This window comes from Sorex fumeus, unplaced genomic scaffold, assembly GCF_029834395.1.
Source record: "Sorex fumeus unplaced genomic scaffold, SorFum_2.1 ptg000015l, whole genome shotgun sequence".
NCBI classification, from domain to species: domain Eukaryota; kingdom Metazoa; phylum Chordata; class Mammalia; order Eulipotyphla; family Soricidae; genus Sorex; species Sorex fumeus.
The window spans coordinates 8,017,166-8,076,302 of record NW_026606072.1 but is presented as its reverse complement, the minus strand read 5'-3'; the positions used below and the strand labels follow the sequence as shown (position 1 = coordinate 8,076,302).

The 59,137-nt window shown below is 41.4% G+C and overlaps 1 non-coding gene and 1 pseudogene across 1 annotated transcript; both read right to left on the bottom strand.

Annotated features, from left to right (window-relative positions):
* Positions 1 to 29,313: 29,313 nt before the first annotated feature.
* LOC130021283 (synaptosomal-associated protein 23-like) lies at positions 29,314 to 55,467 on the bottom strand (annotated as a pseudogene).
* Positions 37,395 to 37,501, bottom strand: LOC130021466 (U6 spliceosomal RNA). Its single transcript, XR_008792166.1, has one exon. It is a non-coding gene; the product is annotated as a U6 spliceosomal RNA (small nuclear RNA).
* Positions 55,468 to 59,137: the final 3,670 nt, after the last annotated feature.

Here is a 59,137-nt window from a genome sequence, read left to right as displayed (position 1 = left end):
CTACCCGCTGTGCTATCACTCCAGCCGCTGTTGATTTATTTTTGCCTATGATACAAATGAGTACTCTAAGATGGGGGGAAGTTAAGTAATTTTCTCAAGATCACAGAGTTTTTAAATGCTGTGGCAGAATGCATGCTACTCCTCTACTACTGATATGTCCCTGATCCCTGAATTGTACAACTTGCCCTTTCTTTTTTCAGTAACTCGTCACGTGACCTCTTCTAAACACCTCCCCTGACCCTTTAGAAATGGAATATCAGGAGGAAGATACATTGGTGATGGCTGTGTTGCTGGAATTTTGTGCATGAGAAACCATCATTAACTGTATTGTAGATCACAGAACCTCAATAAAAAAATTAAGCACTGCACTGTAGCACTGTCCTCCTGTATGCTCGAGTGGGCACCAGTAAAGTCTTCATTGTGAGACATTGAGGGACACCATTGTGTCCCTCTCAGAGAGTCCGGCAAGCTACCAAGAGAATCCTGCCTGCACGGCCGAGCCTGGCAAGCTCCCCGTGGCGTATTTGATATGCCAAAAACAGTAATGACAAGTCTCACAAGTCTTACCAAAAAAATTAAAATGAAAAAAATTAAAGAAAAAACAAGACACAACATTTCTTTTTTTTCCTTTTTATTAGTGAAACACCATGAGGTACAGTTGTAGACTTACAAATTTTTGTGCTTGGGTTTCAATTATCAAATTGAATTGGGTTACAATGATCAAATACCCATCCCTCCACCAGTGCCCATTTTTCACCACCACGGATCCCTGTATCCCTCCCACCCCCATTCCCTCCGTGGCAGGGCATTCCCTTTTGTTCTCTCTCTCCTTTTGGGTGTTGTGGTTTGAGAAGAGGCATTGAGTGGCAATCATGTTTTGTCTATAGTCTACTTCCAGCATGCTTCTCCAATCCTGGGAGGATCCTCCCAACAGCCTTTATTTGGTGCTCCCTTCTCTATCTGAGCTGCCTTTTCCCCTAGCATGTGTGGCTGGCCTCCAAGCCATGGAGTAAATCTCCTGGTACTAATCTCGGCTATTTTTGGGTGTTAGTCTCCTATTTTGTTACTTTGTTACTTTTCCCCAGATGAATGCACTCTTTCTATGTCTATCCCTCTCTTTCTGACTCATTTCGCTTAGCATGATACTTTCCATGTAGTACCACTTAAGACAGAACATTTCAATAAAGAGTGGAGTTTTGTTCAAGCATCCCATGCTTTTACCCCCCCCCCCCCCCCCCCCATTGAAACATACTCCCACCTGAACTGGTTTTCCTGTGTCCTCAGCAGGTGGGCAAAGCAGGAAGCAGAACTTTCTTTGCAATATTTCTAATTTGCATTTATATAACTACTTAGTTAAATTAAATTAATTTACGGAGGGTTGTGCTGGGATTTAGTCCAGCGCCCCTATATGCCCCCATGTACATACCCATAAGTCATGGTTCAGCGTCTTGTTTTTCCTATGGCGTGGGTTGACAATGGTTTCCATGCTCTGGAAAGGCCAGAAAACTCCCTTAGGAAGCTCTGGCTGTTGCTGTTCACAAACACACTGGTCAGATATACTTCTCTGCTTAGGCTGAGCAAAATGATAGAAGAGTAGTTTCAATAACAAAAACAGATTGATTAAAAACTATGTAACAGGAATTATACTTAAGCCCCTTGTATTTACCTTAGATTGTGGTAAATGGCAAGGGAGGAGGCATATCTCCACTGCAGCTCTAGTAGGATGTAAAGTCAGCAAAATAATCTTCAGGAGCAGCTCATTTATGGGAGTGAGTAAGAGTGGGTTAGAAAAAGATAAGCATAAACAGGTAGAGGAAGTAGGAAATACAGCATCGGTTTCTTTCTGTTTTTCTACACTTCTTACAGAATCTGTTAACACCATTTCTTTTTAAAGGGTCTGCCAATAATCTACTAGCAATGGCACAAGAAATGCAATTTATTGGCTTGATCTAGTATATGATGTGTACAGAAATGGATCAAGAGATTTTTCTTTGTAAGACTGTGAGTTTAAGTCAGTGAGGTCCTCTTTTGTTCAGCAATTAGGAGTTTTATCAGAAATTTTATCAGGACTGTTGCTCGGAAGGTAAACTTCCTGCCAAGAGAATGTGACCAGTTTTGGAAGAAAGATGATTGACACCTAGGAACCTACGAAGCCTATTTACCTGTAACCAGATATTTTAAGAACACTTGGAATGTACATGACTGCACAGCAATGTAAAACACCCACATTTGCATCTGGGGAGTAGCAGGACACAAATGGCCTATAGAAGGAAGGATCATGTTTGCATTAAAATGTGTCATTTACATCAGAACTAGCTAAATCTCCCAACACCAAAAAATAAAAATAAAATAAAAATACAATTGGTGGCAAATTGTTAAGATAATGGAGATCTTTGCGACTAATTCTGTAAAAGAGCCAGTCTTTAAAATGATAACTGTTTTGGGGCTGGAGTGATAGCACAGCAGGTAGGGTGTTTGCCTTGCACGCCGCTGACCCAGGCTGATACCCAGCATCTCATATGGTCTGCCAAGCACCGCCAGGGGTAATTCCTGAGTGAAGAGCCAGGAGTAACCCCTGTGCATCGCTTGATATGACCCAAAAAGCAAAAAAAAAAAAAAACAAAAAAAAAAACAAAAAACAAAAAAACCCGTTTTATATTATTTCTGATGTGTTCATATATATAATATATTTTTTGCTTTTTGGGTCACACCTGGAGGTGCACAGGGGTTACTCCTGGCTCTGCACTCAGGAGTTACTCCTGGAGGTGCTCAGGGGACCATATGGGATGCTGGGAATCGAACCCGGGTCGGCTGCATGCAAGGCAAATGCCCTACCTGCTGTGCTATCTCTCCAGCCCCTATATATTTTTTTTAATAAAATTTTTTTTAATAGTGAGAAATCATGAGGTACAGTTGCAGACTTACACGTTTTTGTGCTTGGGTTTCAATTATACAATGATCAAATACCCATCCCTCCGCCGGTGCCCATTTCCCACCACCACGGATCCCAGTATCCCTCCCACTCCTCATCCCCCCCATCCCACCCTGCCTCTGTGGCAGGGCATTCCCTTTTGTTCTCTCTCTCTTATTGGGTGTTGTGGTTTGCAAAAGAGGCAATGGGTGACAATCACGTTTAGTCTATAGTCTACCTTCCACATGCTTCTTCCATCCTGGGAGGATCCTCCCAACACCTTTATTTGGTGCTCCCTTCTTTATCTGAGCTCCCTTTCCCCCTAGTATGTGTGGTTGGCCTCCAAGCCATGGAGTAAAATTCCTGGTACTAATCTCTGCCATTCTTGGGTGTTAGTCTCCTATTTTGTTACTTTATGTTCCCCAGATGAATGCAATCTTTCTATGTCTATCCCTTTCTTTCTGAAGAAAGACTCATTCCTCTAAGGGAATGAGTCTTTCTTCCATTAGATTCATCCATTAGATTCATTCCTTTATGCTTTCGCTTAACATGATACTTTCCATGTGGTCCCACTTGTATGTAAATTTCGTGACTTCGTCTTTCCTAACAGCTACATAGTACTCCATTGTGTAAATGTACCAAAGTTTCTTTAACCGGTCATCTGTTCTCGGGCACTCAGGTTTTTTCCAGATTCTGGCTATTGTAAAGAGTGCTGCAATAAGCAGACAATTGCAGATGTCACTTCGACTATACTTTTTTGCCTCTCTGGGATATATTCCCAGGAGTGGTATTACTGGATCAAATGGGAGCTCAATTTCTAATTTTTTGAGAATCATCCATACTGTTTTCCAAAAGGGCTGAACCAGTTGGCATTCCCACCAACAGTGAAGGAGTGTCCATTTCTCACCACATCCGCGCCAGCACTGATTGCTTTTGTTCTTGTGGATATAGGTCAGTCTCTGTGGTGTGAAGTGATATCTCATTGTGGTTTTGATCTGCATCTCCCTGATGATTAATGATGAGAGCATTTTCTCACGTGCCTTTTAGCCATTCGGATTTCTTCTTTGTCAAAGTTTCTATTCATTTCATCTCCCCATTTTTTGATGTGTTCATATTTTGATAATTCTTGATGTGCAAAATTAGATATTTTAAGGTATATTTGTGCAAACTGAACTCATATGTATGTCCCTCACCACAAAATGAAAATGCTATTTATTTGCTCATTATGCACAAGTGAGCCAAAGAGAGGAGAAGATTCTATAGATTCATTCCTCTATGCTTTATGAAGATGATCAAGTTAAGGAGTACAATTTTGTTTTCCAGAGTATTTAGTGACCTGAGAGGAGAAGGCTATGCTAGACCCCAGTTTGCCCTTGAGCAGCTAGAGAAAGATAATGGGAGAAATTAAGTGGTCTGATCTCCTCACCTGTTTCAGGCAAAGCCCCTCTGTTTCTACTTAGTGGGAGATTTACACTCCTTAGGAGAAAAAATGGACCAAATGTTGCGCTGAATACAATTAGTCAGTGTTAACCATACAACCACATCATTGCTTTGGTTCCTGGTGGCAGTGAGGTAGAGCAAGCACCTCATTCTGTGACCAGCCATTATTTGGGGTCCTCTAAACCCTCTTCTTAAAGTGGTCAAGCAGATTCCTGGAATAGAGTGATTTAGAGAGACTGTAGGAGAATATGGTTCTAGCCCAAGGGATTCCCTGATTATCTAGAGGATCAGAATATCCCCTGGAAGGCAAGAATCACTAGATTTTTATAAATCCACCCACCAAAATTTTTCATATTTTTGGAGAATTTATATCTATATTATAAACTCCTGCATCCTACATTTTTTGTCTTAAATTAAAAAAAACTTTTTGTTTTAATTTTTTAAACTTTTTTGGCAGGGGATTGAGAGTTGGGCCATACCTGGTGGTACTAAGGGGTATTCCTGGGTCTGTGTTCCTGGGGAACAGACATAGGTCATCCACATGCAAGGCAAGCACGGTGACCCCTGTAGTATCCCTGCAGCTCCTGATTTTTGTATTTTTAACATTTTTTTGTTTGTTTGTTAATTTTGTCTTCTTTCACTTTTTGGGCCACAGTGATCATTCCAGCAGAATCAGGGGGACCATTTCAGGTGACAGGAATTGAACCTGGGTTGGCTATGTGCAAGGCAACAACCCTGCCCGTTGTGTTGTTTCTCCATCCCCCATGAATGGGAGCCTTTGATCTGTTACATTTTCTGTTGGTTAGTAGAAGGACATAAAGTGATGGCACAAAGTTTGTCAGGCTCTGTCACTTATTGGCTGTGCGTCTTTATACAAGTTTCTTAATCTATCTCCTCCATTGGGTTTTTGAATCTTAAAAAATGTAGATGTGGAAAATAGAGCTTTTCTCATATTGATTGTTTCTTTGGTATAGATTCTGAGAAGTGGAATTACTAGGTCAAAGTATAGGACTGTTTTAAAAACTTCGGAAAAAATATTGATTGCTTTCTAAAAGGCTTTCATTAGTTTTTATTTTCAAAAGGCAGTGTATGAGGATGAGTGTTTCAGCTCAATAATTTAATAGCCATCAACATTAAAGATTATTAACTTGGTAGGCAAGACATATTATGTGAAAATACTTTAATTTCAAATTATGTTGATTTTTTAAAAAGATTTTTAAAATCAAATTATGTTGATTTTTTAAAAAGATCAATTTTTTCTTTAAAAAGAAAAAATTTGAAGTATCCTCTTTTTAATAAATGTTTATGTAGCACAGTGTTTCAGCTTGATGAATTTCTGCAAGGAGACCACAGCTTTGGCAATTACAGCTGGACCTAGAAACAACCTTTCTGAACCCCAGACTCTGACCTGGTGCTCACTTCCAGTTTATTTTTATTTTTTTGGTTTTTTGGATCACACCCGGCAATGCTCAGGGGTTACTCCTAGCTCTTCACTCAGGAATTACTCCTGGAAGTGCTCTAGGGACTGTATGGGATGCTGGGGATCAAATCCGGGTTGGCTGCGTGCAAGGCAAATGCCCTACCCACTGTATTATTGCTCCGACCCCTCATTTCCAGTTTAAAGACAATCATACATGCTAAAACTGCTGACGAAAGTACAGTTGATTTTGCTCTGAAAATTTAATTTTGATATCAATAGAGTATGAGGGATGAAAACATTTCAAAGATCTATATCCCTTTAATACTTATATACTTCTCATAAAGTACCAGAATGCCTTTTGATTTCTTTTCTTTTCTTTCTTTCTTTTTGTCTGTTTGGTTTTGGGTCTGGTGGTGCTTAGTGCTTAACTCCTGATTCTGCACTCAGGTATCATTGATGGTGGGCTCAGGGGACCAGACGGAAGGTGGGGATGAAACCCAGGTTGGCCATATGCAAGCAAGCACTCAACCCACTGTACTATCGCTCTGGCCCTGAATTTAGACTTCTGACTGTAATCTTACTTTCTTTGGAAAAGGTATTGTGTTCCTTGCCTTTTAAACTAGATAACTGCATTTACACAGGGTTTTCATGCGAGTTTTGATAATGCTTCCCTAGAGTGCAGAGATACAGACCGCAGGACCTTATGTTCTAGCATATATAAGTAAGGATTAACTCAGTGCTTACTTAAGATTTCAGGCTCCTCAAATTGACATTTTTCTTTTCTTTTGAGGGTAAGGTGATACTTGCTATGCACCAGGAACTGCTCTAGGCTCTATTCTTGGTGGTCCTCCAGATGCCATGTGCTGGGGTTTGAGTCTAGGTTCCTGCATACATAGCATGAGCTCCATCGGTTGCACTATTTCTCTGGCTCTGTGAACTGGTGGTTGCATTTTCTTTTTGTTTTTGGCTTTAAGGGGACTGTTAGAAAGCTCAAGGAGCTCCTCTGGATTCTGGGTTTCTCTGAGAACTTCCTGACAGTGCTTAGGGACATGCTCTGCCAGGGGTGGGTGCCCACATGAAAATCATGCTTTCTGTCAACCAGCATTTGTATTTTCATGACTACCTCAGGGGGTGGGGATGGTACTTGAAAACGGCCCACAGATGACTGTGGAATGTCACTGAGGAATGTCACTTTAGAGCAGTGCTTCCCAAAGTGGGAGGGAGGCAGGGGTTGATCCAGGACACTGATAGTATCCTCGGGAGGCAGATTTCCAAGGAGGTGCTGACTAGTTTTCTTTCTGAAAAGGGGGATATAGACCAAACCCATTTGGAAACTTGTGCTTTGTGAATAAGTTTTCTTCTTGAAAGAAGATATTCTGAAAGTACTGGTAATTCAAACAGCTACTAAAGGAAACCATTCTACATTGTATGACTTAAATTTTTTAAAATTTTCATGGAATCTGGGGGACCTCCAAGCGGTAGAACCTGTGCTTTATGGGTTTGAGGCACGAGTTCAGTCTACAATACTGCAAGTCTACTCCTCTTGGTCCCGCAACCCACAGGGTACCACAAGGTGTGATTCTGGTGGCTCCTGAACATTGAACTACCAGAGCCAAGTGTCACAGGGTAAGGACCCCGTGTGCCCCCTGTCCTACACTGGGAAGACCCCTTTAAAAATACTCAAATACATCTCATCCTTTATTTCTCTCTATCCTTCCTTCCTTCCTTCCTTCCTTCCTTCCTTCCTTCCTTCCTTCCTTCCTTCCTTCCATCCCTCCTTCCCTTTCTCCCTCCCTTCCTTTCTTCCTTCTTCCCTTCCTTCCTTCCTTCCTTCCTTCCTTCCTTCCTTCCTTCCTTCCTTCCTTCCTTCCTTCCTTCTTCCTTGCTGTTTTGTTTTTGGACCACAAGCAGCAGTGCTCAGGCAGGAGTTGCTCCTGGTTCTGCACTCAGGAATCACTTCTGGTGGCCTTGGAGATCCACGTGGGATGCCAGCTATTGAATCCAGGCCGGCCGCCTGCAAGGCAAGTGCCATAGCCTCTGTGCTGTCGCTCCAGCCCTCCTCTGTAGTCTTTCTCACCATACACCTACACCCAATATCTAACATAGGCATGAGGTGTGGTGCAGTTTGTCCAACTGATTACAGCAAGTATTCAGTTGAAAACACAACCTTGCAGTATAATAACCTTGGAATGGACTGGGTACTGTGGGTCTTGTTTTTAAAGGAACACCTTTAACTTATTTATCTTGGCAATCTTATGTTTTTTTTTAATCTGTATTTTATCTTATCTGGGCCACGAAAAACACTATTTTTTAAGCATGACTATATAAATAGCAGTAAAGTGGAAAGAAACAAATAACAAATTACCTCTCAAATATCAAATAATATTTGACAGTTTTGTTGTCCAGCACATTTGTTTGTTAAATTCTGCCTTCTTATTATTCTGTTTGGGGAGAAGATTATGGTTTTGCTGTTCTTTACTGTGTCCTTAGTGTGAAACACAGTTCCTGGTCTTGCAAACCAGAGCACACAAAAGGAGAGAGAGAACTAAAGGGAATGCCTTGCCACAGAGGCAGGGTGGGAAGGGGGGGGGGTGGAAGGGGGAGGGATACTGGGATCCGTGGTGGTGGAAAATGGGCACTGATGGAGGGATGAGTACTCGATCATTGTATAATTGAAACCCAAGCACAAAAATTTGTAAGTCTACAACTGTACTTCATGGTGTTTCACTAATAAAAATTAAAGAAAAAAAAAGAAACACAGTTCCTGGTCTTAAATGATCAGAAGTACAGGTTTTAATTACCTGGTGTATTACTTACCTGCTAACCAGTAGACTAATTAACACACCAAGTTAATACACCCACTTAGGTATTTGCTTAAAATAGTTAAGCAACAGGCAGTGTTATTGTTTTTTGTGACCTGAGTAAAATATTTTCACGGGCTTTTGTGATGACTCAGCGTTAGGGTCTCATGATATTATAGTCAATGTGACTGGTGCTGAAAGTGTCTGAGAGCTGGAGTGGGGGCTGAGGGGTCTTCCAAGGACTTTCAGTGACAAGGCTGTGGGAAGAGGGCAGAAGATTGTCTAACAGTACATACTTCTGTTGCATCTGTGCAGCTCTGTGTTACATTACAGTTACCTAGAGGGTAACTTGGGAAAAACGGGCCAACTTATTGGCAGGCAAGCCTCCGTTTCATGCTTTCTAGGTTTGTTTGAGTGTCTCTTAATATGAAAGCTGTCTTCTCCTTGACAGATGATACCAGGGAGTAAAAGTATAAGGAGGAAGGATTAGAAGAGCATTTTTGGTTTAGTTTTAGCAATTGAACATTATCACATTTACTATACCCTATATGCATGTTTTCAGGTACAAATCACATGTAAATGGCTACATTTTTGGTTGTGTATTTTGGGGCCATACCCTGAGGTACTCCAGGGCAATTCTTGGCTTTGTGCTTAGGAGTTGCTCCTGTTGGTACCAGGTAGACTCCGTCGTATCAGGGATTGAACCCAGGGCCTCTCGCATGCAGAGCACACACCTAGCCTCTTGAGTTATCTCTCTGGCAGTTTTCATCTTTTGAAGAAGGAAATATCAGGTAATTTGTATATGTATTTGTAAATTAAATGTCATCAGCAAAACAAAGGTGGTGTAGTTACCGACCATCTATCTTCACTCCCATTCCTTCTCATTCCAGTCGTCACATGATGTTCTCGAGGGTGGCACTGAAGAGTTTCGGTGAAATGGTATCACCCTGCTGCACCCCTCTCTTGACATCAACGATCACTTCTTTGTAGAATGGTGAGATCCTGGTAGTGAATCCGCAATACAGCTCACGGAGGATCCTGATGTATTGGGCTTGAACGCCCTGATTGGCTAGGGCTTCCATGACCGCTTCCATCTCAACAGAATCAAAGGCCTTCTTTCAATCAATGAACGTTAAACAGAGCGGCATCTTGAACTCCCGAGAAACCTCAATGAGCTTGGTTATCGTGTGGATATGGTCGATGGTGCTGAATCCTTTGCGGAACCCAGCTTGCTCGCATGGTTGTCCTTCATCTAGTGTTCTGCCAATGCTATTTAGGATGACTCGAGTGAACAACTTGTTGATGACAGACAATAGGCAGATCGGGCGATAGTTGCCAATGTCATGGATGTCTCCCTTCTTGAACAGTAGTACGGTCCTGCTGGTTTTCCACTGGGACGGAACCTTGCATTCAGACAGGTAGCGTGTGAAGAGCCGAGCCAGTGTATTGATGAGTACTGACGGCAGGTTCTTCAGGTGTTCAGGTCTGACCTTGTCTGGGCCGGGTGCTGTTCGTTTCTTTACTGACGAAATGGCGTGTCGGATTTTGGACCAAACATCAGCCAAGCGGCACAAATGCTGGCCGACTTTGACTGTGAGTGTGGAAAGGTAGGACTACAGCTGAATCTTACGAAGACAATGTTTATGAGAAACAGCCTCGTTCCTGATGCCCCATTCGCTCTCAATGGAACGACCATCTCCGAATGCAACAGCTATGTGTACCTAGGTCGAGAAGTCAACATGACAAATGATCTGGCACTCAAGCTGTGCAGGAGGAAGAGAGCGGCTTGGAACGCCTTCAAGAACATTGAAGAAACAGCTAAGAGGACAAAGAACCTCCGGCTCCAGGCACATCTCTTTGATTCCACTGTTCTTCCTGCATTAACATACGCCTCAGAGACCTGGGCCCTATGCAAACAGGATGAGAACTCTAGTTGGGTCTCCCAAACAGGAATTGAAAGAGCTTTGTTTGGAATATCGCATTTCACTCAAACAAGAGAAAGAATCTGGAGTTCCGACCTTTGTCGACGATCAAGAATCAGGGATGCTGTCTCGTTTGCCAAGGTGTCAAAAATCAGATGGGCTGGTCACGTAATGAGATTTAAAGACAACCGCTGGACTAGAGCTGTTGCCGACTGGATTCCAACGGATGTCAAAAGACCGTGTGGCCGCCCACCTACCAGATGGTCAGACTTCTTCATCAAGATCATGAACGATCGGTTTGAGGCACTTCATGTTCCCAGAGCGAACAGATGTCATTGGGCTACACTAGCACGCAACAGGGACAAATGGAGACGTTACTGGCGCCCACTCGAGGAACTCGATGACTAACAGGAAGTTAAGTGATTAAGTGATTTGTAAATTACTGGTTTTTCATATGGAAGCACCTTATTTATATTGCTTCTACATGCCAAATATGATAATCCTCTCTCCCTACCCTAAAGTCTCATTTATTTAAATCACCAATAGGCTCTCCTAAAGATTGGCTTCAAGATTAGTTCTAACTGTAGGCAAGACTCCTTGGACCTAGTGCCTTAAATCTGAAAGTTTGGTACCATCCCTTTGATGTAAAAGCTGTGAGTTGAAGGGACAATTTATCTGCTCCTCCCACAGACTGCACAGGTTGGCAGTATATTATTAGAACTCAAGACCTGGAACTAGGGGCTTGAGAGATAGTACAGCAGGTATGGCACTTTCCTTGCATGCAGCAGACCCCCGTTTAATTCCCTGATATCCCATATAGTTCCCAGAGCATTGCCAGGAGTAACCCCTGAGCATTTCAAGATGTGGCCCCTAAAACACACACACACACACAACTACACAGATAAACCCATTCTGATTTAATATTTGAAATAGACTCCTGTTGGCTTTGAACCATGGTGTTTGCATGCAATACAAAAGAATTTGGACATTTTCTCTTAGGCAAAGAGGAGCTAATAGATATTTCAAATGAAGTATGATAAGATGTGCTTTGATTTTAGAGGAAAACACCTTATGTATATATAGTCAAGAGAAGCTAAGGGTTCATGTGAGAATCTTCCACAAATATTTGGAAGGTGTCTAGTGAGCAGAGGAGTTAGCTCTGCTAAGGCTGGGCACAGACCAAACCAAGAATGCTGAAGTGAAGTTTACAGGGAAACAAATGCTGAATGATGCTCGGCTAGAAGGAAATTTTCTTATAGTCAGAGCTGCTCCTGTAGAGGTCTTTCTTTTTTTAGGAAACTTCCTCTCCCTGAAGAGATATACGGAGGGTGGTTAGAGGACTTCTAGTTTAAGCTTTTGGTGGAAGAATGAAAAAGAGTACTTTTAAGAAGATTTCAATTTTGGGATTCCATGACTCATAGTGATTACTTTAGTCTGAATGAACAGATCTGGGCATAATCTATTTGCAAGCATATCTATCTATCTGTCTGTCGGTCTGTCTGTCTGTCGTCTGTCTGTCGTCTGTCTGTCTATCTATATATCTATCCATACATTCATCTATGCATATATGTATTTCTTTGCAAAATATGAATAACAAGAGGCATAGAGAGAAGATGAACTTGGGACTTGGAACCCAAAACACCAATACCTGTTAATGTTGCAATTTGGGGAAAGTCACTTAACTTTTTTTTAAATTTATTTTTTATTGAGTCATCATGAGATACACAGTTACAAAATTGTTTATGATTGGGTTTCAGCCATGCTGTGTTCCAACACCTATCCCTCCACCAGTGCTTATTTCTCACCACCAATGAACCCAGTTTCCCTCCCACCATTCCCCTCAGCCCCAGCCTGCCTCTGTGGCAGGCACGTTTCCTCTCTCTCTCTCTCTCTCTCTCTCTCTCTCTCTCTCTCTCTCTCTCTCTCCCCCCTACCCTAGCCCTGCTCTCTCTCTGTCTCTGTCTCTGTCTCTTGCTTTACTTTTTGGCCATTATGGTTTGCAATACAGATACTGGATATGGAGAATGGAGAGTATCATGCTGAAGGAAATGAGTTAGAAGAAGAGGGACAGACAGAATGATTGCACTCATTTGTGGGATGCAAATAAACATAATATGAGACTAATACCCAAGGACAGTAGAAACAAGGGTCAGGAGGGTTGGTCCACTATTGGAAGCCTACTTCAAGTGCTTGGGCAAGATGCAGTGAGATAGAGAAGGGACCACTATGACAAAGATAGTTGGAAATGATCACCTTGGATAAGAACTGCATGCCGAAAGTAGGTAAAGAAACAAACATGATAACACCTTAGTATCTGTATTGCAAACTTTTAGCCATTCTTAACCTAGTCTTCCCTATCAGTAGAATGAATAGAGCAAAACTTATGCCACAGGGTCATGGTTGGGTGATTAACAAGAAAAGAAAAGGTGATTAACATGGTATCTGTTATCTGTTTCTTCCCACGTATTTTCTGTATAAAAGCCCTCAGTAATTCTAGGTATGTAGTGAATGCTAACAAATAGTATCTTATTGCTACAGTTATTATATTATTATTATAGTTATCATTATAAATTGTAACTGTTATCCAGAGAGATGGCTTTTCCTTATTTCACATGAAACATGTAATTCAGTTTTCTATATTATTACATACTTTTCAAATTAATTAACCACTAACATTGAATTCTCTTGTTTCATTTTGTGTGTATAGCCATTCTCACCCTTTCCACATATATTAGTTTGAACCTGCCAACTAAATTTAGCTGCTGTAAAATTTGCATTAACTCCTCATTTGCTTAATAGTACCACTTTCCATTTCCTGTGTCATTTCCAGCAAGTCATTAAAGGACCCAGATACCATGCGATTATGATAACAAACAGGATACTTTAAACACGCACAAGCACACATTTCATAAAAAAGTCTAAAAGTGAATTATTATATAAAAGGCATAACTTAATTTTCTTAATGGTTTTGCATCTTTTTTTCCCCTTGAGACTTGTACTAACTTCAGTTAGTTCCTGATGGTATGGCTAAGTCAGTTTGCTTGACTGTGTAGAATAGGATCAGGTATCTCTTTAAAGAAACTAATTATAATACAGTATTATAATATAGATTAAAATACAGTAGTTTTTTGATTCCCAGGAAATAGCCCTTGACTGTTATTTAAAAGAAAAGTTAAATTATAAGTTAAAAATTATAATACAGATTATAATACAGTAGCCTTTTGATTCCCAGGAAATAGCTCTTGACTGTTATTTAAAAGAAAAGGTGACTAACGTGGTATCTGTTATCTGTTTCTTCCCACATATTTTCTGTTATCTGCCTGACTTTGGCTTTAAGAGGAAGACTGAACTTGACCTTACATTGTTGAGAACCAGGAGTAAAGTTATTAGCTTTGCCTTAATTAAGCCAGTGCCATACAGTAGAAACAAGGATATCACTGTCCCTTTGTTACTCTTGGCAATCTTCCCATTTTTCTTCTGCAATAAATTACCTACCCTTTGGCCTTTGGTTATGCACCAAAGGGAAACACGTTATTGCTTTTGGGGCAGAGAGGGAAGTGTATTATAGTTTAATTTTCAACTGCAAGGGTTGGCATTTTGTGTCAGGAACAAATAAATCGGAATAGTTACTCATGTAATATTTAAGCAATTCTGGACTCCTTTTATTAGGGCTTTATGGCAAGCTGTTTGTAGAGATGGAAATTTGTCTGTGGTTGGCAGATACCCAGGTTCGGAAGGCACAGCTGTGTGTCTACCTTCAGCAAAAAATGGAGGTATTTGCTCTCCTGGGAATTAGACAATTGCTTTTTGCCTACAGAATAAGGTGGTGCCGAGGGAGGATTACAAATGAGCTCTCAAAGACATGCCTCCATTTAGAGCAGGAGTGTGGTCATGAAAGTTTAACACAAATCTGATTTTTGGAGAAGGATGACAAGTGGGAATAATTTTTTATTTATTTATTTTTTTAAAAGGACCACTCGTGGCAGAGCTGTTAGTTTAACTTCTATCCAATTCGGACCCCCCCGTTGACTTAGTTTTCTTGTCTGATTGCTGAGGTGAGGACTTCTGGAAGTATATTGTAGTTTAGGAGAAAATAGACATCCTTTCTTTCCTGTACTGAGAGGAAAGACTTTCATTTTTTCAACATTGAATATGGTAATAGCTGTGGGTTTGTTGTATGTGACCATTACTCTTGGGGTATGTTTCATTTCTGGTGGGGAGAGAAAGGACAGAGGATTGGGCCCTACCTGTTAGTGTTTAGGGGACCACATGGTGCCTGGTCTCCTGCTTGTAAATTATGTACTTAGAATGCATCTCTCTGGTCTGGGTATATTCCTTAGATCTATATTTTATTGAGTTTTCTCCTTTTATCACAAATGGACAATAACTCTTTTCAAAAACTTCCTCTGCATCTGTTGCTATGATCATTTGAATTTTATCTTTCCTTCTTTTGATAGTGTACTGCATCAGTTGATTTGTATATATTGACTCATCCTTGCATCCCTAGAATGAATTCTGGTTGATCCTTTTGATAACTTCTTATTTCAAGTTTGCTAAAATATTTTTGACGGTCTTTGCATTGATGTTCACCAGGGATACATAGCTTATAATTTTGATTTAAAATATTATTTTTGGGCTGGAGAGATTGTACAGCAGGTAAGGCACTTGCCTTGCATGTGCCTGACTTGGGTTCTATTCCTGGCATCCCTTATGATCTGCCAAGTGTTGCCAGGAACAATTCTTGAGAGCAGAGCCAAGAGTAACCCCTGAGCATTGCTGGGTGTGACTCAGAAAACTGAAAAGATTTGATCCCTGGTATTCCATATGGTCCCTGTCAGGAGTGATTCCTGAGTACAGAGCCAGAAATAATCCCTGAGCATTGCTGTGTGTGGCCTAATCCCCCCTCCCGCTCGCCTCCACAAAAAGAACCTTACCCCCCAAAAAAGAAAAAAAATGAGACAATGGACAAATCAGACTTCTTGAGGCACAAATGTAATGAGATGATTTTGTAGAAGGGGAAATCAAGTCTTTCCTTGGGCATATGTGTTTGCTTTTACTTATACCATATATTGTTTAACTAAAGTAAATTTTCTTTTTCAAACTAAAACTTGTGTGTTATATACTTTCTTTCTATGTTTGCTTTTTAAAAAAATAATAAAATAATTTTAGACCCTTGAATACACACACACACACACACACAAACATATAGTAGCCAGATTTTGAAATAAACTACATGTGGCCGGTTAGATAGAATTGCAGTTAGGGTGCTTGCTGTGCACGCCACCTACCCAGGTTTGATCCCCGGCACCCGATATGGTCCTCTGAGCCTGCCAGTTGTGACCCTAAGTACAGGGCTAGGAGTAAGTTCTGAGCACAGCTGGGTGTGTTCCCCAAACAAACAAAATAAAATGAAAAATACAAGCATCAGAAATACCAACTTTCTTTAAAAAGTGTATTTTTCATTTGCTATAATTGTCCAAGTTTTGATTGATCTTCACTCAGCATAACTTGACTTAAATTTTATTTTTTTATTTTTTATTTATTTTTTGCTTTTTTTGGGTCACACCCGGCGCTGCACAGGGGTTACTCCTGGCTCTGCACTCAGAAATCACTCCTGGCGGTGCTCAGGGGACCATATGGGATGCTGGGAATCCAACCTGGGTCAGCTGTGTGAAAGGCAAATGCCGTACTGGCTGTGCTATCTCTCCAGCCCCAATTGACTTAAATTTTAAACTAATCTTCAGTTCTAATTTTTTTATTTGGCACATTAAATCAGTGTTTTTTTAAAAAAATATTTTTTTTGTATTTGAGTCACCATGAGACACACAATTACAAAGCTGTTCATGATCAGCCTTTAGCCTTCAATGATCCAACACCCATCCCTCCACCAGTGTCCATTTCCCACCACCAATGACCCCAGTTTCCCTCCTGCCACTGCCCATCCCACCACCCACGTCCCAGCCTGCCTCTCTGACTCTGTGGCAGATGCTTTCTCTCTCTCTCTCTCTCTCTCTCTCTCTCTCTCTCTCCCCCCTCCCCCCTTTCCCCCCTTCTCCTTCTGGGCACTATGGTCTGCAACACAGATAATTAGTGGTACTTTTAATTCCATAGACTGTAGCTAATTTAAGGCTGAGTTTTGTAGTCATTCATTCTCAGTTAATTCTTTTTTAAAATCTTTAAGAATAATAAGAAAAAATTTATAAGAATTTACCCATTGATATGGGCAGTAATGTGACTTAGACTGAAGCTACAATCTGTCAGTATGTAGAAAGATGCATATAAGTTTAAATGAGGGCCTGGTGGTGGGCCCTGGCCCAGATCAGTGTGGCCAGTTCTTAAACAGTGAAATTAGGGCACACTAAGGATGTGTAAGCACAGAGCAACGGGCTATGGGCCCTGCCTGGAGGAGGTGCTGGGGCGAGGGGTGGGGTGGGGGAAGAGCCATCCTAAGTCCTTAGATGTCCCCCATTTTCCTCTCCTGCCCAGGACCTGGGCTCACTTCTAACGCAGGACAGTAAATTTGCTTGGCCAAGTGAAAAACCAGAAACATTACTTATGAAAGTGCTTCCCCTCCCTTTCCCCCGTCCCTCCCCTCTCCACTCCACATTGTTCCTCTCCTCTTTCCCCTTCCCTTTCCTTGTGGTGTCTGAAATCGAATTCAGGATCTCACACTTGTGAACCTTGGGCTCTGCCACTGAGCTCTGTCTCCAGCCTTTGGAAGTGTACTTTCAAAAAAATATTTTTATTTAAAACACTAGGCTGGAGCGATAGCACAGTGGGTAGGGCGTTTGCCTTGCAAGCAGCCAACATGGCCGACCCGAGTTCGATTCCTCCGCCCCTCTCGGAGAGCCCGGCAAGCTACCGAGAGTATCTCGCCCGCACGGCAGAGCCTGGCAAGCTCCCCATGATGTACTCAATATGCCAAACACAGTAACAACAAAGTCTCCAATGGAGACGTTACTGGCCCGCTTGAGCAAATCGATGAACAACGGGAGGACAGTGACAGTGATTCAAAACACTGTGATTTAACAAGTTGATCACTATGTAGTTGTTTTAGGCATTTAGTGTTCCACTACCACAAAGTATGACAAGGGAAGGTTGTCCCTCCACCAACGTCCCCATTTTCCCTCCTGCCCCTTAGGCACAAAACAAATTTACTCTATATTACTTGTTCCAACAAAACTTTAAAAATGGCAGCTGGAATGATCAGAAAATAAATCAGTAAGGGTCAATCTGTGATTGTGATATGATTTAACTTATGTAAATAAGGTATATAAAACCCTTTAATACAGTATAGTAAAAGGATTATTCTCATTTAACCCCATCAAAAAATGTGGAGATGAAATAAGTTAGTTTATAACTCTAGAACCTAAATTATATTCATTAACTTTTATTTTATATTTGGATCTCATTATGGTAATAATCATGCCTTTTTTACCTGTTATTAATAAAACTTTTGATGAAATTCTGTGATAATATAATTTGAAGTTTTTCAAACTCTACTACAAGGCAGTAATAATTAAAACAGCATGGTACTGGAACAAAGGCAGAGCTGTAGACCAATGGAACAGGGTTGAATATACTGACGTCCCCCCAAGCATACGAGCATCTAATCTTCGATAAGGGGGCAAGAAAAGTGAAGTGGAGCAGGGAAAGCCTCTTTAACAAATTATGCTGGCAAAACTGGACGGCTATATGCAAAAAAATGGGCTCAGATCTCTGCCTAACTCCATGTACAAAAGTAAGATCTAAGTGGATTAAAGACCTCAACATCAGACCGGAATCTATAAGATACATTGAGGAAAATGTTGGCAAAACCCTTCATGACATAGAAGCTAATAGTGTCTTCAAAGATGTCACACGGCTGGCCAAGCAAGTGAAAACAGAGATAGATAAATGGGACTATCTTAAACTAAGAAGCTTCTGCACCTCAAAAGAAACAGTGACCAAAATACAAAGACAGTCAACGGAATGGGAAAGGATATTTGCCAACTACACATCTGATAAGGGGTTAATTTCAAGGATATACAAAATACTGGTTCAACTCCACAAAAAGAAAACATTCAACCCCATCAAAAAATGTGGAGATGAAATGAATAGAAACTTTGACAAAGAAGAAATCCGAATGGCTAAAAGACACATGAGAAAATGTTCCACATCATTAATCATCAGGGAGATGCAGATCAAAACCACAATGAGGTATCACCTCACACCACAGAGACTGGCCCATATCCACAAGAACAAAAGCAACCGGTGCTGGTGCAGATGTGGTGAGAAAGGGACACTCCTTCACTGTTGGTGGGAATGCCTACTGGTTCAGCCCTTTTGGAAAACAGTATGGATGATTCTCAAAAAACTAGAAATTGAGCTCCCATTTGACCCAGTAATACCACTCCTGGGAATATATCCCAGAGAGGCAAAAAAGTATAGCCGAAGTGACATCTGCAATTGTCTGTTTATTGCAGCACTCTTTACAATAGCCAGAATCTGGAAAAAACCTGAGTCCCTGAGAACAGATGATTGGTTGAAGAAACTCTGGCACATTTACACTATGGAGTACTATGTACCTGTTAGAAAAGACGAAGTCATGCAGTTTACATACAAGTGGTACTACATGGAAAGTATCATGTTAAGCGAAATGACTCAGAAAGAAAGGGATAGACATAGAAAGATCGCATTCATCTGGGGAACATAAAGTAACAAAATAGGAAACTAACACCCAAGTATGGCAGAGATTAGTACCAGGAATTTTACTCAATGACCCGGAGGACAACCACACATGTTAGGGGAAGGGGGAGCTCAGAAAGAGAAGGGAACAGCAAATAAAGGGTGTTGGGAGGATCCGCCCACGATGAGAGAGCATGCTGAGGGTAGACTGTCGACCAGCATGATTGCCACTCAATGCCTCTTTTGCAGACCATGGCACTCAAAAGGAGAGAGAGGGAAATGCCCTGCCACAGAGGCAGGGTGGGATGGGGGCTGGGGGGGGAGGGGATGCTGGGATCCGTGGTGGTGGGAAATGCGCATTGGTGGAGGGATGGGTGTTTGATCATTGCATAATCGAAACCCAAGCACAAAAATGTGTAAGTCTACAACTGTACCTCATGGTGCCTCACTATTAAAAAATAAATAAATATAATAAAAAATATAATTTGAAGTTTATATAAAACACATAAGGCCTACTTATGTAAAATTTCCCTTCTACACTTTTTATTAAACACTGTGGTTTGCAAAGTTGGTCATGATGATTTGTTATTGGCATTCAATACTCTAACACCAATCCCACCACCACTGTCCTCTTCCCTCCATCATTGTCACCAATTTTCCCAACCACTCCTCAAACCTGCCTCCAAGAAGGCCCATAGCAATTTATTTTATATTGCTTGTTATCAGTAAATTGCTAACAGAATGATAAAAATATTTTCTTAGAAGAAAATGTATTTATTTTCCTTTTGGGGGGCTGGAGCGATAGCACAGTGGTAGGGTATTTGCCTTGCATGCAGCCAACCTGGCCGACCCGAGTTCGATTCCTCTGCCCCTCTTGGAGAGCCCGGCAAGCTACCGAGAGTATCTTGCCCACACGGCAGAGCCTGGCAAGCTACCCATGATGTATTCGATATGCCAAACACAGTAACAACAAAAGTCTCCAAAGGAGACGTTACTGGGCCCGCTCGAGCAAATCGATGAACAACGGGAGGACAGTGACAGTGACAGTGACCGAAGAAAATTAGTATAAATTGTACTTTTAAAAGATGTTGAGAGAGAGAGGGACAGAGAGAGAGTTTGCTATAGAGACAGGCTGGGGGTGGTGTGGGGGTGATGGGAGTGAAATTTGGGACACAGGTACTGGGAAATGTACACGGGAGAAGAGATGGGTGTTGGAACACTGTATGAATGAAACCTAATCATGAACAACTTTGTAAGGAACCATCTCACAGTGTTCAGTTAAAAAAATAAAAATAAAGATGTTCTTATTTTTCATTTTTTTTCAGTTTACTGAAATATGTATAGACATGCCTACCAGCTAATTTATTTGCCTTCTGCATGTGTGATGCTCCTCAAACAAATGAACAAAATGCAATTATTCAGTTGGCATATATATTCTACATATGAAGTAAGCCCTAGCCTGGGAAATTAGCCAAACTCTCTAGGCCAAATTTGAGAGTTTATCAGTTGAGCAACAATACATCTTTCAGAAACTGTGGCTCTTTTGGATGCTTTATATAGTGAGTAATATGTATGATGAATGCTCAAAAAAAATCCAGTTAAAGTGAAGCCCAGAGAGACACATAGAAGAAGCTCCAAACCGAACAGCTTCTGCAGAGATGACTCTGGACTTTAAGCCAGGCTGGCTTCACCAAGGTGCCTCCAGCAGGAGTAGGCGGTGTTTCTCCACCTGCCCCCAAGAACCCTGGAGGCTGCCAACTTCCAGAACCCAGTGAGAAGTACAGGTACTTGGGTTCAGTGACAGCAAACTCTAAGCCTCAAGGGATAGGGGATGAGCCGGTCCTTCTCACCTCCACCCCCATGGGGCACTGGAGGTCATGCCCATAAACTATCTCTGGCTGATATTTAAACTCCTTAACGGCCATGGTCTATAGACACAAAAATGAATCTCCAAACCTAGCAGCTTGCTACAGAGATTTCTCCAAACTGTAATTATCTAAAATTTTAAAATTTCAGGAGTGTGTGGCCGTTCTTGCAGCTGCACACCATTTTAGGCTATTTATAATAAGCAACACAAAAGAGACTATGGGGGAGATTGCCATAGAGGCAGGGGAAGGGTGGGATGGGGGGGGTGATACTGGGGACATTGGTGGTGGAAAATGCGCACTGGTGGAGTTCGCATGGGTGTTCGATCATTGTATGACTGAAACTCAAACAGGAAAGCTTTGTAACTGTATCTCACAGTGATTCAATTAAAAAAAAAAGTGAGGTACAATTACATACTTAAAAACTTTTGTGCTTGAGGGGTATGGTGCCGCCAGCAGGTCAATCTGTACCTGTGAGGTAGGTGCATCAGCAGCCTGATGGCAACGTCAGACTTTCAGATACCCCAAAATTGCTGCTGTGCCTTTGGCCAGACCCCAAAAATTTGGGGCAAAGTTTACCAAGAAAGTAAACGGCCAAGAGTTAGGTATGTGGGAGACACACCCACAAACCACCTCCAGCTCAGCTATATAATTGGAGGCATGGCCTCTCTGGTTCCTGATTGAACTGCTTAACGGCCATGATCCCAGAGACTCAAAAACAAATCTCGAAACCCAACGGTTTTTGGCAGAGATGTGTCCAGTCCCTGCAGTAAGTTAGAGGCGCTGGGCCAACCCAGGTGGGAATAGATTTCGTGCCTTGGCCTGTTCTCCCTGGCAGCCCGCTGGCCGTCATCCTCCAGAGGCCACTGGACAATCAGGTTTGGACCCACAGTGACGAGACACATAGGGCCTCACGGGATGGGGGTGGAGCTGGCCCTTTCCTCCACAACGAGACCCCAAGTTGTCACCCACAAACGCTCTCTCTGGCTTCTGATCGAGCTGTTTAACGGCCATGATCCCAGAGACTCAAAAACAAATCTCCAAACCCAGAAGCTTTTGGCAGAAATGCATCGAGACCACACAATAGGTTACTGTTGCCGGGCCACCCCGGGGGGGAAAGGGTGCTGTCCCTCCGCCTGCTCCCCCTTGGGGGCTCAGTGGCCACCATCCGCCAGAGGTCATTGGACAGTCAGGTTTGGGTCCACAGTGATGAGATACGTGGGGCCTCATGGGATGGGGGTGGAGCCGGCCTTTTCCTCCCAGTCTCAACGAGACCCCCAAGTCGCCGCCCATGAACGGCCTCTCTGGTTCCTGATCAAACTGCTTAATGGCCATGATCCCGGAGTCTCAGAAACGAATCTCAGAACCCAAAGACTTTTGGCAGAAATGCGTCCTGTTCCTGTAGTAGGTTACTGGCGCTGGGCCACTCCAGGTGGGAATAGGTTTCGTGCCTTGGCCTGTTTGCCCTGGCGGCCTGGTGACCACCATCCTCCAGAGGCCACTGGATAGTCAGGTTTGGGCCTGCAGTGAAGAGACACATGGGGCCTCAGCACATGGGGGTGGAGCTGACTCTTTCTCCCCATCCCAACGAAACCCCAAGTCTCCACCTACAAATGGCCTCTCTGGCTCCTGATCAAGCTCATTAATAGCCATGATACCGGAGACTCAGAAACAAATCTTGAAACCCAGTGGCTTTTGGCAGAAATGCATCTGGACTGCATACAAAGTGGCTGCCAGCTCAGAGCTTATTGGAAAGCCAGGTATGAGCTGGCGGTGATGGGGCAACTGCAGTCTCATGGGAAGGAGGGTGGTACCGGCTCGTCCTTCACACCCTACCGAGGTCACAAGTTGCCCCCAGAAGCGGCTCTCTGGCATGGCCATGGCTCCAGAGGCAAAAGGACTTAATCCAGAACCCGGCAGCTTGTGGCAGAAAAGTGAATGGACCATGCATTAAACTATGGCGCCATGTCTCCCCAGGAGGGAAAGGGTGTTGCTCCCTTCTGCCTTTTCCTCCACTGGCAGCAAGGTGGCCGCCGCCTCAGAGCTTATGGAAAGCCAGGTACAAGTCGGAGGTGACGGGGCAACTGCAGTCTCATGGGAAGGGGGGCGGTACCGGCACATCCTTCACGCCCTACCGAGGTCACGAGTTACCCCCTATGAGCGGCTCTCCAGCACAGCCATAACACCAGACACACAGAAACCAATCTCGTAATTATCTGACTCTTTGCAGAAATCCAAAATCATGGCTGTGTGACATTGTACGATTCTCATAACCAGCTGTAGAAAACAAAATATTTCACAATGCCTTTTCAACAATTCTGATTGTTTTGGGGAAAATTCTAAACAGTAATGGTGCATCTTTTGTTGAAATAATGAATGTAATCAATGTAGAGAAGAGTTAAGTAGAAATCATCGTCCTCACAGGCATTTGGAGGGGTGGGGGGGTATACTGGGGTTCTTGGTGGTGAAAAATGAATACTGGTGAAGGGAAAGGTGTTTGATCATTGTATGATCAAGCCTTAAACCTGAAAGCTTGGTAACTTTTCCCACAGTGATTCAATAAATAAATATAAAGATAAAAATTAAAAAAAATTAAGGTGGAGTTCATGCCCAATTCAATCAGCTAATCAGTGGCTGAATAAATAGCAGTACTCCTACAAAAAAAAAAAACTTTTGTGCTTGCGTTTCAATCATACAATGATCGAGTACCTATTCCTCCACCAGTGCCCATTTTCCACCAACAATGGTCCCAGTATTCCTCACACTACCTCCACCCCATACCCTCCACCCCACCCCGCCTCTCTGGCAGGGATTTCCTTATTAATTTTTACTCATTCCATGCCTGGAAGTGCTCATGGATTACTTCTGGCTCTGCACTCAGGAATCACTCCTGGCAGTGCTCCATGAGACACCAGGGATTGAACCCTGGTTAGCTGATCCAAGGCAAGTGCCTTATCCACTGTTATATTCCTCTAGGTCCATGTTTCCTCATATCCCACTTATGAGAGGTCATTCTGTGTCTGTACTTCTAACTTTACTAAAAATGATGCTTTCCAGATCTATCAATGTAGTAGTGAATTGTATGATTTCATCTTTTCTTAAAGCTGAGTAGTATTCCGTTGTTTATCTGTATGATAGTTTCTTTATTCAGTCATCTGTTCTTGGGCACTTGCGTTTTTTTCTAGATTTTGGTTACTGTGAACAGTATTGCGATGAATACAGGAATGCAAATGTCTTTTCTGAATAGAGCTTTTGGCCCTTTGGGGTAAATGCCAATAAGTTAAATTGCTGAGTCATAGGGAAGTTGAATTCCTATTTTTTAAAAAAGTGTCCATATTGTTTTGCAAAAGGCTGAACCAGCTGGCATTCACACTAGCAGCTAATGAGGGGCCCCTTTTTCCTCACAGTCACATCAGAACTGGGTATTTTTGTTCTTTGTGATGTGTTCCAGACTCACTGGTATAAGACGATATCTCATTTTTGTTTTGGTTTCCATATCCCTCATGATCAATGATGCAGAGCATATATCTTTGGCCATTTGTTTGTCTACTTTGGCAAAGTTTTTGTTCATTTTTTCACTCATTATTGAGGGGGTTGCATATTTTTCTTATAAAGTTCTACAGTGCTTTATATATTTTGTATATTAACCCTTACCGAGCAGGCCCAGTAATGTCTCCATTTTGAGCCTTGTTACTGTGTTTGGCATATTATCACGGGTAGCTTGCCAGGCTTTGCTGTGTGGGCAAGATACTCTTGGTAGCTTGCCGGGCTCTCCGAGAGGGGTGGAGGAGTCAAACCCGGCTCGGCTGGGCTGACTGCGTGCAAGGCAAACACCCTACTGCTGTGCTATTGGGACTGGAGCAATAGCACAGTGGTAGGGCGTTTGCCTTGCACACGGCCATATTCGACATGCCAAACACAGTAACAGCAAGTCTCACAATGATGGAGACATTACTGGGCCTGCCTAAGCAAATTGATGAACAACAGGACAGTGCTACAGTGCTACAACCCTTACCAGATGATTTGTAAGCAAGTATCTTAGAACAATGATAAACAAATGGGATTATGTAAAATTTTATATAATTTGCATCTTCTATGTAATTTGCTTTTGCATCTTGAGGGAAACACACTTCATATGAGGCAGTTTCCTATAAAAAACAAAATAAAAAAATTACTGTCATGGCCTAGTTTAATTCAATCCTACCTTCCCTAATATTCACATCTTTAATATACTAGTTTTAGTTATTTTTCAGCAAAATACTCTTAAAATATGAAAGACAGATAAATTACTTTAATTAGGCTGCATTTGGGAGCAGAATTTCTCAATATGTTTCATATATTTTTCTATAGGTTTCTTATAAAACTTTAATGATGAAATTGAATGTATCAGATGGTATTTTGATTAGCAGTATTTCATATATTTCTACTAATTATCTGTATTTAAATAATATCTAATCTGCAATGCTCTTATTGAAAAAGAGAAAAGGCAATATATAAGATTTTCTTTTAAGGATGAGAGAGACAAGGTGCTTGCCTTGCATGTGGTAGACCCTGGTTCGATTCACAGCACCATATATGGTTTCCTGAGTACCACCAGAAGTGATCCCTGAGCACAGGGCCATGAATAAGTCCTGAGAACTACAATTGTGGCCCCCAAACCAAACCAACAAAATTTAAAACATTTTTCTAAATTAATATTTTTTCTCTTATTTAAAATATCCTTTCAGTTATGCTTATTTATTTCAGTTATGTTATTCAGATTGTTTCTAAAAATTTCTCCTTCTGTTTTCTTCTTTATAACCTCTGGATTTTTCATGTGGCTTCAGTGGTAGTAATTGGCAAAGGAAGTATTGGTTATTCTTCTCTACTGCTTGCAGAGACTTATATCGGGTGGTATCATTACTCAGTCCTGTCCTGATAGCAGACAGAGAGAACAGCAGATAAGAGGTGGAGATGACTGAAATTTGAGTTCATTCCCAATAAGAGACTCAAATTTTCCACGTATTCAACAGATCAAATACCTTGCAAATGTATCACAGATTAGATGTAAAAAATATGTATACACTTAGCAAAGGAGTTCAGTGCTGATGCATCAAAATATGAGAACGTCAAACTGTATGGAACTACAATTACACACTCAATAGAAGGGCATATAAGGACTAGGTTTAGATTAGAAGTAGTTAGTAGAGTCTATGAAAGAACTTCAGAGCATATTTAAGGAAGAACAAAATATATGTTTTTAGATATACCAACTTTTTTTTTTTTGCTTTTTTGTTCACACCCGGCTATGCTCAGGGGTTACTCCTGGCTCATGCACTCAGGAATTACTCCTGGCGGTGCTCGGGGGACCATATGGGATGCTGGGAATCGAACCTGGGTCGGCCATGTTGGCTGCGTGCAAGGCAAATGCCCTACCCGCTGTGCTATCACTCCAGGCCCCAACTTATTTTTTAATCAAACAAATTTGAGGTTTAATTAGCCTACACCCAACAGTGCTCAGGGACTCTGTGGTCAGGAAGGCCTTTGGTAACAAGCCATATGCAGCTACTTGCTTTCACACTCCAAAATTGCTCCCATGACCCAGACTGGACTACAGTGCCTTAGGACTGATCCTCACCCGGAAATTAATTCGTTGAAAAAAACTCAGGTATGTGGATTTTATGACTGAAATCTCCAGGCTCTCTCAGAGTTGGGAGGGCTACCCTCTGCTACCTCTCAGTACTTCTGGAAGCCCTAGCAGTCACGTCCACACCCCAAAGCCACCACCCAGTTGACTATATCAAAGCTGGAGTTAAAAAGTATTTTATCTCCAGCTGTACCATCCCCTTAAAACTTCTGGGCTTCCTAGAGCACACGGCCATGAGACATCTCAGTCTCTAAATACTAATAAACCAGTAGTAGCACACCAGATTAGATGGGGTGTAATGTAGAAGGACAATGTCGATTATAAAACATAAACACAGAAAGCTTAATATGTAACTATATCTTAATAATCTCTTATATAGGGAGATTATATAAGACATATATACTAATCTCTTATAAATGTCTCCATGGTGAGATACAAAAGTTTACACTAATTTTCTTCTGAGGAAGAATTTTTTTGATCATTCTGTTAGCAAAATTACTGATAACAAGTAATCACTATCACTATCACCATCACCCAGTTGTTCATCGATTCACTCGAGCGGGCTCAGTAATGTCTCCATTTGTCCCTGTCACGTGCTAGTGTAGCCCGATGACATACTGGGGACTCCTTCAGGATCAGGAGAATGAGGATCATTCATTGTTACTGTTTTTGACATATCTAGTATGCCACGGTTAGCTTATCAGGGTCTGCTGTGTGGGCGGGATACTCTCAGTAGCTTGCCAGACTCTCCGAGAGGGATGGAAGCTTTTGGGGCAGCCTCTAATCACCTTTACAGGTGTTGCTAGTCAGGCATATAGGCGGGTATGATACTTTCAGTAGACCGTCAGGTTCTCTGAGAGTGAGAACTAGAGAATAAGAGGTCGTGTGGCTGCGAGGTCCTTAGCTGACGGGGCTCTGCTCAGGGCGGAGAGGGAAACTCAATCTGCCATCCTCCATGGGCCCCGGTGAGGACACCTAGGCGCAGGGGCAGGAGACTCTGCCTTGTTCTCTTTCGGGAGCTTATATATATCAGGGCTGGAGCAATGGCACAGTGGTAGGACATTTGCCTTGTGCACAGGCAGCCTGGCCGAGCCAGGTTCGATTCCTCCGTCCCTCTCAGAGAGCTCCGCAAGCTACTGAGAGTATCTCGCCCACATGGCAAAGCCTGGCAAGCTACCCATGATGTATTCAATATGCCAAACACAGTAACAATAAGTCTCAAAATGGAGATGTTACTGGGCCCACTCAAGCAAATTGATGAACAATGGGAGGACAGTGACAGGACAGTGATATATATAATAAACAATATAAAATAAAGTTTTGAGTACTTGCTTGAGGGCAAGTTTAAGGGGCAGTTGGGCGAATTGGAGACAATGGTGGAGGCAAAGTGTAATGCTGGTGGGATTGGGGTTGGAATATTGAATTCTTGTAACAATTCATCATAAACAACTTTATAAACCACAGTGTTTATGTAAAGTGTAAGGGGAAAATGTACATATATAGGCTTTATCTATTCTATGTCACTGTCAGTGTCCTCCCGTTGTTCATCTATTTGCTCGAGTGGGCCCAGTAACGTCTCCATTTTGAGACTTGTTGTTACTGTGTTTGGCATATTGAATACATCACGGGTAGCTTGTCAGGCTTTTCCATGCAGGCGAGATACTCTAGGTAGCTTGCCGGGCTCTCCGAGAGGGGTGGAGGAATAGAACCTGGCTAAGCTGGGCTGGCTGTGTGCAAGGCAAACGCCCTACCACTGTGCTATTGCTCCAGCCCTATCTATTCTATGTAAACTCCAAAATATATTAACACAGAATTGCTTTAAAGTGCTAATAGTGACACATGAGACATGATTATTACCATAATGAAATCCAAGTATAAAATAAAATTTAATGTAACATAGTTTATTTTTTAAATTTTTTAGTTTTAATTTTTTTTTTTTTGCTTTTTGGGTCACACCTGGCAATGCACAGGGGTTACTCCTGGCTCTGCACTCGGGAATTACCCCTGGCGGTGCTCAGGGGACCATATGGAATGCTGGGAATCGAACCCGGGTTGGCCGCGTGCAAGGCAAATGCCCTACCCGCTGTGCTATTGCTCCAGCCCCCAATGTAATATAGTTTAGAGTCCAGGGTTGAAAAAATATATATGTAAATGAGAGTAGGCATTTTTATTATATTGTATTAAATGGTTTAAATTTTCTTATTTACATAAGTTAAAATCAAATAGTAATCACAAAGAAGCTCTGAATGATTTATTTTCTGATCATTCTATTTGCCATTTCTTAAAGTATTATTGGAATAAACAATATAAAGCAAATTTTTTATGCGCCTAAGGGGGCAGGTTGGGATTGGGAGGAAAATTGGGGATATTGGTGGAGGAAAGTTCACACTGATGGCATTGGGACACTAAAAGCTTCAAACAACTGTATGATGAATAACTTTTAAATTGTAGTGTTTTTAATAAGAATTAATTGAAAAAAAGAAAATCATCTAGAAATATGAACTAAGAAAAATATGCTCAAAGGGCAAGCAAGAGTCTTTGGTCTAGAAAAAAATGAAAATGGAGAAAGGGTAGTCTACTCCCAGCCCTGCTTCCATCTCTTGATTAGAACATGGGGTCAAGATTTCAGATTCTATAAAGGCAGTGACTTTGAAGAAGGAACTAGAGAAGCAAGTCAATGATTAAGAATACCATAGTGGCTTTAGTGGCCAATTGTTTTGGTCTGGCATTGGCAGAGGTTGGACAATCTTGGTTGGTTTTGGCATCTCTGTGATCCAGTCTACTTGTTGATTTTTAGTGTCAATGTCATTCTTTGTGTCCAGGACCATGCTTTATTTTATTTTATTTATTTTAGATTTCCTAGGATACTTCCCACTTGAGTTAGGCTCTCTGCCATTTCATCTTCTCTTACGTCATAAGATCCAACCATTTGTTGTGTCCACTGCTGGCTGCTCCGGTGTTTGCTTCCTGAGTCTGACTGTATTTTCCCTGGCTGCTTAGACACTGCCTTGCTAATATTATGCTGCCGTATAGACCTGACGGTAGACACAAAGTTCTTTGTCTGATTACATGGGAAGACACAAAGAACATTTACTGAGTTCTGCTAAAGTCTTCTCTGCCAATCTCATGTCTTCATTTGGTCCATGCTGCCTTCTACATGGTTTAGTTCCCCTTGTTCATCCGGACTAGTGAAAGTCTTGATTTATGTGTTCTGAGACTCAATGACTAAACCAAGAATTCTCCTTGTGTTTTGCAGAAATGCATTGGTGTACTGATTAGCTAGCCTCCCTCAGCTGAATTTCTTGAAGTTAGGTAATCAGGCTGAATTAAAAGTTTTGATGGGCACACACACAGAAATGTGGCTGACTATTCAGGCAATTCTCAGAGCTTCTCTCTGCTACTATAGCTCAGATAGCCCCAGACAAGACCTATTACTATGCCCTTCTTGTATCTTGGAATTTGAAGGAACTTGGGAATAAAATTAAATTTTCAGCAATATTAAAATTAAAGTGCAATATGACATTTAGAGCATATTGAAAAAAAAGTAAAAGAATCTTAGTTATAGTTAAGGCCTGTGTAGAAAAGAAGTGATAAAAACAGTGATATCAAGCTAGTTTCATTTTACAGATGTGGAAGTTGAGGCTCAGGAATACAACTGAAGGTCAGAGAGTAGCTCAGAGGACTGAGCATGTGCTTTACTTGTAGGAGGCCTGGATTCCATCCTCATGTGAATAGGAACAGCACTGGAAGCAATCCCAGAGTGCAAAGCCAGGAGTCGCCCCTAGAACTGCTGGTCTGGCCCCAGAATCACAAAAAGAAAAGGAAAAACAAACATAGCTGAGATCACTCCATTTATTAAAAAGAAAACAGTGTCCTTCAGGGTTTTACCTCCTACTTTGGACGTTCTTTCTTTCTTTCTTTTTTTTTTTTTTTTTGCAATTCTCAAGGGCTGCTCTTAGCTCAATGTTTGTTCTGAGCAGTGCCTAGAGAACCATTCAGTGCTAGAGATCCAACCATGGCCTCCTACTTGCAGAACATGCTTCTAATTCATTGAGCTGTTTCTCTGGCCCCTAGGCAGGCATTGTTTACCATCTGAATATATTTTCTGGATAGACATAGTCACAAAGGTCAAGTCACATAGTTACAGAGTTGGGAATGAATAGAGCTGACCCAGGACTCACAGGGACAGATGCTTTGGGTTGGGGAAAAGGGAAAGTGGGAGATATGTTTACATGAGAAGGATGAAATGCCAAATCTGGAAAGTCATACAGACAATTTTAGATTTGATGTGGTGGTAAGAATGACAAGAAATGGTCCTTAGAGGAATGGTAAACTATTTATTTGATTAATCAGGTTATAAAATACATCTTTTCCTTTCTACCCCATAGTTCTTTAGAATTAATTCTTTGTTTAACATGATCAGGTAGAGAAGTAATGTTTCCTCAGAATTTCAATGATGCTATGCTATGGTTTGTGTTGAAGCTAGGAATAAGACATTTAGATGAGTTCATTAAAAAAATTGCTGGAGGCTTAGGGCCACTCCAGACAGTGCTTTGAAATCTTCAAATTGTACCCGGCAGTGCACTGTGAAGCTTGTAATATGGGGGGGAGGTGTAACCCAGGGTCTTGTATATGAAAATAGTGTGTTCTATGATTTGAGTCTATCCTCAGTTCAAACACAAATATTTTAATGCAGCCTCACAATTAGGAATAAATAAATGTTGGTATCCAGGCATCAAATTTGAGTGAAATGAGCAAGTTGAATCTGACTCAAATTGAGAGATGCCATCACTCATGCATTCATCATAAATTAGGAGTTAAGCACTTAAGTTCTTTCAGGAACCAATACATAAATTATAAACCAGATTATGCATTTCCGTAAGTGCAGCAGCCATTGTTGCTGATTCATTTTCATTTCAAGTTTACAACAGAGAGAGAATGTTTGAGAGAGAGCATGTGTGAGAGCAAGAGAGAGACAGAGAGTGTGTGTATGCCCATAAGTACAATGCAAAACTGAGGATTAGTTGGTATATACAAAGATATTGTAGATACAAAGATATAATAATAGCAGTGGTTTTTCAGACTTCCAATATAGATTTACTTTTTACTATTTTTTGGTGTCTGTTTTGGGGCAATACCTGGTACTGCTCAGGACTTACTCCTGGCTGAGGCTGGTGAAGTAAACGCAGTACTGGATATTAAACCAGGATCAGTTATAAACCACCATGCCTCAGCCCCAATTTTTACTTTTTATTTACAAAAATTTTACATATTGTTTTTGTAAACAGTTTCAAATAGGAATGTTATGTATTCTATATGCATGCTAAAAAAGTATACATATTGTATATATTATGTATAATGCATACTATATTATGTATAATGCATACTATATTCTATATACTTTAAAATTGTCACCTTAAGTTCACCAATTTGAAAATCATCAAATTGAGCAAATAAATATTACAGTTGTTATGCATGTTGTTATAACGTGTTATACAGTTGCTATAACATGTTAGTAATGGGTGCTCCCTTTGGCTTAACTTTAAATTGTGCCCTAGTTTGGAAGTGATGAGTACTTTAGAAAGACTCTAAAAGCTTAAAAAACTTTTTTTTTATTAGTGAAACACCATGAGGTACAGTTGTAGATTTACAAATTTTTGTGCTTGGGTTTCGGTTATACAATGATCAAATACCCATCCCTCCACCAGTGCCCATTTTCCACCACCATGGATAATATCCCTCCCCCCCATCCCCTCCATCCCGTCCTGCCTCTGTGGCAGGGCATTCCCTTTTGTTCTCTCTCTCCTTTTGGGTGTTGTGGTCTGCAAAAGAGGCATTCAGTGGCAAACATGTTCAGTCCATAGTCTCCTTTCAATATGCACCTCCCCTCCTGGGAGGATCCTCCAAACACCCTTTATTTGGTGCTCCCTTCTCTATCTGAACTGCCCTTTCCTCTAGAATACCCGGCTGGCCTCTAAGCTATGGAGTAATCCTCCTGGTGTTGACCTCAGCTATTCTTGGGTATTAATCTCATATTTTGTTACTTTATATCTCCCAGATGAATGTAATCTTTCTATGTCTATCCCTCTCTTTCTGACTTATTTCGCTTAGCATGATACTTTCCATATTGTACCACTTGTATGTAAATTTCATGACTTCATCTTTTCTAAGAGCTACATAGTACTCCGTTGTGTAGATGTACCAAAGTTTCTTTAACCAGTCATCTGTTCTTGGGCACTCAGGTTTCTTCCAGTTTCTGGCTATTGAAAAGTGCTGCAATGAACAAACAAGTGCAGATGTCACTTCGACTATACATTTTTGCCTCTCTGGGATATATTCCCAGGAGTGGTATTGCTGGGTCAAATCGGAGCTCAATTTCTAATTTTTTGAGAAATGTCATACTGTAAAAACTTCTTTTTAACCAGAGGTTTGTGAGCCTTTATCATGTGGAGGTGATAAAATATATTCCAGATTCTAGATATGTATTTTGGTTCACTTAGAATTTTTTATTTCTGTTTTGGGTCACACCCAGCAATGCTCAGGGGTTACTCCTGGTTCTGCACCCAGGAATTACCTCTGGAAGTGCTGGTGGATCGTGTGGGGTACCAGGGATCAAATCCAGGTTGTCTGCATGCAAAGCAAACACCCTACCTGATGTAAAATTGCTCTGGCCCTAGTCATTTCAAATTTCTAAGGAATGACTTAAACCCATGATTCCAATTTTAGACATACTTCAATAAAGTACAAAGATTGCTTAGATTTTTAAAGTGTTTTTTTGATTAGTATAGTATGTCATTGGGGTGGGCTGGAGTGATAGAACAGCTGGTCAGGCGTTAGCCTTGCATGTGGCCGACATGGCCAACCCTAGTTCGATTCCTCCGCCCCTCTTGGAGAGCCTGGCAAGCTACTGAGAGTATCTCAGCCGCACGGCAAAGCCTGGCAAGCTACCTGTGACATATTTCATATGCCAAACACACTAACAAGTCTCAATGTTACTGGGCCTGCTCGAGTAAATTGATGAACAATGGGAGGACAGCGGCAGTGACAGTGATGTCATTGGGGTATTGGTGCTCAATTATAGGTCATTGTCTATAGAAACTCTTTTCTTCATAATCACTTGGTTGTTAATGCAAAGGACATATTACACTCCAAGAGTGCCTGCCTACATACTTTCTTCTCTTAGGCTTCTGGACAATATGGGGCAACAGTTATGAAAAAAGGATGTGTATAGGAACAGGGAATGTCTGTCGTTGAAATTAGGTATGCTACTGAAGATTCAAGGAGGTGACATCCCCAGGCCTTCATCCAGAGCACACAGAACATGTGCAACATAGTTTAGCTACATGGTCAGACGGGAACATTCCCAGCAAGGTCCATGCACGGCCTAGCTAGATGGTGAATACTGTTTTCCTCTTTTGTCAGTTGCTCATGTTTATGTCTGAAATAATTGGATATGCAGAGAGGAAAGTGTACTTAACAGCTCTTTGGGGGTGCATATGATGCTATGTTACTGATCTATTGGCTTCTATTAATAACTCTTTATGGTCAAGAAAGATTTTTTTACTTCATTTACTCAATTCAGCAAAGTATGTATGTATGTGTATGAATAGGTGAAATGTTGTTAGATTTTTGCAAAATGGTTACACAATATATGATCTGAAGAGAATCCAGAGCGATAGCACAGCGGTAGGGCATTTTTCTTGCATGCGGCCGGCCCGGCTGACCTGGGTTCAATTTCTCTGCCCCTCTCGGAGAGCCCAGCAAGCTACTGAGAGTATCTCACACGCACGGCAAAGCCTGGCAAGCTACTTGTGACGTATTCGATATGCCAAACACAGTAACAAGTCTCATAATGGAGATGTTACTGGGCCTGCTCGAGCAAATCAATGAACAATGGGAGGACTGCAATGCTACAGTGGTTACTCAAAATTTGTGTATTCAAAGAGGTAAATGAGGTTAAATACCCATCTTCCGGAATTGTCGTACCGTATTTGATAGGGTTCAAATATGGTAACACCTACAAGGGTGATTAGAGGTCGCCCCAAAAGCCTCTATCCCTCTCGGAAAGACTGGCAAGCTACCGAGAGTATTCTGCCCGCACGGAAGAGCCTGGCAAACTATCCGTTGTGTATTCGATATGCCAAAACCAGTAACTACAACTGGTCTCATTCACCTGATCCTGAAGGTTTCACTGACATGGCAGCACTGAGAAGGATGAGAAAGGAGAGGCCGACAAAATCTCAAGGCCGACCTAGGCTGCCACAAAGAAGGAAGACAAAAATGATCATCTGTACTTTCAATGCAAGTATGCTAGCATCAGATGCATCCATCGAGGACCTGATGGTACAAGCACGAATGATCAAGTACAACATCATTGGTCTGACCGAGACAAGAAGGCACGAATCTCACCATGCCGTTTTCGACACTGGAGAAGAATTGTTCCTCGGAACATGTGATAAAAGAGGTGTTGGAGGCATCGGTGTCCTTGTCAACACAAACTTGGCCAAGAGCATTGATTCATTCGAATGCCTAACAACCCGAATCGGACGTTTACATTTGAATAGATGTGGCTCACTGCCTGCAGTTTCTATCTTCGTTGTCTATGCACCGACATCTCAATATGATGAAAGAGAAATCGAGAAGTTCTACATGGAGCTAGAGAAGTTCTATAAAGAAGACCACACCTTCTACAAGATCATTGTGGGTGATTTTAATGCCAAGATAGGACTGAGAAGATCAGCTGAAGAACTTCACATCGGGACCCATGGCCTAGAATGGAATGAACAGGGTGAAAGACTGTCTGAGTTCATCATGTCCACCAAGACCATTCATGGTAACTCACAGTTCCAGAAGGCAGAATCTAAGCGATGGACATGGGAGTCTCCCGGTGGACGATTCCACAACGAAATAGACCACATCATATTCAATCGACGGTTTTGCCTGACTGATGTCGCTGTTGTCCCAAAATTTTGAACGGGATCGCACCACCGTCTCCTTCGTGCAAAATTCTACTTCTCAGAGCGGGGAGAAAGGACTGCAAAGTTCAAAAAGAGAACTCCCAGAATGACCACCAACTGGGAACTCTTTGGTACTATTGCAGCAACATGGGAAGATGCCATTGTTGACAACATTGACGAGGAATACGATCGACTGGTTCAGCACCTCCATGAATGTGCGAGGAACGCTAAGAGAGAGATAGCCACAAAAAATCGCCTATCTTCGAAAACTCTTGAGCTAATTTGCCAGCGTGGTTTGGCGCATGCCTCAGGCAACCGCAAGCTAACGTCCGAGCTCGTAAAGCAGTGCAGAGATGCGATCAAGGAAGACCTCAAAGAGAGAAGAGCAGAAGTACTGGTAGATGCGGCAGAAGCCGGGAAAAGTATTCGTAATGCCCGCCTGTCCTTCGCCAACTACAAGACCAAGATGACTGCCCTCCGACGTCCTGATGGATCCATCACATCCTCCAGAACGGCAATGGAGAAGATTATCCATGACTTCTACTCAAATCTCTTCGATAGCCATGTCCACTTGCCGACATACCAAATTCCACAGGATGGATATGTCGTTCCCAATGTTCTCCCTTCAGAATTCCAACACGCCATTTCGTCGGTAAAGAAACAAACAGCACCCGGTCCAGACAAGGTCAGACCTGAACACCTGAAGAACCTGCCGTCAGTACTCATCAATACACTGACTCGGCTCTTTACTCGCTACCTGTCTGAATGCAAGGTTCTGTCCCAATGGAAAACCAGCAGGACCGTACTACTGTTCAAGAAGGGAGACATCCATGACATTGGCAACTATCGCCCGATCTGCCTATTGTCTGTCATCTACAAGTTGTTCACTCGAGTCATCCTAAATAGCATTGGCAGAACACTAGATGAAGGACAACCATGCGAGCAAGCCGGGTTCTGCAAAGGATTCAGCACCATCGACCATATCCACACGATAACCAAGCTCATTGAGGTTTCTCGGGAGTTCAAGATGCCGCTCTGTTTAATGTTCATTGATTCAAAGAAGGCCTTTGATTCTGTTGAGATGGAAGCGGTCATCAAAGCCCTAGCCAATCAGGGCATTCAAGCCCAATACATCAGGATCCTCCGTGAGCTGTATTGCGGATTCACTACCAGGATCTCACCATTCTACAAAGAAGTGATCGTTGATGTCAAGAGAGGGGTGCGGCAGGGTGATACCATTTCACCGAAACTCTTCAGTGCCACCCTCGAGAACATCATGGGACGACTGGAATGGGAAGGAATGGGAGTGAAGATAGATAGTCGGCAACTACACCACCTCCGCTTTGCTGATGACATTGTTTTAATAACACCAAACATCAGCCAAGCGGCACAAATGCTGGCCGACTTTTTTTTTTTTTTTTAATAATTTATTTATTTATTGAATCACTGTGGGAAAAGTTACAGAGCTTTCGGGTTTAGGTCTCAGTCATGTAAATATCAAACACATTTCCCTTTACCAATACTTATTTTTAACTCCGAACCCCAATAGACCTCCACCTCCCACCCCTCCCAATTCTTGTGAGGCAGATGAGTTCTAGTTAATACTCTATCTACTTTGACTAGATAGATTGTTTCGATAGAAGATGCACAATTATTGTTTAGAGTTTACGACCCACCCCCCACAATCAGATATGCTGAAACAGCGTTGTGAAATGATTTGCTTTCTACAACTTGGTTTAGGAATAAAATGATGTCGCGCAGCCGCAATAGCGGCCGCGCGGTTTTAAAAATATGGAACGCTTCACGAATTTGCATGTCATCCTTGTGCAGGGGCCATGCTAATCTTCTCTGTATCGTTCCAATTTTAGTATATGTGCTGCCGAAGCAAGCACAATGCTGGCCGACTTTGACCGTGAGTGTGGAAAGGTCGGACTACAGCTGAATCTTACGAAGACAATGTTTATGAGAAACAGCCTTGTTCCTGATGCCCCATTCGCTCTCAACGTAATGACCATCTCCAAATGCAACAGCTATGTGTACCTAGGTCGAGAGGTCAACATGACAAATGACCTGGCACCCGAGCTGCACAAGAGGAAGAGAGCAGCTTGGAACGCCTTCAAGAACGTCGAAGAAATAGCTAAGAGGACAAAGAACCTCCGGCTCCGGGCACATCTCTTCCTGCATTAACATATGCCTCAGAGACCTGGGCCCTACGCAAACAAGATGAGAATGCTATTCAGGTCTCCAAAAGAAGAATAGAAAGAGCTATGCTTGGAATATCACGTTTCACTCAAAGGAGAGAAAGAATCTGGAGTTCTGACATCCGTCGACGATCAAGAATCAGGGACGCTGTCTCATTTGCCAAGGTGTCGAAAATCAGATGGGCTGGTCACGTAATGAGATTTCAAGACGACCGCTGGACTAGAGCTGTTATGGACTGGATTCCACGGGATGTCAAAAAACCGCGTGGCTGCCCACCTACCAGATGGTCAGACTTCTTCGTCAAGATCATGAACGATCGGTTTGAGGCCCTTCATGTTCCCGGAGCGAACAGATGCCATTGGGCTACACTAGCACACGACAGGGACAAATGGAGACGTTACTGGCGCCCGCTCGAGCAAATCGACGACTAACGGGAAGTTAAGTGATTAAGTGATTAAGTGAAATGAGGTTATTTAGAGTCTTCATTCACATTAAGGTTTCCATTCTAAGATGAGATAAAAATAGTATAATGACACAGTATATATGTCCATGAACTTGACATTAATTTCTTTGACACCATCCTACTGATTTTCACATTCAGGCTGTTTTTCTTTTAAAATTTTGTTATTTCTTTATTATTTCTTTATTCAAGGGGCCTCCCAGTGAGTGCTCAGGAGGTCTAGGGATTCTTTGTGGTAATTCTTGGCCAACCAGGTTGGTGGTTCAAGCCCAACTAAGTTTAGAGACCCCAGAGTCAGGTCCAAGGTATTGATAGGAGGCCTCTAGGCTTGCACCAAGAAAAGCTTGGGGGATCATATGTCCTGGGATTGGATTGGAGTCAGTTGCATGTGAGGCATGTACATTATCTTTTCACTCCCCAAAGGATGTTTTTCTTGCCAAGCCACCTCCAAACCTCACTCTATTACATTTTTTTGACTCATGTTCATTTATAGCATTGTGACTTTTGTGCTTTGACAGTGTTACTTGTTCAAGAGCTCATTCCACTTCAGAACTTTTTTCTACTTTCTTCTTTATTGTAAACTCATCACAAGGCAGGTGGTTGTAAAACTGAGTAGATGTTTCATGTGGTGTCTTTGAATGCAACAGCAGCCCTTTGACGTAGGTGCTGTTATAATCCCGTTTTGCAGGTAAGGCCAATTCACACTACACAGCCTGTTTAGAGGAGGACTAGACTTTAAATTTTTGCTTCTCTGGTGACAAAGTTGTCCTTGTTAACCTCTGAACTCTTCTGCCTCTTGTAGATATTTAAGTATAGGGAAACTTTGGAACACGAGCATGCCTGTAAATGGAGACTATGCTATAAAAGAAAAGTAAGTTGTAGAAAATGGGAGGTATTTGACTAGAAAAGATTTATTTTTGTTTGGTGGATGGGGAGGGGCGGTTGGACCACACGCAGCAATGCTCAGGGGTTACTCCTGCTCCACATTCAGGAATCTCTCCTGGTGGTGCTTAATCAAACCAATGTTGGTTACATGTGAGGCAAGTACCCTGTCTGCTGAATTTATTATCCAGCCCCTAGAAAAGAATCTTAAAGCTCTTAAAACTCATGGTGATCAAACTCTTCATTACACAGATGAAAAACATAAAATAGTTAAAAACATTAAATATCTGTGCTAGGTAACACGCAATAGGTTGTTATTTGAAAGTGTGTTAGATCCCAGGTTCCCAAATTAGGGCTATATACCATTTCTATCGGTGCAGAAGACAGGGTCAAGTGTAGGTGCAGAAGACAGGGTCAAGTGTTGGGGACCTAATAGGCAAGTTGCTTTGACTCCAGTTTTATATTGAAAACACCAAGGAAGTAAACTAGGAAAAAGCTAGAATAAATATTGTCAGTGGAAGTTTATGAACTTCCATGAACATTCATGAATCTGCTTACACCATAAAGATCCTGTGTTGTAGCAACAGAATTAGCTGGCCTTTGCCGTTCAGGCTTCAGGTTCCTCTTGCTTTGATCCTGCATGGCTGGAGAATGTTAGCTATATCTTTGTCTCATGGAAGCCTGTGGGACGTCTCAAGCACTCTGCACTTCTTTTTTTTTTTGGGGTCACACCCGGTGATGCACAGGAGTTACTCCTGGTTCATGCACTCAGGAATGACTTCTGGCGGTGCTCAGGGGACCGTATGGGATGATAGGACTCGAACCTAGGTCAGCTGCATGCAAGGCAAATGCCCTACCTGCTGTGCTATTGCTCCAGCCCACACTCTGCACTTCTTATAACTTAAAACATAGTTCCTAGTCTACTGCCAATTACCTCTCCAATTTTTTGTTTTGTTTTGGTTTTGGGCCACACCCAGGAGTGCTCAGGTTTTACTCCTGGCTCTTCACTCAGCTGTCACTCCTGGTCGTGAGTGATTGGGGGACCATAAGGATCCCAGGGATGGCACCTGAGATGGCAGTGTGCAAGGCAAATGACTTACCTGCTGTACTATTACTCTAGCTTGTCCCTCCAATTTTACCCGCTAGGAAATAAAAACACAGAGGTTACATAATTTGCCATTTTTGGGTAAGAAGAAGAGTTAGCTAAGATATAATAAAGAGGAAGTGAAGGAGGTATGTTGGTCTGTATAAGAGTTAAATTTGGAATATATGTCTTGTATAGGTCTCTGGTGACATTAACTTGTCAATTTATATAAATTGATGTATTTCTTGTCCTTAAAAGTTCCTAAGTGGTCACCTATCTTCAGAACTTCCCTGGATTTCAAACAATGCCTGCAGAGCTTTTTCTAATTTTGAACTTCCAGGTCTTGGCTGGAATTGACTTCACCTTGAAGTAGAGGGAAGTTGTGACTCTTTGAGACTGCTTCCTTAGGGTATCTGGTTCATTAGGGTATCTGGATAACTGGCTTTATCTGTGCCAGACCCAGAACACAGGAAGGATTAGAAAAAATAGCTCATGGCTCAGCTTCCTATGATGACGTTTGTTTATATAAATACAAATGATGTAAACTGCTTTTATTTTTCTCTTCTATTTCTCCTCAAGGTTATCCACCATGTCCAAAACTTGACCCCTAATGCTGGCATTTTCAGACTTAAAAAGTATTATTTGCTACCATTTCCCCATAGATGTTGGCTCCCCATTCATTTCCATATGGTCGATGTGTAGAAACAGATGGCTAAGAGTCAAATGGTTGCTTCCCTGTAATTATTCTGCATGTGTTAAGGAAGAGGAAGTCTATATTAAGGTAGTTTCCCTGAAGTTGTAACTAGCGGGAAATTCTCTTTCACTTTTGCTTTTTCCTATTCTTCTAACAATACCAGGAAATTATTTGGAATCTGTTTCTGTGTAACTCAAAATTATTAACAGGTGTCATTCAACTTTTCACCTAAATCCCTGGACAGAGCAGGCAGCAGATTTAGTCTGTAAATAGAAAATTAGGATTTCCAGGGTTAAAGTGAAGTTTCCATCCAAGTGTGTGTGTGTGTGTGTGTGTGTGTGTGTGTGTGTGTGTGTGTGAGAGAGAGAGAGAGAGAGAGAGAGAGAGAGAGAATTAGAGACCTCATGCATTCCACTTAAGTTTTTCTGTAGCTTGATTTTATAGGGCTAGTGGCTTTAAAGGATTAGTTTATTCTCCAAGACAAACCTACCTTCTAAGTGACTATTGTTCTTCATACTCCTGTAATGAAAATGAAATAGTAATACACTATTAAGTTCTACACTTATTCTGCTTGCTGAGAAATAGAAATAAAATTAGGAATCTAAGACACAATATTCTAATACTTTACCTTGAAACACAATGTTTTAGAGTCCCTTACCTAGAAATCAAATGAAAAGCAGATCATTGTGGCTGAGGCTTTTGATTTGAACAACATGATTTGCTTGTTAATCATGACCTTTCTAAAAGGAAGAGCTGTGTTCAGACTCTGTGTTCAGCTCAATTAGATTGGGATGATTTGAGTAAATGAAAGTTGTATAGACACTAATCATGATTGTGGTGGCAATGGACTCATAATTCTCAGAGTTGAGTGCTTTGAACATTTTAGTAAGCTACTGTGCAAAAAAGTGCTGTGAGACAAATAGATAAATGGGTTAGTTCTATGTTGTCTCTGTAAAGGAGTTTATGGTAATATGAGGGATGGCTATTTTCTACTAAGAGAAAGAATAATATGTTTTGTTAATTTATTCTCTTATGACTTTAATCTCACAAATTATTATCACTTCCTTATTTAAAAAATGGCCTAATATCTTGGTAAACTTATTTAATTTAATTTAATTTATTTTTTGCTTTTTGGGTTACACCTGGCAATGCACAGGGGTTACTCTTGGCTTTGCACTCAGGAATTACCCCTGGCAGTGCTCAGGGGACCATATGGGATGCTGGGAATCGAACCTGGGTCTGCTGCATGCAAAGCAAATGCTCTACCCGCTGTGCTATCTCTCCAGCCCCAATCTTGGTAAACTTCTTTACTGAGATATATTTGGCAGAAATTCAGCTCTCTTTACATTTGGGGGAGGTTTTCTTTTCTGTTTTGTATTTTCAGTCACACCTGGGAGTGCTCAGGGCTTACTCTTGGCTCTGTGCTCAGGAGATGTTGGAGATTGAATCTGGATCAGCAGGATGCAAGTCAAGTTTTACCTACTATACTATTTGACCCCACTCTTTAACATTTTTTCCTTTCCTAGTTGATCATACTAATGTTTTCAACTACATTCTCCTAATAGACCATAATAGTCCTGAGTCTGAAAAAATATTTTTAATGATAAAATAAGAAATTTTTACAAAATTCTATTCATTCAATATTATTGAGCATATTACTTTATATATTGTTTTCAAGCTTAACAACTATCTTTACATCCCATGGGCCCAGCCAGGGGTGATCCCTGAGCACAGAGCCAGGAGAAAGCTCTAGTGTGCTCCCCAAACCAAAACCAAACCGAAAGGAAAAATTACCTTCACATAAATACTCAAGTAGTCAGGGCAGGGATCCTCTTTCTGTCTATTCTCAAGGTAAATCTGAGTACAATGAACAACATCAACATCTAGTGTACAGACTGTATTTGAAATGAATACATTTTCTATTCTATTCTTGCTTTTTAATTTTGTTCAGGTTATCATTGATTTATATAAAATCTTACATAGATCCAATAATCAAAATTGATTCTAGCAGAATTTTTGTGGCTGAAAGGAAGGCATAATTTTTTTTTCTTTTTGGGTCACACCTAGTGATGCTCAGGGGGATTACTTCTGGCTTTGCACTCAGGAATCACTTCTGGTGGTGCTCAGGGAACCATATGAGATGCTGGAAATCGAACCCGGGTTGGCCGTGTGCAAGGCAAACGCCCTACCCGCTGTGCTATTGTCCAGCCACAGGAAGGCATAGTTTTGAGGCTCCCACTGCCACCTTTCATAACACTTATCGTTTGTAGCAGACAAAAAATTTTTTCATCGAAGATACATAATCACGGTCTGAGGAAGAGAATGAGATATTATAAAGGCAGAGAAGTGCTTTTTGTCCATAGATGAAGTAAATGGAGCTCAGTGATTTGAAATAAAAGAGGAAGTTCATTTGGTCACTCAAATCAGACTCTAGGGCAGAGATTTCCCCTTTAGAACTGGAGCCAGAGCTAGAATAAGGGAGCAAGAGGTAGGTTTCTTCAATAGTTTGGAAGGAAGACAATTTGCCAGGGAGAGTCAATTTGCCAGGGAGTTGAAACTTACCACAAAAATAAAAGAACTGGAAAAAGTGCTATATCCTAGAACTTGTGTCTGAGTTCTTTCTTGAAACACTCTCAGATTTGGCTAGAAGAAATATTTTAACAAGACGGGCATGAGAGGTTACCATTTTAACAAGACGGGCATGAGAGCTTACCATTAGTGTTCTGGGAAACTGCAAAGAAATGGTTCTTGAAGCATTATGGCTAAAAGGTTGGACAATCTTCTCCCTCAAGTTCAGATTTCCTGACTGAAAAATGGAGAAGAGTGCATTCTTTCAAATAAAATTTGAATAATTATTTAAGGAATCTCATTTTGAAAGGGAAATAGTTAGACTCTACAGGATTCAAAAGTCAGAGTCCAAAGTTAGACTACAGAATTTAGATTTTCTCATTATGAATCAGGAATTGATAACATTCCCTTTTAAAAAATTAGGGTGTGATCGCTTGTATCACTTGTCATCCATTGATCGTTGATTTACTCGAGCGGGTGCCAGTAACGTCCAATGACCTCTGCTTGCTCCAGGAACATGAAGAGCCTCAAACCATTTGTTTAGGGTTTTGACGAAGAAGTCTGAACATCTTGTAGGTGGGCGGCCAGGCAATCTTTTGACATCCTGTGGAATCCAGTCAATAACAATTCTAGTCCAGCGATTGTCTCTAAATCTCATCATGTGTCCAGTCCATCTGATTTTCCACAACGTTGGCAAAGAAGACAGCGTCCCTGATTCTTGATCATCAGTGGAGGTCAGAACTCCAGATTTCTTCTCTCACTTGAGTAAAATGTGATATTCCAAGCATAGTTCTTTCAAGAGGGCCCAGGTCTCTGAAGCATATGTTAGTAGCAGGAAGAATGGTGGAGTAGAAGAGATGTCCCTGGAGCCAGAGGTTCTTCCTCCTCTAGCTATTTCTTTGACGCTCTTGAAGGCATGCCATGTTGCTCTCTCCCTCTTGCGCAGTTCAGGCGCCAAGTCGTTCTTCATATTGATTTCTCCACCCAGATACACATAGCTGCTGCATTTGGAGATGTTCGTTCCATTGAGAGCAAATGGACCATCAGGGTCTAGTTCATTTTTCATGAACATTGTCTTGGTGAGATTCAGTTGCAGTTCGACCTTTCCAGACTCACGGTTGAAGACAGCCAGCATTTGTGCCACTTAGCTAATGTTTGGTGTTATTGGAACGATTTCATCAGTGAAGCGGGGGTGGTGTAGTCGCTGACCGTCTATCTTTACTCTCATTTCTTCCCATTCCAGTCATCACATGACAGTCTCGAGGGTGGCACTGAAGAGTTTCGGTCAAATGGAATCACCCTGCCAAAACTTGAACCCATAGTTAGATTATTGTGTATTGTTTCTTTACTATATATCTGTACATATATATCTCAATTTAGTTTTAGAATATGATATAGTAATTATATTGGTAAACAAATTTCTGGGGGATTTTCAATATTAATTTCACCAAAAAATAGCTTTTACAGAACCTAGTCCAAATTTTAGACCATTTAAAGAAGTTTAGAGTTGGCTTCAGTGTGTAAAATTCTATTAAGTAAAGTAAAGTAAAGTAAAGGCCCTCCCGTTGATCATCGATTTGCTCGAGTGGGCTCAGTAACGTCTCCATTGGAGACTTTGTTGTTACTGTGTTTGGCATATCGAATACGTCACGGGGAGCTTGCCAGGCTCTGCCCTGAGGGTGAGATACTCTCGGTAGCTTGCCGGCTCTCCGAGAGAGGTGGAGGAATCGAACTCGGGTCAGCCATGTTGGCTGCATTTAACCAATCACTTATCACTTAATCACTTAACTTCCTGTTAGTCGTCGATTTGCTCGAGTGGGCGCCAGTAACGTCTTCATTTGTCCCTGTCGCGTGCTAGTGTAGCCCAATGGCATCTGTTCGCTCCGGGAACATGAAGGGCCTCAAACCGATCGTTCATGATCTTGACGAAGAAGTCTGACCATCTGGAAGGTGGGCGGCCACGCGGTCTCTTGACATCCCGTGGAATCCAGTCAGTAACAGCTCTAGTCCAGCGGTCGTCTTTAAATCTCATTACGTGACCAGCCCATCTGATTTTCGACACCTTGGCAAATGAGACAGCATCCGTGATTCTTGATCGTCGATGGATGTCAGAACTCCGGATTCTTTCTCTCATTTGAGTGAAACGTGATATTCCAAGCATAGCTCTTTCTATTCTTCTTTTGGAGACCTGAATGGCGTTCTCATCTTGTTTGCGTAGGGCCCAGGTCTCTGAGGCATATGTTAATGCAGGAAGAACAGTGGAATCAAAGAGATGTGCCCGGAGCCGGAGGTTCTTCGTCCTCTTAGCTATTTCTTCGACGTTCTTGAAGGCGTTCCAAGCCGCTCTCTTCCTCCTGCGCAGCTCGGGTGCCAGGTCATTTGTCATGTTGACCTCTCGACCTAGGTACACATAGCTGTTGCATTTGGAGATGGTCGTTCCATTGAGAGCGAATGGGGCGTCAGGAACAAGGCTGTTTCTCATAAACATTGTCTTCGTAAGATTCAGCTGTAGTCCGACCTTTCCACACTCACGGTCAAAGTCGGCCAGCATTTGTGCCGCTTGGCTGATGTTTGGTGTTATTAAAACAATGTCATCAGCAAAGCGGAGGTGGTGTAGTTGCCGACCATCTATCTTCACTCCCATTCCTTCCCATTCCAGTCGTCCCATGATGTTCTCGAGGGTGGCACTGAAGAGTTTCGGTGAAATGGTATCACCCTGCCGCACCCCTCTCTTGACATCAACGATCACTTCTTTGTAGAATGTGAGATCCTGGTAGTGAATCCGCAATACAGCTCACGGAGGATCCTGATGTATTGGGCTTGAATGCCCTGATTGGCTAGGGCTTCAATGACCGCTTCCGTCTCAACAGAATCAAAGGCCTTCTTTAAATCAATGAACGTTAAGCAGAGCGGCATCTTGAACTCCCTAGAAACCTCAATGAGCATTTAACCAATATTAATTTGTAATTGCTGTTTCTGTTAGAGTCATGTTTTTCAAACACTTATATTAAGAAATAAATTTGAAGGCACAACAAGCAAAAACATATATAAATAAATAGCATTGAAAAGGCAATCTAGAGAATGGAAAATTATATTCATATTTATACTATGCACATGGGATTAATATAAAAATATTGAAAATGACTTATTATAACTCAAAACAAAAAATACTATTAATAATCTCATTACAAAATGGACAGAAGATAGAGATAGATCTTTCTTTTGCCAAAGAAGACATATAACTGGTCAGCAGGTACTTTCAAAGGTGTGAGCAGCTCTAATCAGGGGAAAGAAAACCAAACCCACAATGAGCTATTGCCTCATCCTTGTTAGAATTAGATAAGGCAGAACAGATAAGGGATAACAAGAGTTGGTGGGGATATGTAACAGAGAAAAGCTTTGATATTGTTGACAGGGATGTAAATTCGCGCAAGGAAAACTGCAGAGATGCCTCTAAAATTCGAGACATTTGCTACCATGTGATTAACTTATGGGTGTTAAGTAAAGGGTATCAAAATACTAGAGGACTGGACAGATAGTACATGGCAGAAGACTCTTGTCTGGCACAGAGCAAACCCCAGTTCACTCTCTAGTACTGCATATGGTCTCTTGAGCACTTCCAAGAGTGAACTCTGAGCACAGAGCCACAAGTAAGCTCTGAACACTGCTGGATGCAACTCCAAAAATCAAACCAAACGAATTAGTCAACCAACCAATCAAACAAAAACACACTGAAGTATTCAGAGAGATATCTCAATGCACCTTGCGTGTGGAATGCACTGGTTTGACCCCTGAACACAGAACTGGGAGTAGCTCTAAGCACTGTTGGATAAGATTCCCCCCCAAAAGACCACTTGAAGATCAGAGTATTCCTGAACACTGTCCACAGTCTGCTGTGAAATCAATTCATTCACCAGCCCTGCTCCACTGAATCCTGACAAATTCTCCCAGGAGATGCACGCCCAGCAGCTGAAACTTATGAAATTACTGGCATCTGCTGCTGAAAACCCCGGAGCGCCCTCGGGAGGCAGGCCGACCGAATACCCACCAAACTAAGGCTCTGGAAGCAGCACCCATCCCCACCACTACAGCTATGCCAAGGCTCAACTGAATTTGCTGCCTCATGAATATTCTCTGTAGAGACACCAAGCTTTGAGTAATTTCAGGTACTGGTGCCCAGGCTGAGAACTCTGGTGTTTTTTCCCTGGAGTCAGGTTGGATAGGTCCTCCCCACTCCAATACTTCCTGAAACCCAGCAGCTCCACACATCACCCACGCTTAGATTATTGTGTATTTTTTTTACTATATATCTATACATATTTATATCTCAATTTATTTTTAAAATTAAGTGATTATTATTATTATTAATTATTATTATTATTATTTTGTCTTTTGGGCCACATACAGCCTTGTTCAGGGATTACTTCTGGCTCTGCACTCAGGAATTACCCCTGGCAGTGCTCAGGGAATCATTTAGGATGCCGAGGATCAAACCTGGGTCAGTTGTGTGGAAGGCAAATGTCCTATCTGCTATACTATCTCTCCGATCCCTAAATGTCTATATTTTTTGTTTATTCTATTTTCTTTAAAAAGTGGGTTTCTAGCCGTGGTACAGCGGTTAGGGCATCTGCCTTGCATGTAGTCAACCCAGGTTTGATTCCTGGCATCCTATATGGTTCCTTGAACAATCCAGGAGTGATTCCTGGGCATAGAATCAAAAGCACGCCCTGAGTACCACCCAAAACAACACAATGTCAAGCAAACAAAGTCCTCCTGTTGTTCATGGATTTGCTCGAGCGGGCTCAGTAACATCTCCATTGTGAGACTTCTTGTTACTGTGTTTGGCATATCGAATACATCATGGGTAGCTTGCCAGGCTCTGCCGTGCAGGCAAGATACTCTTGGTAGCTTGCCGGGCTCTCCGAGAGGGGCGGAGGAATCGAACTCGGGTCGGCCATGTTGGCTGCATGCAAGGCAAACGCCCTACCGCTGTGCTATCGCTCCAGCCCATTGGAGTTTACCATAAGATGAAAACCAAAGCAAAGAAGCAAATAAGAACCCCTCCAAACCAAAGTCTTAGATAAAGGAGCAAACGAAAAAGGATTGGTGGGTAAACTGGGTCAGCTGTGTGATGAAAACTAGACAGTTAGTGGTGAACTTAATTTAGTACATATAGATGTTAATTTATAATACTATATACCAGAAACCTATGTAATAATATAAAACAATGTTTCTTCAATAAAAACATTATTTTCTCACAATACAAGTCTCTTTCTTGGGTGACGACTACAAACTATGGATTTTTAAGGTTATTTTATTTAATCATACAGTCACTCAAGTGACAAGTCTTCGTCATTTCCAGTTCAGGAGAAGGAAGCTGAGGAGGCCTGAGATGCTTCTGAAGATCTGGCCAAAAACCACACAGCTGGTCTGGGAACACTTTGTGCTCCCTTTACCACCGCATGGGGAATTTCTGTTTGAGTTGAGAAAAGGGACCTTTAAAAAAAGAAAAAAGAATCTGATATATTTATGTAAATTAAATTTTTCAGCCTCATTTTCTTAAAAATCATATATTTTTAACTTTTTTTTGTGGAATAATACCTGAGCAAGTCCCTGTTTTCTCTTTTCCTCTTACTCAGTTACCTGAAGAAACTTGAGTAAGTTGCTTTTTTAAAACTTCTGTCTCTCTTGGTGTAAAATGGAGACAGTAACACTGATCTCTTAAGGCCATTGTAGAAGGTAAAGGGAGTCAGTGTGTATAAAAGTCAGAATTCCAGAAATTATCACTGCTCTGTTCAAAGAATGTTTTTTCACGTGTGAACATACAATAGGGATGAAGCATTTTCCATTTCTTCTTGTATTTAACCTCTATAACCTGTGGAGCTAAGGTATACTATTGACCTGAGAAAATTATTTTCATTTCCTTTCTGTTATGTGAGTAGGGAAATAAATTTAGAAAAATTGAAGAATCATGAAGATGACTGTATTGAAATATATTCAATATGGTCTATTGAAAATATGTCCTGTTCCCTCCTAATCTGGTTCAATTAAAAAGGAAACTTTTGCTATCATTAAGTGTTAAAAGCAAAACTAGAATTTCAAAATATTAGTATATTAATAACAAATGTATCTGAATTAAAGTAATATTTGTGTTGAGTAGAGCATTTAGTAGTTGCTAAATTATTCTTACCTCATATTTTAATTTTTTTAATAAGGAGGGCAGTCTGGAAAATTCTCATATTAAATAATTACAAGTTTAAAGTGGAATGTTCAATTGAATATTCAAATATTTTATTTAAAATATTAAATATTAATTGTTTTTGGTTTTTGGACTACACCCTACAGTGCTCAATGCTCACTCCTGGCTCTGTGCTCAGGGATCACTCTGGTGGTGCTCAGGGCACCATATGGAGTTATGGGGTTTGAATCTAGGCTGACTGGAGACAAGACAAGCACTTTACCTGAAGTACTATCTTTGGGCCCCAGACCTGTGTATTTTAGTGCTATATATAAAATGTTAAGTTTAGAACATCCTATTACTTAATTCTGGCAGAGTCTCCTGCCCCTGCACCTAGCTGTCTTCACCGGGGCCCCTCAGAGGGGGCTGGGTTGAGTTTCTCTCCCTGCCCCAAGCAGATCCCCCAGCAGCTGAAGAACTTGGGAACCCAGCCACAGCCATGCTCAAGGCCACTCTCCACATGCTCTGACAAACCTCACGCATGGAAGCACCAGCAGAGGAACCCAGATGTGTGGGGCCCGGGGCTGAGATCTCCAAGACTGCTCTGATAGGGACTGGGCCTCCTCACCCAGATTCCCCATTTTCCAGTAGCTAGGCAGTCACACCCACAAAATTCCCCTGGTGCCATGTAATCCCATCAACTGCAAGATCCAGAGACTATAAAACAAAACTCCCAGGCGCTTATAGTCTAGTTCTCCCTCTTGGAGAACCCGGCAAGCTACTGAGAGTATCCTACCCGCAGAGCCTGGCAAGTTCCCCATGGATTATTTGATATCCAAAAACAGTAACAACAATGGGTCTCATTCCCCTGACCCTGAAAGAGCTCCCAATGAGGCACTGTTGGGAAGGACGAGTAAAGAGAGGCTGCTAAAATCTCAGGGCTAGGACAAACAGAGATGTTACTGGTGCCTGTTCGAGCAAATCAATGAAGAATGGGATGACAGTGATACAATGATTACTTACTTCTAAATTCTTAAAAGATTTAGTGAAATTCCAATAAATTGTTTATAATTCCTGCATAAAAGTCATATAGGAAGCCTATTCATAGAAATAGATCTTTCCATTGGTGTATTTGTAACTTAAAAGCCTCTGTGAATTGCATAACCTCCACTTAGGATTCTCTTTTTGCGGAGGGACAGATGGTGGTTCTTAGGGACTACTCTTAGTTCAAGTGCTGGGGGACCTTGTGATGCCAGAGATTGAACCAGGGCCTCCTGTTTTCGAAACGTGCTCTCTAACCTGTAGAGCCATCTCTCTGGCTCCAGAAAGGCATTTTGATTCAACCAGCACTTATTACAAAACATTATACATGTTGTAAAAGAAATATAGCCAACCACTTAGTCTCTGGGCAGAGCAGTAATGTTGGGAAGGAAAGAGGGACAGAAAGCCACCATTGCACATCATTTGCTGGGAGAGGGAAAATCTGGGTTTTGTGTTGGACAATTATGGCAACAGCTCTTCCTCAACTCTGCTAGGTATTCAGGGTGTGACCCCTGTTAGCCTCATTCTTCCAGATGGGCCATCCCTCCTCAAGGTATTTTCTTTCAGTGAATCAGGTTTATAAGAAAGGTATTCTCTCTCTCTCTCTCTCTCAATTTTTCTTCATATCCAATCAGAGCTTTATTTTACGATAGCCATTCATTTGATGCCTTGCATGTGGCCTTGATTGTGCAAACTTTGAGCTATTTTATTATTATGTACTTCCCTTTTACTTTCTCTTTGAAATGAATAAAGGCACAGAATGTACAAAGGATTGTAGGGAGCAAAAATGGGAAGTGAAATTCATACTTGGTAAATAAGAGTAGAGCCTCTATTCCCAACACGGAACTTCTGAGTCTTCCTTGGGCAGACATGAGAAAGGTCTAGATGGTTTTTTGGTTTGTTTGGTGGTCATACCCAACAGTATTCGGGGGCTATTTCTGGCTTTGTTCTCAAGGATCACTCCTCACATGCTCAAGAGACCATATGCGTTGTCTGGACACACGTATTCAGAGGGTAAGATTTCCTGTAGGAGGGCAGTAAAATAATCCAAAGATAGCTCAGAGAAGTTTTTTGATAATCATCATTTTCTTTCTTCCAGATCCATTCAGAGACTGTTAAAAGAGTTTAGGGGTATCCCCAGGACACAGTTGAAATCAACACAAAGCTCTCATTTGGAACATTGAAGCTTTGATGCCAATTAAAAACTATTTATTATGACAGAAATGCATAAATCTTAGGGAGGAGGAAAAGATCAGAGATTTAATTTAATTAATTTATTTTTAATTAATTTTTTTCTTCAGAGAGATCTTATAAGTTTGATATTTGAAATATGAACAAACTGCATTAATGCATCCATGAATTTTTCAGGGAAAGTAGTTGCTGGATGTAAGCCTAAAATTCTAACAGTGAGTTTAAGGTTCTCAAGTGATAAAACCATTACATAGGAAGGAGATAGAATGGAAAATGTTTAATGATTTTATGATTTTTGTGGTTGAAATTACAAAGTTAAAATATTTAAAGGTTAGAAAAATTCAGCTGTGTGTTTAGTTGGCAATGTATTGCAAATTGTTGCTCAAATGAATTGACTTTGGTTGGTTATACCTAAACAAAGAGCTTCTGAATAGATCTAGTTTCTGGTTTTCTAAAGAATCACAAAACAATTAATGAGCTTAACTTGTTTATATCAATATTGCTTAATGTTAATAGGAATGGTTACTGTTTTCCTTCTTAGGATTACTAAATTTTCTCTTTTATAAAATTGGGAATTCCTACTTAACCTTGAGCAGAGGGTACCTAAAATGTTCTCAAGTTTACTTTTGTTTTTGTTTTGGAGCTATGGGTGATGCTCAGGCATTAATACTGATTCTGCACTCAGGAATTACTCTGGGTGGTGCCCAAGGGGTCAGATGGATGCTGGGGATCTACCCAGATCAGCAGCATACAAGGCAAGCTGTGACGATCATTCCAGCACCTGAAGATTATATTTCTAACTTCAAAGCAAAGTACAATTGGTCATGTTTTCTTTCTAATGGCATTTCTAAAAAACCTTATGTGAGAAGAGACAAGGCTACAGAAATTATTTTCCAGAAACAACAGATGTTGACCACCTGTCTGATTTAAGAGCTCTAATCTTGTAGTTAGGTAAATATCTTGATTAAATCACATGGTATTTCTGCATCATTAGAACCGGTCCAAAGCTGGCACTTTTCAGAAGGCCGAGCCTGTGTTAGTTTATGCAGCATTTGCTCACATACATTTAGGCATTCACCGAGAAGAATCACTATATAGTTTTGCAAATTTAAATTCCACTCTGCTGTTTATCAACAGAGTGATCTTACTACTCTCATTTAGGATAATATGTTGATTTAAAGAATCTATTTTAGCTATTAATTGTTACACAGCACATAGGACACTTGGCACATAAGGAGCACTCAGGATGGTAATAACGGCCAGTTAATCTTCCCTTTTATTATAAAATTAAAGTGATTTATAAACTACATATCATTTTATCTATGACTTAAAATAGCTACAGGGATTTATTTCTTAATCTATTTATTTACTCAACCATTTATTTTAATATCTAATTTAAATTATATTAATATAAAAATGAATTACAAATCCAAGGAGTTCACATCCAATGAATGAGTCAAATTAATAATGATATTTAATAATTGTCTTTTGACTGAGCTGCGAATATCTGTTTTCCATTTTAGGTACATCATCTCTTATTTAATTACATGGTCATTTTACCAGGGGTTTCTTAATATCTGCTGAACACCAGAGCTACTTGAGGAATTTTCTACAATGTTACAGTGCTACTTATGCCTGGGCCCTATCCAGATCAATTATGTCAGAATATCTAAGTGTGACTGTGTTAACAAAACTTGCAGCCACTATCAAAGTTGGTTAGAGGCAAGCCAAACTCAGCCTTTTGCCATTATTCTCTGCAATTAGCCTTTTGTTCTTTTTCAGTTGAATGTGTGCATTCTTTCTGTCAGTGCCCCTCAGACCTTCAGGGTTTACTTCTGGCTCTGTGCTCAGGAATCATTTCTGGTGGGGCTCAGGGGACAAAATGTAGTGACAGTGTTATAGTCCAGGTCAGCTGAATAAAGGCAAGAAGTACACTACCTGCTCTACTAGGTCCTGGCACCTAAATATGTTTAATTTTTGGTTTTTATTTTTAGTCTACACCTGGAAGTGCTCAGGAATTATTTCTGGCTATCTACTTAGGGGTTGTTCCTGACAGGGATTGACCATATGTAGTGCTGGGAATCACACCTTGGTTGGGCATATATAAGGCAAGGAACTCAACTGCCGTACTATATCTCTGATTCTCTCTTTTTACCTCAATTTTGTTAAGAGGTTTCTGTCGGGTGGGTATGGGAGATATCCGGTAATGCCCAGGGCTTATTCTTGGCTTTGTGCTCAGAGATCACTCAGGGCTCACTCCGTGGACAGCCTTACCTGTTGTACTATTGAATTGACCCCAGTTGAGAAGTTTTTAAAATCATAACTAGCCACTTAATCCTATTTAAAAGCTGTATCTGTTGATATGGTCATCTATTTTTGTTTTGCCTTCTGTTGATATGGTATATTGTATTACATTGATTCATATATTGAACCATCCTTGCATCCCTGGAATAAATACCACTTGATCATGATGCACAATATTTTAAGTATATTGTTGAATTCAGTTTGCTTAGATTTTGTTAAGGATCTTTGCATCTATTTTAATCATGGATTTTGAACTGCAATTTTATTTTAGTTGAATTTTATTTTGTGTAGGGATCATACCCACAATTTACATAACGTTATGAACTGAACTGAGAGCCTCACACATGCTAGGATTATGCTCTACCACTTATGTCAGCTCCCTGGCCCTATCATTTTCTTTCTTGGGGGGTGGTCTTGAAGTTAATTGGGTAAAATTCCTTACATAAGAGTTTAACTATCTTAAGTGAGAGCAAACAATAAAATTTTTGTATCTATGCCTTATATATGCATATATATGTGTGTATGTATGTGTATCTATGTTTTATATATGCATCCTAAATTTTTATTTATGATGACATGATTTCTGATATATATATATATATATTATTGTTGTGTTTTTTAATTGAAGGTCCCTTAGTGCTCCAGGAGTGGAGAGGTCAAGGGGAGGGATGAGGTGCGCAGAGGGGGTCAGCACACACACAACGTTCCATTACACACAGAACTAAACAGACAAGCACAGAGTCACTATTGTGGTTAGAGTTGGCAGCATGGGAAAGGGGAAGCAGGTGGAGAGGTGGGGTGTCGTTAAAAAATACAGGTCCCCCAAAATTGGGGTGCTTGGTGGGAGAACTTGATCTGTTTCAACCCAAGAGAAATCAGAAGATCAAAAACCAGTTTGGGAAGGCCAGAACCGTCGAGGATGGAGGGAAGAGGAAGGTCTGGGAGATGGGGAGCTGTTTCGCAAATGGGTGAAGGGTTTGCTCTCCCTTTGCTGGGATCCCCCCAGCCCCTCAGGTCTGGCAGAAAGGGGACAGCCTGCAATCCTCTGAGACAGGTTGGGCTGCCAGATGCTCCAGGCAGGGGGCTGAAGGGGGCTCACAATGGCTTGCCCTCCAGGGAGATGACAGTGCTACCCCCCAGCTTCTCTGCGAGAGTGCAGCGGTCCTTGACCTCCTTGTAGCAGTTTGCTTGTAATTTGCACTTGATTCCCGTTAGCTTCTTCTTGATGGCATCCTTGGAGCTGGTGTAAATCATTTTACTCTTAAGGGGCTCAGACTCAGGGGACCAGAAGATGAACACCAGGTCTTCGTTCTTGCTCTCCTTGATCTTGTAGGCAGTGTCATAGAGGGCTTAGTGGCAGTTGTTGTCTGGCAGCATCTTGACAAAGGTGACGTCTGACACGGTCTGACATAAAATAGAAAACTGATCATTGATTATTGAATGATAAAAAATAAAGTTGTAAGAGAAATCAAAGTATTTTCAAATGATCAATGAAAAGCATGAACATTACTCAGTCAAAACAGATAATACAGAATTGTGCTTTCTTAGGGGCCGGAGAAATATTCCAGTGGGGCGGGCATTTGCCTTGAATGCAGCCAATCTGGGTTTCATCTCTGGCATTCCATATAGCCCCCCAAACACTGCCAGAAGTAATTCCTGAGTACAGAGCCAGGAGTAATCCCTGAGAATTGCCAGGTATGACCCAGAAATCCAAGAAAAATGTGCTTCTTGTTTTATAGCTAAGGAAATAAGTCATAAGGAAATGGTTGCGTGACTTCCTCAAGTGATGCAGCCGGTTAAGGCACAGACTTAGTTTCTTATTGCATTCAAGGGAGGTTAATCATGCACACATTCTAGTGTTGAGTTCCATGTCTTTTTCTGATCTGCAGCAATATAATTCTCTTTGGAATAAAGGAGAACAGCAAGCTGATTTTGATTATATGGAAAGAACAATTAGCAAAATAAGTTTTCTTTATATTGTGGTGCCTGTTAATTTTCTTTTAGCATATTTTAGAATTAAGCAATTGGAGAAACGTCTTTACATGCAACATAAGATTTATGTTATCATGGGATTTCACAAAGAAGATTGAAGAATGGAATTATCTAAGAGAATGATTAGAAGGCAACATTTTTAGTGTTAATGTAAAATGGTGACTTTTATTAAGCATTATTTTTGACTATTGATTCCAAGAATATTTTAGATTTATGGAAAATTTTCAAAGATAAGCTCTCAGAGTTCCCACCTCTCACTACCCAGCTCCCCACCCCTGCCCCACAGAGTAATATCTTCAATTGCTGTGGTACACTTGGCATTGGTTCATTGCAGTTAAGTCCTTGTACATTAACGCAACACTCTAGATTTTTCCAGGCATTTATTAGGAGCCCAGATCATTCTAATGTTGCTATTTGACTGAACTGAGAATCTTTTTTGTGACTGAACAGTAAGTGGGCTTTATAACTTCAGCTTTGTGCATTCAGAATAGACCATGTGTCACCTTGAGCTCATACCATGAAAATGCCATTGCTTCAAGCAATCCTGGGAAATTGTTTGGTTTAATCACTAAATATAAGCAAAGATGACCCCAATTAAAACCAATTTTTAAATGTGTTTGGATACTCACAAACTTATCCTAATTCTGCTTGAAACTGCCAAGTCTTTTTCTGAGAATATGGAGCATCTGGCTTTGAATACAACATTCTAATGTACTGTGGAAACCTGATATGTTCAGAAAAATGATGTAACAGATGGCAGCACTCTTCGGGACAGATGAATGAATAACACAGGTGACTTTATGAGATGTGAGACTCTGCAGTGGGGCCCTTGGAAACATCCCAGATGAAATTGAATTTTGGGGCTTCTGTCCAAAACAGACATTTTTCAATTGAGAAAGCTGCGATCAGAAAATCTCTCTCTCTCTCTCTCTCTCTCTCTCTCTCTCTCTCTCTCACACACACACACACACACACACACACACACCAGAGCTTTCTAAGCATTGAAAATATTTCAGATGCTTCTGGGGGATATAAAGTAACAAAGTATGAGATTAATACCCAAGAATAGCTGAGATCAGCACCAGGAGGATTACTCCATAACTTAGAAGCCAGCCGGGTATCCTAGAGGAAAGGGCAGTTCAGATAGAGAAGGGAGCACCAAATAAAGGATGTTTGGAGGATCCTCCCAGGAGGGGAGATGCATGTCGAAAGTAGACTATGGACTGAACATGTTTGCCACTCAATGCCTCTTTTGCAGACCACAACACCCAAAAGGAGAGAGAGAACACAGGGGATTGCCCTGCCACAGAGACAGGGGGGTTGGGGGGATGGGGGTGGGAGGGATATTATCCATGGTGGTGGAAAATGGGCACTGGTGGAGGGATGGGTATCTGATCATTGTATAATTGAAACCGAAGCACAAAAATTGTAAACCTACAACTTTAAAAAAAAAATAAAATAAAGGGGAAAAAATATTTCAGATGCTTAAAAATTACAATTAGAATGTTGGTGTGTCAGATCACTAGTTAAATCGTTTATTTGATATTGTTGTGTCACTAGTAGTAGACTCAAACCCCATCTGCTGAGAATTGGGGACCCCTGTCGCATAAGTCGGAGCACTGAGGGGATAGCCTTGGGGGAGGAAATGTACTGCTTCCCTCTCTTCCCACTTGTGTCACCTGGGGAAACGCCTGGGAAATTCAGTACCAATGAAAGGTTGGAAGTCTGTGATGAGCCCCTGCATGGTATGAAGAAGCCCAGTTATTCTTCCCGGTGTGGGAGAGAATCCCAGCCACGGGGAACTGAGGACCCAGGTTGGAAAGAAAAATCGGTCCTAATCTTAACCAGCCTTTTGGGGTCCATTGTCTTTCCCTCGCAGGAAAGAATTTCCAAAGACTGTAGTGAAGCTGCTGTAGTGAAGGGGCTGGGGCTGGAGCGATAGCACAGCGGGTAGGGCATTTGCTTTGCATGCGGTCAATTGACCCAGGCTCGATTCCTCTGCCCCTCTTGGTTCGATTCCTCTGCCCCTCTTGGAGAGCCTGGCAAGCTACCGAGAGTATCTCGCCTGCATGGCAAAGCCTGGCAAGCTCCCTGTGACATATTCAGTATGCCAAAAACAGTAACAACAATGTCTCACAATTTGTCATTACTGGTGCCCGTTTGAGCAAATTGATGAACAACTGGAGGACAGTGCTACATTTTTGAACAAATAGCACCCCTATATTTATAATTTATAGTCTTTGAATTATGTGAGTAAACTCAATACAAATAAAGTGGTGTGATCCATAGTTAAAGAAGTGCACAATTTTTTTGTTTTTGTTTTGTTTTTGGGTCATACCTGGCCATGCTCAGAGGTTACTCCTGGTTCTGCACTCAGGAATTACACCTGGTGGTGCTTTGGGGACTATCTGGGATGCCAGGGATCAGACCTGGGTTGTAGTGTGCCAGACAAGTGCCATACCCACTGTACTATGTCTTCCATCAATATCTTTTTCTTAACATAACCTTCTTTTGCTGGATTTTTTTAAATCCTGAGACTTCAGAGGAAGTACCTGAAATGTTTGATAGGATAGAGGAATCTACTTCACTATTCTGAGTAAGGGTCCTATAGTTAAGTAGAGAGTTGGTCTAATATAAACTAATTAGTTCATACTTTTGACAGGTTGCCACATCAGGATCTTAATCTTTTGGAGGTGGGGGTACATCTGGTGATGCTGAGGGTTTATTCTTGACTCTGTGCTCAGGAATCACTCTTGGAGAAGGGGATTGTGGAAACAAATGGTGCAGGGAATCAAACCTGACTGACCACGTGCAAGGCAAGCGACTTACCCACTATTGCTCTGGTCCCAACACATCAGGTTTTGATAAGTAGGATCCACTGGGTCTTAGATGGGAAAGATCCATAAGAAAATTAAATAAATTTTCCCCCACT